Source organism: Chlorocebus sabaeus, chromosome 4, assembly GCF_047675955.1.
Source record: "Chlorocebus sabaeus isolate Y175 chromosome 4, mChlSab1.0.hap1, whole genome shotgun sequence".
NCBI classification, from domain to species: domain Eukaryota; kingdom Metazoa; phylum Chordata; class Mammalia; order Primates; family Cercopithecidae; genus Chlorocebus; species Chlorocebus sabaeus.
In genome coordinates, this window is record NC_132907.1 from 22,518,253 (window position 1) to 22,590,341 (window position 72,089).

Genomic DNA, 72,089 nt, shown 5'->3' on the forward strand with positions numbered 1-72,089 from the left:
GTTCTTATGAAAAGGGGAAATTTGAGGACAAACCCACACACAGGGAGAACACCATGTGGAAGACAAAGGCAGAGGTTGGGGAGATGCTTCTATGTGGTAAGTAAAGTCAAAGATTGCACACATCTTTGAACATCAAACATGACAGTTTGGCATTTGAGAAAACAGCAAAAGCAGGAAGGTCACTATCACCTTCCCTTAGCCCTTTTCTCCAGAAGTAGGTCATAAAATCTAGAAAGAATTTTCTGAACTTTCCCTGCAGCAGATCATAAGACCTTTATGTGAGAGGTGCCCTCCCTATAGCTGGAGGAAAGAAACATCCTTATCTCTGAGGACAGGGACACAGAAGAATCTGAACAAACAGGACTTGCTAAATTTCTCCCCCCTCCCCCCCACCAACTCCGTTTATTACCATTAGGTAATAATGGTACCTAATGGTACCTTTGTCCAATCATACTTCTCTACAATTATCCACTTCTTCACCAAGCTTAGGATAACATTACAGACGTTTCCCTCTTTTTTTGGGTCTTCATCTCCAAAGGTTATGCTGTGTAAAACTTACATTAAATAAATCTGCCATGCTTTTCTCCTGTTAATCTGTCTTTTTTTATAGGGGCCACAGTCATGAACCCAACAGGGGAAGAAAAGATATTTCTTGTCCCCTGAAGATTTTTAGCCTCCAGGACGGTGAGATAGATAATAAACTCCTGTTTTTTACCCACCCTGTCAATGATACTTCATTACAGCAGTCCTACCAAACTGATACTATACTAGTTAAATAACTTGGAATTCTCAAGTTGGCTTTCTCTTCCTCTTTATGGTTTTCCTCTCCCCTTCCCCTTGCCTTCCACTCTACTATGTTGGATTAGGTCATGCTCTGGAGCCAGATTGGTCAACTCAGAGCTCTGCCATTTACTAGTTGTGTGTCCATAAGCAATTTGTGCCTTTGTTTCTCCATCTATAAAATGGGAATAATAAGAGTAACACCCACTTCTTAGAATAAAGGAAATAATTGATGTAAGGCGCCTAAAATAGTGCCTGCCTTGCATGGCAGAAATTCCCCATCACTGTGCACAATCCAAGTATGTAAATGTCAAGGGTACTGAGTGGCTACTCTGAACAAACCCAGTGGTGTCAGTATTGAAGGAATAGATTCCAGATTAATAGAAGACATTGTTTCTGTTGAGCTGTTTCACTCCTGGGATTTATGATGTAATTGGAGACTTGAGACACTTAGAGGAAACAGTTCATAATGCAAGGCATGACGTGATTACAGGATCGCAGGATCAGCATGCTGGCTCTGGCAAGCGTTTCTGACCCGGACAGCACCTGAGAACCATTGAGGGTGCTTTGAAAATAGACCACTGCCTGGGCCTTTTCCCTAGACCAGTTAAACAGAATTTCTGAATCTTGAATTAATTGGTGAACCCCCCTGTGCCTCTATTTCCTCATCTGCAAAATTAGGGCAATACTTTACCTCAAATCTATCGCTGTGAAAATAAAGAGTGAATGCATGTAAATGCTTGTAATAGTGCCTGCCACATAATAAACACTCAATAAATGTGAGCGCTCATTGGTGAATAAATATTCAAACATGAATACCCAGTAGACGCTGCTGAAGCTTTTCAGAATGTTGATGGCTATTCACTTGGAAAACTCTCAGAACGACTTTCTCTGCTGTCCTTGTCGTGTGAAGGCTGTGGCAGTTTTAGAGTGCTTGAAACTAGCGCTCCTTGTTGGGCAGCATAGGAGGACAAGGTCCTTCAGTTGTTTACTTAAGTTGGTGCACACAATTTAGAGACATTTTAAAGGAATATTGCAGTCAACAGCTCCACAAATAATGCTGCAGAAACACAAAGAAGAGCTGGTTGGGCCAGTGGAGGAAAGGCAAATGGGTTCTCTGATAGATTCAGGAGGAAAAGTGATCCCAGAGCTTGAAGGTTTAGGATATTAAAGACAATGGGTTTTTGCTAAGCGCTAGGCCTTATACACGGATGATTTTATGTAATTCTTACACCAAATGGATGGTTGCTATTATCCATTCCCACATTACAGATGAGGGATGAAGGCCCAGAGGGGTTAAGTAACTTGCCTGAAGGTGGTAGAGAAATGATTTAAATCCAGGCTGTCTCCAGATCCGCTCTCTTAATCACAGCATCACAGCCTCTGGACCCACGTGGAAGACCCTGTGGCTGAATCAACGGGTGGGTCACCTCAGATTCATCCCTCATCCTTTCCTCTTTAACTATTTTTCTTCTGTTTTGATCACCTCCTCTTGAAAGGGACGGATTCCCATCCTAGGGATGCAGGCATGGCTGAAAGAGATACGATACCTGACACTGGACAGATGGTATGAACGGTGGTTTATTTATACATATGTTCACTCAAAGCCCCAGGAGGAGGACACCTCATGCCGTGCAAGGCCACATGGCTGCTGCGCTTGGAAACGGAGGGAACAAGCAGAGGCAGGCAAGCTTTGCAGTATCAGGAGAGTGGTGTGCCCTCCGGTTTGTGAGGGAGAATGTGGTTACCTTGTTTGAATAATTCCTTGGTCTGGCAGGGAACTGAAGCCCACTACTCAGGGGTAAGCAGGAACTGTACCTGGCTGCTGTTTTTTTTTTTTTTTTTTTTTTGAGATGGAGTTGCTCTCGTCGCCCAGGCTGGAGTGCAATGGCACGATATGGGCTCACTGCAACCTCTGCCTCCTGGATTCAAGCGATTCTCCTTGCCTCAGCCTCCCAAGTAGCTGGGATTACAGGTGCCTGCCAACACGCCTGACTAATTTTTGTATTTTTAGTAGAGATGGGGTTTCACCATGTTGGCCAGGCTGGTCTCAAACTCCTGACCTTGTGATCTGCCTGCCTTGGTCTCCCAAAGTGCTGGGATTACAGGTGTGAGCCATCACACCTGGTCTCTTTTTCTTTTCTTTTTTTTTTTAAGAGATGATGTCACCCAGGCTGGAGTGCAGTGGTATAATCATAGCTCACAGCTCACTGCAGCCTCAAACTCCTGGGCTCAAGCGATCCTACTGTCTCAGCCTCCTGAGTAGCTGGGACTACAGGTACAAGCCACCATGCCCAGCCCTGTCTGATCTCTGATAAAGAGTGTTGTATGGCTAGAAAACCTTACCCTTGGGAGCAGAGTGAGGAGGGGAACTCGCATCTAGGTCATTTGGGACCCTGCCATACTTTGCCAGATGTCAAGGCAGCACGTAATATTGGGTGTTGACTTTAGGTCTTACATCATACCTTCTTCTTTTGTCTTCATCCTTTCCCCCACTTCCTGTGCTTTCCTTCTCTCTCCTCTCACTCTTAGGCAATGGGTTTAAGGTCAACAACACAGGCCTGGGCTCAGATTCTTGCCCTATCACTGACCAGATATGCACTTATAGGTGAGGTTCTCAAGATCTCTTGGCTTCTGCCTTCTTATTCCTAGAAATCAGAAAATATAAGTCGCTTTAAAATGCATCTGTTTTGAGATCTAAATGAAAGCCTGAAAAGCACTTTTATCACAGTGAAAAGTGCTCAATAAATATCAGCCATGCTCATTTATGGCCTAACTCTGGTAGTGACATCTGGGGCCAAAGGGTAGCTCTTGATAGCTGGGTCTGAAAGCCCATTTCAGGATGAGGCAGTGTCAGCTCTGTTAAGGTGACAGGATTGGGCCTGAGCTCTTAGAAACTTGGCCTCAATAAGACTCTAGCTGAGGTATCTTTTCTTTCTCAAGAATCTCAAGGGCTTAGGCCAGCACAGCCTGTCCACTCATGCTTACAAAAAAAAAAAAAAAAAGACCCAAAACCAAACAGAAAAATGCAGCAACAATAGCTGTTTGGACCCACATGTCACTCTCTTATCTCTCACTGTTGGCCTGTGCCAGTACAATCAATTGTTCCACTGTCCCATTTGGTAACTTGGAAACTGTTTGTGCTGAGGATCTATGATATGCACTTTGGCTGGAACTCATGTCCTTTTGGAGGTGAGGAGGGAGAAGAGGAAAGCAAGATGACCTGGTTGGGGACAGGCAATTCTCTAAATGCTGCCATAAAGGGATTGAGTTCTTGAAAGCAGGTAACTAGAAAGAGAATATTGTTCTACTTCCTTCTTTTTTCTTTATTCTCTGGGTTCACATTTCTAAGATCTTTAATTTTCAAAACTTAAACAAGAAAGTGTATTAATCTTAAATGTCTCCCATTAATCATCAAGTCCAGCCCAGTGACGAGAGATAGATGACTCACTTCCACAGTTGATTTCTTGGTAATGGTGGGTCAAGGTTTGCCCCTCCATTTCCCCTCCTGTCTCGCTAATGGAGAAAGCTTCCCCTTAGGAAGTACCTGTCTTGGAGCAATTTGTCAAGGGAAAATTGCAGGTGGGAATAGCCACTGACATGAAAATATTTCTCTTAGGGAAACAAGGTGAGTAGCATAGCATGGTGATTATAAGCATAGGCCCTACCTTTGAGAGTTGTTGTAGGATTAAATTACAGAATTAAATAAAGCACATAATTCAGTGTGTGACATAGTAAGTAGGTCTGCGATAAATAGTGAATACTTACTACACCCCTTTACATGCCAGACACTGTACTGAGGACTTTTGCCATCATTTGAGCCGCATCATATTTTATTGACTGAGCTATTATTTCCCTCTGGCTTACAGATGCAGAAACCAAGATGCTACATGACTTGCTCAAGATCACAGAGCTAGTCAGAGACAGAACCAGAATTTGTACCCATGTAATCAGACTCTGAATTGCATGTTCCAATCACTACACATGCTGCTGTCTTGGTGAACAATGACTCTTACTATGAAACAGGAGGCAAAATGAGCCTGCTGCCATGAGGACAGAGCCCAGTATGTTGTCCTGTATGTTGTAGAGTGATGTATCCTCTTCTACCCCAATGACCACTGGGGTCCCTGTAGGCAAATTAGGGGTGATTAGCCATGAGGAATAAATCCAGCTACTCTACTGCTTTTGCTGACTGATACTCAAGTTCTTTTCTAGAAACTTGAAATTCCACAATATCAGTAGGGAGGAATGAGAGGTTACTTTTAGTTCCCCAGGCAGCATGCCAAAGGTTAAGACGCTCTTTAAACAATTTTAAAGAGTTACCCTTTCTGACCCTGACAAATCTCATCCCATAAATGTCAGATAAGTTGCTCTGCCACACAGCAGGTGGTCTGTCCCCAACTCCCTGTTAGTGCTGGGCCCTGGCAAAGTCAGGAGGTTGTACTGTGGGTTCTACGGAGGGGCCTGTCCAGATGTGGATGCCCTGGGTCTTGGGAGAGGGCTTCCAGAATGTGGGACAGGAGGCAGTGCTGAAGGACAGCTTCAAATTCTGGGAATACTTGCAACAGTGAAAAGGCAAGTCTATTTTCATGTAGTTGAAGACAGTCCTACCCTCTAAGACCATCTGCAGATGTGAGTCTGGCAGTTTCTATGAAATGTCTTTGTCCCCAACTGGCAGAATCTAGAAAAACCCCGTGGGGTTGGAATGACCCAATTTGTTGACTCCGAAGCCAGGCTTTGGTTATCATGCAGGCAATTCTGTCTTCATGCAGTTGCATGCGGGTGAGGCTGGAGCAGACAGCATGTTCCAGAACACCTGAATGATGTCAGGACGCTTTTCATTGCTCATCTATCACATAACAGCTCAGATTTGCAATGTGCTACCCGCATTCTCCCTTGAGCACAGACAATGTATTCTTTCAACATTGTGCGGTTCCATGGGAAGGGCTCTGCTGAAAGTGAAGTGGTGGGGTCCAGAGCTGCCCCTCTGGGAAGGAGGGGTGTGGGGGCAGGTGGGGACCAGATGCCTGGCCACAGCCAAGCTGGGGATGAGCACATGGAACAGCCACTTCTGGTTACACTTACTCATTTCTCTGTGCTGAAAGGTGTCATATAAATGCTAAGTAGAACAGAGAGATGGGGCCTATTTGCATTTTGTCTAATGTGAGCAGATGCAGATAGAAAAGAGGCTTAGCTACGGCCATTCACCTGCCCGCTAGGCCTTCCGTCCAGTTCATTTCAATGCCTCCCACGTCAGTTCCACTCCAGCGCTGCAGCAGACATGGCAAGGGGTGCAAAAGGGGCACGTGCCCTCTGTCCTCAGTGGGTTCGCAAAACTTGTGAAAGAGACAGGTTTAACCACAGGAACCATCTGAGGACCATACAACCCAGCATATGGCTCCATGGTAAGTCATGGGGAACAGATGTAATGCTGGAGGAGGTCATGGAAGAGAGGACCATGCGTGGATGGACAGGAAGACTTCTTAGGGGAAACAGACTGGACTTGTCCTGTGAAGCTGGCCAGCAGGTAGGGGGGCAAAGATGGTGAGCATCGAGGGTCTACGCCCTGTTCCAGACCCTCACATCTGCTATTCTGCTGACATACTCCCCTCCTCTCTTTCAATGGTTGGGACACCCTCATCAATTAGGACTTGGCTTAAAAGACTTCCCTGAGGCCTTCCTCAACTGTTCTAAGTAGGAGCGCTCTGTACTGCATTATTCACTATCACAGTATTCTACTTTTTCCTCCCTCTGCTTAATACAATGCGTAATTAGATATTTGCTTGTTTCAGTCTTCCCCATTGCATTTCAGCCACCACCCAGCTGTATGTCTGCTTCATTCACTATTGTATTCATAGACATGCACAGTGCCTGGAGCCTAAGAGGTGCTCAGTAAATACTTGTTGAATGAATGAGTGACCTTTGAGGAAAGCCTCATTTAGCAAATGTATTTGTTGGCCAGTTGAATCCAAGCTCTTGTTTTATATTCCAGAAAGAAAACCTGCAGATTCCATTGATCTGGCATGGAGCTGGATGTTTTTCAGGAAGAAGAGTTTTCATTAAAACACAACCACCACAAAGCAAGAAAAAAGAGCAATTGATGTAAGCATGCCAGTCAGGTCCGCATGTCAAGAAACAGAATAAAAAGAAATAAAAATTGATAAACAATTGTAAATTATACCAAGGCCCTGCAGAAATATGACTTGTTATTATGCATAATACAATACATGGCATTTTAGTCTTGGAACCTGTCCAGTGTGGTTTATTATTGGAAGAATTGGGTGAATCTTGTTAAAAAACAGCTTCACCTAAAATTTGATCCCTAGATATGAACCCAGGGGACAATGTTAGGGGGAGTTTCCAAATATGGTTTTAAGTAAGGAGTTGTGGAGTTCTCATTTCATCCTCTTCAAAATTTCTTGTTTTGAATGGATGAGTAGATGGCATTGTTCTCCTTTTTAAAAACAATTTTTTTGCTTGGTGAAGACCAGAAGAATCATGCCAGCTCTAATGCAGGAGAGAAATATATTTTTAAAAATAAATATCCTTGGCTATACAGTTTATTGCCTTTCTATTCAAATTTAGTCTGAGCAATATATAATTTTAATTATAGAAATTAGAAGCTAAATATCAGAAATACCCTTACATTTCTTGAGTTAACAAAAATTATCATCCTTTACTTGTGTAAAATTTCATTTGGAAAAAGACAGAACAGAGAGTAAAGAGATGGAGTAAAAAGATGTGCATTTGTAATGCTGGCTCTGTGCAATCAGTATCTTGATAACTATATTTTATACAAACTCTCCAGCAAAACCAGAGAGTTGAGATGTTTTAGGAATTACTCCTCCCCACTCCTCCACCCTCACATTCCACCACTGGGAGTCAAATTGTCTGTGGAAAAATACATCCGAATATTGAAAATGGCCTTCTGATTGAACTGTGGCATATTCTTGAAGCTGCCATGCAGGAGTCTCATTTAGCAAATGCAAGAGTTTAAAAACTCCACAGATAAGTACTTTATGATTTACAGAAGAGGAAAAATAACGCTGGTGGTTTGAGCTGAAAAACACTTTGTCAGGACTGCCTATGATCTTCTTAATACTGACAAAGAATAATGACTCATATTTCTAACCATTATGGTTGGGTTGAGGTAAGGGTCAAAAGCTGGGCTGTATGAGATACTGGTTCCTAGCCGGTCCCCATCCTCCTCATCCCCACTGTTCTCTGGGCTGAGTCTATACTCAGGCAGAGGAGAGGTAACTGCTATAGTCAAACTCAGGATTGCTGTGAGGGATCTCTTTCTTCTTTTCTTTCCCTTCCCTTCCCTCCCCTCTCCTTCCCTCCCCTCCCCTCCCCTCCCCTCCCCTCCCCTTCTCTTACTTTCCTTTCCTTTCCTTCTTTCCTTCTTTCTTTCTTTCTTCTTTTTCTTTCTATTTATTTATTTTTTTTGAGATAAGGCCTCACTCTTTCACTCAGGCTGGAGTGCAGTGGTGTGATCATGGCTCACTGCAGCATTGACCTCCTGAGCTTCAGTGGTCCTCCCATTTCAGCCCCCCTAGTAGCTAGGACTACAGGTCCACATCACCACAACCAGCTAATTTTTTCTCTGTGTACTTTTTGTAGAGACAGGGTTTCTCCATGTTGCCCAGGCTGGTCTGGAACTCCTGGGCTCAAGTGATCCACCTGCTTTGATCTCCCAAAGTGCTGGGATTATAGGTGTGAGCCACCATGCCAGGCCAGGATCTATTTCTTTTGTACCCTGGTTTATTTCAGGGTGTTGTACGCAGGACACTGATCAACCCTCACATTCTCTGCCTGCAGTGTATATAACTGTGCTGAAGGGGCCTTTTCCAAGAGCCAGACTCTAAACTCTAAATCTATTTCTTTTGTACCCTGGTTTATTTCTGGGTGTTGTATGCAGGACACTGATCAACCCTCACATTCTCTGCCTACAGTGTATATAACTGTGCTCAAAGGGGCTTTTCCCAGAGCCAGACTCTAAACCTTGGATATATACAGATGGCCAAATGCTGTAAAGTACTATAGAGTACAGATCATTATATAGTATGAATATGATCATTTCCAAAAAGGAATGTGATTTTAAAACTTGCTTTATTGCCTAAGCTCTGGAATTGATTATTTTTCAATCTTTTTTGGATACCTGTTATCTTGGTCAATTTAAATTAATAAGAATGATGGTTATGAATAATGTGCTGTCATTAACATTTACTTGGATGTCAGAGAATGGATGTTGGCAGTGGGGATATTTGTGTGGATGCAGAGCCTGGAACTCATTCCTTCTTACTCACTACCTTTAGAACTTATTCTTCCTTCTACTGCAGAGGATTGCACTCTAAAAGGGTAGATCTCTCAGTCTGGCAAGTGGAATCTCCGATGTGGAAATCAAAGAGACCGTATGCCTTCTAGCTTACCTTCCTGAAGAACTGTCACACACTTAACAAATTTTTAGGCTTGTGTGCAGCATCAGGACAACAGGAATTATACGAGTAGATGGAAGGCATTAGGCTCTAGCATGCATTATTTTTAAGCCAGAGAATTAAACTGAAAGAAAACCGAGAAGAGAAAAACAAATTGATGAAATAGCATAGAAGATTGAGAAACAGATCAGTACACATATGTTACTTGGACATGTATGTTAAAAGTGGTATAAAAATCAGTGGGGAAAAGATAACTTACTAAATTAATGGCGTTGGAACAATTTCCAGGGAGAAAAAAAAATGACTGGATTCCTTTCTCATACCACACACAGAAATAAACATAAGAAACAAAGTTATAAAAGAATGGGAAGAAAATACTGGATTTCTTCACTACTTCTAGAGTGAGAAAACTCTTTAAAATACCAATAAGTATATCCTATAAAGAAAACTATGTATCCATTTGAGTATATAAAGTGTAAAATTAAAACAGGAAGGATGAGGCAGGGAGAGAATTTATACCAGGTATTATAGGCAAAGGATTAATGTCCAAACTATATGAAGGAGGAGGGTGGGAGGAGGGTGAGGACAGGTAAACTACTTACTGGGTACTACGACGATTACCTGGGTGACAAAATTATCTGTATACCAAACCCCTGCGATACACAATGTACCCATGTAAGAAATCTGCAGATATACCCCCTGAACCTAAAAGTTGGGAAGAAAATAAAAGAAAATATAAACATTCAAAAAAAGAGAGATAATACATTAAAAAGAAGCCACTTTAAAAATAAGCAAAGAGCAGGGAAAGACAATTCAAACAGGAATAAATCCAAATGGCAAATAAACACACTAAAAAAACTTTCTATCGTATTGGTAATCAGCAAAATGCAAATAAAGACAAGGAGATACCCTTTTATAGCCAACAAACTGGTGAAATCAAAATGGTTAATGACATAAACTATTGGTGAGAAATGGGAGTTTACATTAGCTTATTAGTATGGTTCATGAATGTAGTCAACTGTCAAGAGCAATCAGCAGTTTTTGGTAAAATCTTTCATAGGTATAATGTATGACTCAGCATTTCTACCCCTACATCTCCTTGTTTGTAGAGGTGAAGAATTGGAAACCACCCAAGTGTCTAGTCAGTACAGAATAGGAGTGGTTTTCAAGACATTTAGCAATAAAATAGGCAGAGGCACCAACCAATCACAGCATATGCTGTTCATAGAGTGGGGCAAGGTCCTGTCACATGAGGGCAGAGTGTTTGGGGCAATGTTTTAATAACAGGAATGGCTGTACTGGTGAGGATGCCTGAATTTTCCTGGGTTATTTAGAGTGGAAGTCAAGGGAAGGGATTCTGGATTCAGATCTTCTGGGGTTGAATTCTAGCTCTGTGGCTTAAGAACTGTAAAACCTTGGGCTGATTCCTATTCCTCTCTTGCTTTACTTTCTGTCTTATATACAACAGGGATTATAACAACGTCTTCCTCATGGACTTGTTATGATGATTGAGATAATACACAAAAAGCTTTTAGAATACTTCCTGGCACATCATAAGCTCTCAATATATGTAGTAGGAAAATAGAAATGGATAAGTAAAATGTACTGTATATTAATGGATAGAATATCCCACAGCAATTAGAATGAATGAACTGTATGCATTAACCTGGATAAAGTTCAAAAACAATGTTGATTGAAAAAGAAAGGCTTTAAAAAGATCAATTTATATTATTTATGAATGCATATGAGAAATTAAAAGAGAAACATGGACCAGGGAGATACCCATCAAATTCATGATATTGATTATTTCTTGAGAGGAAGAGGAATGTGATTGGTGAGGAATACAAAATGGATTTCAATCTTCTCAGTAATTTTTTTAATCTAAAAATAAAAAGTTCCAAAGCAAAATGACAAAAACATCAGCATTTGTTGAGTAATGGTTTGACATTTATAATATTCTCTGAACTTTTCTGTATCGTTCATCTCTAAGAAAGAAAGAAAGAAGGAAGGAAGGAAAGAAAGGGAAAGAAAAGGAAAGAAAAAGAGGAAGGAAGGAAGGAAGGAAGGAAAAAGAAAGGGAGAAAGAAAGGAAGGAAGATGTTGGGCTAGATACCAGGAGATCTGAGTTCTAGTACCAGTTTTGCCTTTAATTAGCCATGTGACTTTGAGCTAACCACTTAAATCTTTCTAGATTTCAACTTCCTCTACTGGAAAATCAAGTTAAGAATAATATTTACCTTAAGGGAGTGTTTTTGAGAATTCAATGAGATTTGGGGCATAGTTCTGTAAATGCTAAAGCTCTACTCAAAGTTAGTTAAAATCAGATTGGGTTGGTGGATTAATAATTCCCGAGACTTCTGTAGCTCTGATGGCCTGTGGCTAGTGGAGGTATTTTGAGGAAGAAGCAGGGCTATGTATATAAAGTTCTTAGCTCAGGGACTGGCACCTCGCTTGGAGCAGAGACTGCTGGATGCCTACTCAATATTGATTCTCTCCTTCCTCACTCACAGGTTCTGATTTTATTCTGGTTGATGATGGGCCTAGAAACAGAGACATATTTCCTAGCCTCCTGTAGGTAGGAGTTGTTTGTTGGGTTTCCAGAAATCTTCAAGAATCCTGCCTCAACTGGGAGAGCTACGTGTTTTGCCTTTCCCTTTTTCCTGGTTCTCTCTTAAAAAGCAGAAATGGTGGCTGGCATTCCAACAGCTGTCTTGGACCATGAGGTGACCTTTGAGGATGAAAGCCATATGCTAAGTATGATGGCAAAGAAAGATAAAAAATCACCTAGTCTTCAGTAACTGTGGAACTTCCATTACAGCCTGGGGCTGCCCACCTCAAGACCTCTTTTATGTGGGGAAAAATAAATTTGTATATCATTAAGTCACTTATGTGGGCTACTGTTATATGCAGAGGAACCTAATCCTAACTGATACATTTTTGTTATTCTGAAGATGCTTATTCTCTTCTTATGTGTTTTGACTAGGTAAATAGGTAAAAAATGAAAATAATAGTAAGGACACCTGTTGCTCTGCCAGCTATGCAAGGAAAGAAAGCCCTCAATTGCTCTCTCCCTTCCTCACTGACCTGTTTTGTTGCTATGAAGATTGTCAAGGACATGCCTCCAGAGGAGACAAACTCAAGGAAGGCTCTGCTGTGTAGCAGTCCCATGGCCCCGGGCTGTTCTTAGCTCTCATTATGCCACTCACATTGGTGAGTGGGGAGGAGCCCTTCCCCCAGTAGTCTGAGATGGCGAGCATTAAACTTGTTGCCCCTGGTCATATTCAAAGGCAAGATCACAAAAGAACACAAAATAGCTCTGCCTAAAAGTGGAGAGGAGAAGAAAGAACATGATTCATGTTTGTCAAATCTTGCATTTATTATGTAGTCCAAAGCTTTCTGTGGTCTGATACTGCAAATTGCAATTTGTACTCTGTAGGAAAAATATTATACCAGTCATAAATAAGTACTAATCAATACTAACCAGTAAGCAAGACCTCATTCAAACTTTGACCATGTGGAGAGCTGGAGGATCATTTTTTAATGTAGCAGAGAAAAGAGAGAGAGACACAAGATGTTCCCCATAAGCTTTAGTAGTAAAGAGGACATAAAAGGAATCCATCAGCCCCTTGGAGCCATGTGTGATAAGCAAGGTCCCAAATGAGAAATTCTCTGAAACTTAATGTGATAGTTCCAACAATTTCACTCGAGATACAGATGTTAAGGAAGTGGGTTAAAAGGGAAATAAAAAAGAAGGAAAAAGAGACACAAAAATTCAGAGAAAGCAAAAGAGGGGAACATAAAGAAATGAAAGAAACAAGCAAAGAAAAATAAAGAAAGGAAAGGGGAATGGACAAGGGAAAGAAAGAAAAAGAAAAAAGAAAGGGAAAGAAAAATGAAAGAAAGAATGAACAAAGAAAGAAAAGAGAAAGGAAGGAAAGAAGGAAGAAAGAAAAGGAAGGAAGGAAGGAAGAAAGAGAACAAGCTTAGAAACCCTTCAATGAAGCTTTTTCTACCTCCTGAGTCAAATAAAAGCTCTTTCTTGGCAGTGGGTTTGTGTGCGAGGTGTGATTACTTGAATTCAGGAAAGAGCCCTAGAGAAGTGTGCTGCTTCTACCGAGAGCGGTAGTACCCTTAGCACGTCTTCCTACATTTATACGCAGCCAGGGAACTCCAGGCCATTTTCCATGGTGCTCACCTTCATGGGGTAACTCAAACCTCAGTCCTGAGCAGCCTCATCTGGGTTTTAATTCCGATACTACCATTTATGAGCAGCGGGCCATTGGGGAGGTCGCTTAACTTCTTGCAGTCTGCTTTTCCTTGTTTCCAAATCCTGGGATTATCACCCCTCCCTTGAAGAATTGTTGGGGAGAATGGAAGGGCCATTGTGCATGAAAATTATTGGCAGAGGGCTTGACCCAGAGGAGCACTTCCATAAATGAGACACCTGCCTCGTGCGTTTCTTCCCCCTCACTCTGGTCAGATGTTATCGGAGGTGCCCTGGGCTGCATTGGTGGGATTCTCCCTGGCTCTGGGGTCATGGGTGAGAATAACAGGCAGAAGAGTGCCAAGGGCAGGGCATGGCATGGGGAGCTCCACCCAGTGCCAGCAATAGGGGTGCAGATCTATAAAGAATTGCAAAACAATGACAAATCAACTAAAATGAGATCTGTTTTTTGGTTTTTGGTTTTTGTTTGCCTGAGACACTGTCTCACTCCCTTCGCCCAGGCTGGAGTGCAGTGGCGCAATCTCAGATCGCTGTAGGCTTCACCTCCCAGGCTCAAGTGATCCTCCCACCTAAGCCTCCTGAGTAGCTGGGACTACAGGTATGCACTACCATGCACAATATATTTTTGTATTTTCTGTAGAGATGTGGGCTCACTATGTTGCTCAGGCTGGTTTTGAACTCCTGGGCTCAAGCAATTCACCCACCTCAGCCTCCCAATGTGTTAGGATACAGGCTTGAGCCACCACGCCTGGCCTCTTGAAACACTGCGTACAGCCCCTGAGATCTGTTTTTTACTAGCACCATGTACCCCCACTTCTAAATAATGTCATAATCAAAACTCTTCCCTGACAAAATTTTTAATGATCTAAATGTTAAATGATAGCTGTGGTTACTGTTGAGTTTTAGTACTCTATAGGCTTCAAATCAGCACATTGTAATTCTTTACCTTTTTTTTTTTTTTTTTGGAGTGCAGTGGCGCAATCTCGGCTCACTGCAACCTCCACTTCCCAGGTTTAAGTGATTCTCCTGCCTCAGCCTCCCAAGTAGCTGAGATTACAGGCACACGCCACCATGCCTGGCTATTTCTGTACTTTTAGTGGAGATGGGGTTTCATCGTGTTGGTCAGGATGGTCTTAATCTCCTGACCTCGTGATCCGCCTGCCTTGGTCTCCCAAAGTGCTGGGATTACAGGCGTGAACCACCGCACCCGGCCAAATTATTTACCTTTTAATAAATATGTCTTATATGGCAGTTAATCCAGAAACTTCCTGGTTATGTGAAAATAAGCGCTTATTTGAAGAGTCAGTTCATAATGGCTTGGAATTCTTTGAGCTCGCGTTGCCTGCCATTTGTTTCTTCCATGCTTATTGTGCTGAATATTCCTATAATAGATTTGAAAAAAAAAAAAAAATGATTGCAAAAGACAAACAGAAGTTGAATTACCTCATTTCTGACACTGAAACATTTTGAGTGTTTATTTGTGTTTAAAATTTGAAACAGTGAAACACTGAAAATTGGTACAGTATGAAATTTTTGTTAAGTGCAAATTTTAGTTCATACATAAAATATTTTACTGAATGTAAATCATAGCTTTAAAATGGAAATGCACTCTTATTTTAAAATTATAATTATTCCTTTTAAAACTAAATAATAAATCCAGTAAATAAAATATTACCACAATTGCATGATTTCACAGCTGCCTGACTTGTATTTTTTGTAGACATTTTGGTTTTATTAAAATTTACTTAGAAGTCACCGGACAATTCTTTATATAAAATAATATATTGTAAAGAAAGGATCAAAGCTCATGCTGTAAGGTGGATATAAAACCCTTGATTAAATAGTTGTGCCTTTCCCTTTTATGTATGTATAATAAATTTTCCCTCCCTCCCTTCCTTTCTTCCTTTCTTTCTTGCAAGGCTGGCTATATGTACGAAAATATAATAAAGAAAAATTTTCACTGCCTTTCCTGGCCACATTATTTTTAAAATTTCCAATTATTGATAGAAATAACTTTGTTGAATAGAGAAGGAGGTATTAAGGATGATCTGCTGTGGGTGTGAAATGTGGGAGATAGGCCACTGACAATAGGTTTCCCTGTCCTGAGCACAGAACACCCAAAAAGGCACGTAGGTGCCAAAGCACGGGGCCTCCCAGTTGTTTAAAGAAAATACTTTTTCTCGGCTAAGGGCATTGATTTTCCACAGTCCTGTGAGCTCCAACCTTAAGGAAAATAGCAGCAGCAGTAGTCAAAACAAATAGCTTCTCCAGGCATCAGGCAGCTATTTCCATCCTTTCCTTTCCCAAATGGCCCAGACTTAGACTTCCTTCAGTCTGCTTCAGACGATCCAATAGTTGCACCTTAAAGTCAGCCCACTCTGCAAACTGTGGAGGAAGGAGCAGCCACGTTGTAATCTTTTCTCCGTAAAGTTCATTGATTTCTTCCTGTTGCAGTGCTTTTTTCCTAATGACCTTTTGAGACTGAATTAAACTTTAATTCTAGCTGAAGAGGAAGCGCCGGGAGGGTTGGACAGCACTGCTGCACCATCAGTGCGACCACTGGGGAGTTAATTATGCTCTAACTCTTTTGTGGCTTGGAGCTCATTACTTCCCCTTCCCCTTAGCCCCCCTTCCCTTTAGAGCTGTTTAGTTATTTCCAGCTGAAGTTGCTCATCGCCTGGAAGAGTCTCCTAGGACTCAACTGCTTACCAAACAATAACTGGAGCTCTTTCTGTCCTGCTATAAATGCTCTACTTCACTGGAGATGTTTCTTTTCATGATAAAAGCTTGGCTTTGTATACAGTCAGGGCAGTGCCCTCCGTCTTGCTGGACTGGGCCAGGCCAGGTCAGTAGTAAAATGCATGATGCAGTGTCATGGGCAGACAGCAGCTAATCTATTTCCCCAGCATGTCATTAACACAGGTGAACACAATCCACATCAAACATGGTTTCTTTTTTAAAGGCCCTATTTATAGCCCATTAGTAGTTAGGGCGAGTGAGAACAAGGTTTTTGGTGGTAAGAATGCAATCCATCACAGTAATTAAATGGGTTTAAGTATGGTACTAACCTGGAGAGTGCAAAGAGTTCTAACTTGACATATTTACCCCCCAGAATGAACAAAGGCAAGGAAAGTTCCTGTCCACTGTCAGAACACGAACCTCTGTCTTTCCGTGTGTTTCTGCTTTTAGGAACTCTCTCCATCTCTGTTTTCCTTCATGTTCTATCTCTCTTTAAATCTGTTTCCCTGTATATCCCTGTTTTTCTTTGTTTTCCTAGCAGATTTAAAAACAAAACAAAACAAAAAAAAACATTTCTTCACTTTAACGCTACAATATCTAATAGCATAAGTAAATCTTCCAGAAATTAAACCAAAAACCAAAACAGAACAGAAAAACCTTTACCATACTGCCCCTACTTTCAGCATTTTACCCTCTAGGCATCTTGCCAACTCCAGTCAGAGTAATGCACTTGGCTATGCAATTAGATTTTTCATCAAGATTTCAGAGTGGTCCTGGTACTGCCTCACATCTCCCTTGCTACCTGCTTTGGTTCAAGGGCAAAAATTCAAGCCACTCGGCTGATTAGATACTCCCCTTAGCCTCCATCCCTGCTGAGAATGTGAGCTTTCCCATAAAATGCTGATCTTTGGTGCTTACAAAATAAGCAGCCAAAAGCAAATCTCAAGCTCTGAGCATGTAATTTTTACCTGTACACTGAAGCGTATCATGGACCCTAGAGCCAAGGTGCTGAGGCGCCAGGGATATCAGACTAATTTCACACGACCTCCAGAAGCAGCTGCCTGCGGAGGGCCCCGGTCGCTGTTTCATACACAGAGCAGCAGCGCACACTGGTTTAGGATGGGAAATGAAGAAGTGGCACCATATCTAGTTCCAGCCACAGGGGCCACCAAAGCAGGCAGGATGTAATTATCCTTGATGTGTCTCTTTGCCTCCCAACTTCAAGAAGTTTGTAATTCCTCCTTACATAAAAAATATAAAAAATTATATGTGGTCATAATGCCAGCCATTGCTGGCTTCCAGAAACAGCTTTCAAATTTGCCTCTCTGGAAAAGGTGACCCAGGAGGGAGAATGCAAACACTAGCAACCATGTTTCTGAGGGCCTGGCTCCAGGCAGACAAGACAATGTGAGAATTTAGGGTCATCAAAAAAAAAAAAACACCAGGTCAATCTATTTTTCATAAACATATATTTTATGCTACAGTAGTCATGGTATACCAGAAGAAGATTATATATTTTTTTACCCTTCTACTATAGCAGCAGGCTTTACGTTGATAAAGGGAAGTTATGTACCTAATAAATCACATTTAGTGACTATAAACTATATTTTTTTCTTTTACCCCTTTAAAAATCATTAACCATAGCATACATACAGAAAAGTCCAGTATAACAAATAATGAACACCATTATTTCAAAGGATGCAACATCATCAGTACCCAGGAACCCTCATCTTACTTTCCCCCAACAACCCCTCATCTCCCATGGGAAAGCACTCTATTCTGACTTTTAAGGTGATCACAACTTTGTTTACATTTTGACCACCTCTATATCTCTAAGCATTATAGTTTAGTGTTGCCTGCTTTGGAACTTTAGATAAGGAAAATCATATACAAGATATTATTTTGTATCTTTGCCTCTTTCACTCTATATTGTTTATGAGCTTCATTAATGTTAAGTGCATCTCTAGTTGATTTGTTTTTATTGCCATTTAGCATCCCAGGGTATGAATATGCTACAGTTTACCCACCCCCACTGGGTATTTATTTACCCAACTAGTATTAACATTTGGGTATGTTCCCTGGTGCCTGAATTTATCTAGGGTTTTTATGTAGGAATAGAATTGCTGGATCATAGAGATGTATGTCTTCAACTTGACTAGTGTTCTGTGTGTGTCTGTTTGGCATCCACTCATCACAGGGCCAAGTATATTAACTGTTTTTTTCTTATTTTCTGTGTTCTTGATTCTGTGGCACTTGGAGGCATTGCAGATCCAGGCAGATGCTGCCCCTCCCAGGGTTAGCCAATTCCTAGAGATTGCAAAGTGCTTGGCAGAAAGCATAATTTTCATATACAAGCCAAAGCAATCCAGGATCTATAGTCCCAACCGCCCTCCTTATCTAACTCTCACACACCAAGCCAACACTTCTTCTGCCCTAAGTTATCCCAGGGCCAACGTCCAGGCAACTTAAGACCACCCCTGTAACCCAAGGGCTGATAGAGGCTATTCAAACTAGCTCATCCTAAACTGTTTACTCCACCCCGCCTTCCCTTTTCAAGGAAACCCTGATAAAGGCTGTGCCCCCAGCTTTCCCCTACCTCCTGTCTTCTGCCTCCTGACCGTACCCATGCTTCCCATGTGGCCCTGCGTGGTGAGTGTGCCCCCTTCTCTTGGGAAATGAAGTAATAAATTCTACAGTGGCATTAGCTTCTCTGTGTTGTCACTCAGTCATACCTCTATAAATTAAGCCCTGGGTATAATTTCAGAACAACTAGAAAATGTCAAACTGCTTTTCAAAATGCTGGTGTCACTTTATACTCCCACCAGCAGTGTATCAGCACCTTTCCAGAGATTCTCCTTGAATGAACAGGATATTTGATTGTTGTAATATCATAAAATCAGAAGTTGAGTACATCTGGGTGAGCTTCCTGTTTCAGAGATCTGTGCTGAATGCATAGTGAGGTCATTGCTGCAAAGCCATGGTCTTAGCCTCAGTCCTGGCGGTGGGGCAGTCAGGAGGGCACCTGACGGCATGCTCATTGGGTCTTTAAGGAGAAACCTTAAGATTCACAGTGAGTGGTGAATGTTGATTCTTTTGCATTCTGATGTAATGCTTTATTTTTAAAGCACTGAGCTATTTTCTGAATCCGCATATGCTTTAGTTGTCTGCTCAATATCTAGTTCTCCTGTCTTTCTTACCAAGAGAACTCTGATTTGGTTTGGGAGACAATGTGCCCAGCCCTAGTGATGGATCACGCCTGGCCCAAGTCAGTCGAATCATTTCCTTTCAGCTTACCAGCCTCCCTCACCTTTGGGGGTGAGACTATCCCCTGATCATGTGACTTGGTTTTGGCTGATGAGATATGAGCAGAAGCCTGGGGAGGAGGCAGATGTAGCTGGAACCCCCTTATCATTTCTTCCTGTTCTGACTGTTGGAGTTACCTCCAGAGCTTTGGGAAACATCTTGAGGTGATAATTGAATAGAATTTTCGAGTCCTGATAATGGCAAACCACTGAATCAATATCAGCAGCCACTTTGGTCCAGACTTCTTATGTGAGAAAATAAACCCTTGCTTGTTTAAACTGGTTGTTCAGGTTTTTTTGTTGTGCAGCTACATGCACTCTTAACTAATACACTGAAGGAAGCCTAAGTGTCTTCGTGCAGAAATTTGTAATTTAAAGGGGAGTGGGAAATGTTGCGTCTGAATGATGCAAACATGAACACATGGAGGATTGCCTTTGCCTTTTATTACGTACCCACTTCTTTTATTTTTCACATATTAATCTATGTATTTTTCTATCACACATCTGAGCATTTACTATGTGCTAGGCATTGACTTTGGTGCTGGGGATAAATAAGACAGTGTTGTTGTCCTCAAGGGCCTTGTACTTTATTAGGCAGACAGATACAGAAGTAGTAATATGAATACTAATAATGTCAGTGTGATAAGTGAATGACAGAGGAATGTCCAAAGTACATGGTCAGCACAGAAGAGGAGTGCATCACTTAGCCCAGAGTTGGCAGGGGTTGGGGAAGGGTGGCAGATAACCCAGGGAGGAAGTGAGTTATGGATAGTTGCTATTGTTTAATCTTGAAGTCTTGAAATGTCAAAGAGGATTTAAAAGTCACCTAGAAGGGAAAGGACATTCCAGGCAGAAGGAACAGGGTATGTAAGGGCGCAGAGGTTTGGATCCATGTGATATGTTGGGGAACCACTGTCCAGTATTATTGGAGTGTGGCCCTTGAATCAGTGTAAATGTAGTTCCCAATATGAATGGGGCCGTAAGTGTCGAGTGCACATTTGTGATATAAGGTGACACATTTGAGTTGTCACCTTTACAGCAGGGGCCATGGAGTTCATTTGTCGTGGGACCAGGTCATGGGGTCCATTAGTCATGGGACCAAGATCAATCCTTGGCAGTCTTGTTTGCTAGGGATCATCTAATATTTAAATGGCAAGTAAGTTTTGTCTTGTAGTCAGATCTGTTTGGTAAGTAAGCACCCAGAATTCTATATTTTAAAGAATCAGAAGCTATATATCTATTATCAGCAAGAAAGCCTTGATTGATAGTGTGGAGCCCATGGCCATGAATTTGCCACCCTTTTTCTAAATGCCTTGCTCTGCAGTAGTTCAGACCCTGTGGAGGAGCCCTCCAGAATCCAGCTCATGCTGTTTGCATATTGCTTGCTTTATTATGTGTGCAATGCTGCTCTAATCACCAGAGTTACCATTATAAACTGCATCAGCCATCTGCGTGCCTGGGAAGAACAGACACTAGGGTGAACACAATTTAAACTCTCTTGGCTTTCAAATGACAGGAAGATGAGGTACTGAATGTCAAGGTCTTATTTAAGGAATGATAAAACAACCCGCTTCATGTGCTATCATTAGAGCAACCACATTTGTTATAGATAAAAATGAAGAACAATTTATATTTTGAGTCTTTCTCTTTCTCTCTCAAGCTAAAATGATCTCAACATTCCGTCCTACAAGCTGTAATGGTACAATGTGTATTATACAGCAGGCTGGTTTGATTCGCAACGCTGAAAGAATCAGTTTCCTGGTGCTGAAAAATAAAAGCCCTCTGTATTCAAGCGAAGCCCAGCCTCAGGTAGCTGGGTTCTGGAACACATCTATATTAAATCAAGGGACTGGAGAGAAACAGTTCTAGGTGCTAAATTAACATGATCAATTTATTTTTAGTGCACCTATGGAAGACAAAGGTGATTTTCTTGTTAAATGGCTACTCCCAGATCACGTGGGCAGACCCCAGTCACATCAATGTGCACGCTAAACCTAAAAGACCCTTGACCTAATGAAGACAAGAAAAGAGACACCCTCCAATGCCACAGGAACACAGGTAAGAGCAGCTCCTGGGTGTCTGTGGCAGAGAGAAAAACTATAGAGCATTTTAGCACTGAAGTGACAGCCAGAAGAAATCATTCTTTGTTGTGTGGACTTGCATGGGTTCGTTGTCATCCCTGAACCCAGTTTCCTCATCTGTAAAATGAGAAAAATACTCCACACCTTCATTAAATGGATCTGGTCAAATGAGATTCTGTGTGTGAAATGGTTATTAAATTATATAACACCATGTAAATATCAGGTAGCATAATTACTATTGTTACCTCATAAGGCTATTACAAGATTCAGAAGAGATAATGTAGGTGAAATCACTTGGAAAAGTACTATGGAAAAATCTGGAAAAGTACCAATGTAAAATGTTAGTTGAAGTAATAGTATCAGTACTTTTAGTTATGAGAGGCTAGAGACAGTATGAGAAATACATGACAGAGTACAAAGGCATTATGGAAATAAAAGGTTTAGAGCATTTGAAAAACAGGCAAGTGGTCATTTCAATAAAAACAGAAGACAAACCCTGGAATTTCCCAGAACAGAAGCATCCATGTTAGTGGAGTTGTGAACAGGTTAAGGAGTCATTATTCAGACAGTAAGTCCATACGGCATTTTATACTTAATAGGCCTTTTCGATGATCAGAACGAGAGACTGACTCAGGTTACAGTGAAGAAATCGAGATTCATTGGTGGATACATGTAGGCAGAAATCTGTACCAGACCTCATGGTGGAATTGTAAGCCAAGACTTATGGAGAATGGTATGTCCATCAGGAACTAGGAGGTTATACAGGATCAGAAGCAACTCTGGAGGCTGGCTTGTCTTGTGGTCCTACAGCAGCAGGAGTTTTCTAATTTTCTACTATTTATGCCACTGCACAACGAGTATCTCATTGCTCTTCTGCATGTCACTCAGTTTTAGCTGTCTAGGACTGCAGGCTTTCCCCTCGCTTTTGCCTTCCCAGGCTTCCTCTTGCCTGTGGCTTTTGCTGCTCTAGGCTTCTGCTGAAGGCCTCTGGGCTTCTGTTTCCTTCCTACTTTTCAATTCATGAATATCTGTATGATTCTCATTTAGACTCTTCTAGAGAGGGACTCTGAGTGCTTCCATTGATCCCCATTGTCTGTGTTGGGCTCGGCTTTTGTGTCAGGCCGACTCAGAGAGGAGCTGCTCTGAGGTCAGACTTCCACACCTAGATTGTGATGGTTAATACTGAGTGTCAACTTAATTGGACTGAAGGATACAAAGTATTGATCCTGGGTGTGTCTGTGGGAGTGTTGCCAAAGGAGATTAACATTGGAGTCAGTGGGCTGGGAAAGGCAGACTCATCCTTAATCTGGTATCTAATTGGCTGCCAGCACGGCTAGAATACAAGCAGGCAGGAAAATATGAAAAGAGAGACTGGCCTAGCCTCCCAGCCTACATCTTTCTCCCATGCTGGATGCTTTCTGCCCTCAAACATCATACTCCGGGTTCTTCAGTTTTGGAACTCAGACTGGCTCTCCTTGCTTCTCAGCCTGCAGATGGCCTGTTGTGGGACCTTGTGATCATGTGGGTTAATACTTAATAAGCTTTTATATATATATATATATATATATATATATATATATATATATTCCATTAATTCTGTCCTTCTAGAGAACCCTGACTAATACAGGGTTCAGACCAATCATCTGTGAATGAGGAAGGAGAGTCACCTGATCTGAACCTAGCAAGAACCCCTTCCCTTGGGTCTATTGGCGGGCAGGCACTCCACAGTTTTCCTGTTCAGTACACGTGTGAGGATGCTTGGAGTTCTGTGACACTCAGTTTACTTTCCACTATGAGGTCAGTAGGAGCAGTGGCTTGCAAAAGGCACTTTCTGTAAAAACATAACACATTAAACAAATACCCTAAGTAAGATCATGATGATAATGATGGCAAACAAGATGAAGAAGGAGGAGGAGAGGGAGAAGAAAAAGAAGAAAAATGTAGGGATTTTGAAATATCTTCCTTTTAAGACACTATGAAAGAAAATACACACTGCAGAGCAGGTGTGTCCAATATTTTGACTTCCCTGGGCCACACTGGAAGAAGAATTGTCTTGGGCCACACATAAAATACACTAACACTAACGATAGTTGATGAGCTAAAAAAAAAAAAAAAAAATCTCATAATGTTTTAAGGAAGTTTATGGGCCAAATTTAAAGCTGTCCTGGGCTGCATGTGGCCCGCAGGCCACGGGTTGGACAAGCTTGGTGTAAAGTGTCAGGAATATTATGCTTGGCTGAAGTCGAACTTTGTTTTGGATTCTGATTATTTTATCTAAAGTAGCTTTGAAGTGGCTTCCTCGACATAATTAAGAATCTCAGAATTTTGGAACAGAAAGAAACCTCAAAGAAATCTATTCTTTGGTTAGCCCATTTTGCATGGTGTAATCCCTACATCTTAGAGAAGCAGAAATGAGGCTCTCTGAGGCTGAGTGGCCGGGCAAGCTTAGGAGACCTCTGTTCTGTGATTTCAGAACACAGCGGTGATTTCAGAGATTCTCTGCCACAGAACTGCTAACGCTGGTTGGCTGGTTTCCACTTGGGCGCTTGTGTAGATGGAAACCTTATTGGCTTAAATAGTTACCTCTTTCTTGGGGGCAGCTGGCCTGGAATTCCTGCCAATCTTTCCCTTATAAAACAGAAATCTGTTTTCTCTATAAAGGCGTGGTGTATTTTCTAAGCTTTATTTTAGACCCTGGGTGTTCCCAAGCCATCTTTCACTGTCACATTCTCACCTCCAATTTATTCAACCTCAGAGCTGTTACCAAATAGCTAGAACCAGAAGCCACACTAGTTTCCAGGTGTTTGTAAAGGATCTGGCCACTAACAACACAAAACAAAAATAATATCGCAATGTCACTGCCATTGTAATCAATCTCCCAACTTTATCACACAACAATGGCTATCCTGGGTGAAGCTTTTTATAAGTTTTGTGTTCTGCCAACAAACAACCAAAAAATAAAATTAGCACTGGATTTAAAAAAATCATATGTTACAGTGGTAGCTGAGGTGTTCTTGTGGTTCTAAAACGATAAATAAAATAACCAAAATATGTATAAGATATCTGCCATGTTTTAACTGTGTGGCTCTGGGCAAGTTACTCAGTCTCCACCCTTTACAATTCCTATTTGAACACTAGGGTATTTGTGTTCTTAGCACTGTTGTTGGCTTACAGGAAATGCTTAACAAACTACCTATTAATATTGAATATCTTTTTATTTAGTCATCATAAGAACTGTATAAAGAATGAAGCTCAGAAAAAAATCAAGTAATTTGCTCAAGTTCTAAAAAGCAGTAAGTGGTAGAGTTAGCAGAATTGGAACCAGTTTTCTGAATTCAATCTGGTGGTCTTTTTGCTTCACCAGAGCTAACCACAACTGCCATGTTTCAGGGCTAGGCAATGGGAAGCCCAGTGTGTATCCTGGACTGACTCTCAGCTCCCAGAATTTAGAAACCCCAGTACAACCCCTGTCTCAGTGCCTCTCTCCTTGGAGGCATCTTGTGGGCCACGCCAGCACCCACTGTCCCTCTGCTCTGACAGGTGGCAGGATCCTGGGATCTGGAGGTGTTGAAGGAGAGCTGTAATTTTCTTCCTCCCCTGCCCATGGTTTGGACTGTTTGACACTCCCTGAGGGGCCTCAAGAACTTCTTGCCATAAACTCTAGGCTCCTTATCTTGGTAAATCAACATAATGCTCACCGAGTGGGCTTTCCTCAAGTTAGGGTGGCTGATGTGTATGGAATTACTCAGTAAGATTTATTGAGAGCCTCACAGAAAACTTGGCAGGTTTTATTTCTTAAGTGATGACAAAGGTGGCCCTTGCCAGTGAAAGGCCACACTGTTGGCCACCCCTTCTGAAATAGTCTTGTTGACTAAAGTTCTGTGCAGTATTTTATTGGCATCTTTAAATAGACGAATTGGCGGCTCCCCGTTTTCTTTTTTATTGACAGAGGTGGTGGTGAGGCTTGCTCTCAGATGCTGTCAGGGAGCATCATCTGACTGCCTTTGGTACCCTGGGGGAGACAAACAAAAACTTGAGTGAAAGGAAAATGAGTACTCACCTGAAACCAAGAAGAGTCTTTGGAAAAGGATTTTTGTGTAGGTCTTCTGAAAAGTGTTTACTCTTAGCGGTTATGCATAACTATAGTCTTAAGAAGAGAGTGAGGTGGGGGTGCAAGTAAGGGTGGGAGTGGGGTAGGGGTAAACGAGTGGGTGGAGATGTGTCTGTGTGCCCAAAAAACTGCCCCAAAGCAAACATGGTCACATGCACACATCTAAACAAAGGTCTCTTAAGACTTTCGCCTCCAGCATACTCTGCAGTCACTGCATTTGTTGACTTGCTTGTCTTACCCAGCAAAAGATGTAGACGATTTCCACTGTCTCTCCACAGACCCTCACTAAATGACCAGATGGGAAAAGTCGATTGCCTGACCAAGTTGCCAGTCAGCCCACGAGCAGTCCAGACATTGCAGAATTTATAGCAAAGGAATTTTTATGATTTCTCCCTGCCCAACCCCCACGAAGAAGCAAAGGCCCTACTCTTGACCTCGGCATCCCCTTGTTGCTTTCTTCTCGTCCATGACACCTAGGCTTGATATTTTTTACCTTGGGTATTCTTGTGAATATATGCTGAATTTTCATTTATACTGAATACAATTCAGAAGACAGAGGCTTTCCAAGTTTCAGATCTCCTGAGAAAGGTATGAGTGTGTGAGTATGTTAAAGAAAAGCTCTCAGCTTGTCTCATGGTTTAAAGTCCTCCTGAGATATCTGAGCGCAATCTAAGGAATAAAGTAGATTGGTTCCTCCCTGTCTGATGAATTTTATCAAAATGTGATAAAATGTGGTGAAGAAAAATGGTGGGCCAACTTTGTCATAGTTCTACTAAGGGACACTGTACAGGTAAACCAGGCCATAACTCATTTGTCCTGTGACAGTTTTTATTATTCTGTTTTTATGCAGTTTTGAAGAGTGAGGGGAATTGCCCTAGACAACAGATGTGAGAGACTTTTTTCTTTCTTTCTGTCCTGTGGACAGGCCTCAGGCTCCAGCCCAGTGACTCATTGTTGTAGTATTATATACCTCAAGATGAAGTGTGTGCGGTGGAAAGTGTGGGCAGGATTTATCAGTACGACTTCTTCCTTTGAAGTATCAGGGCAGGCTACTTTGCTGATGGTTTCTGGAACCTGGCCAAGCCCCAATATGCTGTGAAAATAGCCGTCTTAGGTTTTCTTGGCACATGAGCACATTTGCACTTGATTCTCAGACCTCCATTGCTTTCTGATGTTTTTGAGGCCAGTGTTCTTGGGATTTAGGGCCCAGGGCCAGATTGTAACCCTGCCTGTTTGTACTCCTTCAAATGCCCCATCCCAGCATGGTTTTGATGGCTCCAGATACAGACTGTAACACCAACTTGAGTTCCAAAGTGCAGGCTGGCTTTAGGTTGCTTTTAAGCATTCATGCATAAATTTCTCTATAGCCCACATTTCCTGCTGCCCTGCCCCCACTAACAAAATGCTGACTCTCAAGGCATTTTACCGTGACAATGCTTTCTACAGCAGTGCATCTTTGCATCTTCAGCTTGAAACCAAGGCAATGTGTATGCGGAGAAAAACATAGGAATGCCATGATAACTCTATCAGTAAATTGAAAAAATAGGGCTGGGCATGATGGTTTACACCTATAATCCCAGCACTTCGGAGGCCAAGACCAGTGGATTACTTGAGGCCAGGAGTTTGAGACCAGCCTGGCCAACATGGTGAAACCCTGTCTCTACTAAAAATACAAAAATTAGCTGAGTGTGGTGGCACGCGCCTGTAATCGCAGCTACTCGGGAGGCTGAGGCAGGAGAATCGCTTGAACCTGGGAGGCGAAGATTGCAGTGAGCCAAGATCATGCCACTGCACTCCAGCCTGCGTGATAGAGTGAGACTCTATCTCAAAATAAATAAAAAAGAAGAAGAGAAAAATAAAATTGTTCCTTTTCTAGTTAAAAAAAAAAAAAAATCTATCATCTGTTTGCCTGTACCTTCCTCCTCCCACCTTTATTCATTGTCATACTGTTATTAATTTTGGGAACAAAGGACATAAGAGCCTAATTATGTTAGACTGCCAGACACCCTTCCAGAGGTGAATGTTTCAGCCACATTTCTCATCACCCAGCTGTGTGTAATAAATAGCTTCCCCGTAAATGCATATTTCCCAATAGATGCCCCATTTCAGGTTTCCCTCTAGCCTGGGAACCAGACTCTGTCGTTCCTGATTAAAATATTGCCAGCCTGTGTTGGGGAACCCATAACTAACCTTGCTGATCATCTTTTGCACTTTCTCCTTTTGAGTAGGCAGACCCTTTAATACGGCAACTTGATGTGACTGGGCTTAAATCTGGGGAAAGGCTTAGAAAGCTGGCAGATCCGTGTCAATGGCCTCCTAGTTGAAAAGAAAATTGATACGTTTGCAGCTTGGGTCCTGTTATGGGTTGAATTTTTTCCCCCCAACCCTCCCAAATTATGTGGTGAAGTCCTAACCCCCAGTACCTCAGCATGCCCTTGTTTGGAGATAAGGTATTATAGAGGCAATCAAGTTAAAATGAGGTCATTAGGGTGACCCTAATCCAATATGACTGACGTCCTTACAAAAAGGGGAAATTTGGGCTGGGCACAGTGACTCATGCCTGTAATCCCAGCACTTTGGGAGGCCGAGACGGGCGGATCACGAGGTCAGGAGATCGAGACCATCCTGGCCAACACGGTGAAAACCCATCTCTACTAAAAAATACAAAACACCAGCCGGGCGAGGTGGCGGCGCCTGTAGTCCCAGCTACTCGGGAGGCTGAGACAGGAGAATGGCGGGAACCCGGGAGGCGGAGCTTGCAGTGAGCTGAGATCCGGCCACTGCACTCCAGCCTGGGCGGCAGAGCAAGACTCCGTCTCAAAAAAAAAAAAAAAAAAAAAAAATACAAAAATCAGCTGGGTGTGGCGGTGCGTGCCTGTAGTCCCAGCTACTTGGGAGGATGAGGCAGGAGAACAGCTTGAACCTGAAAGGTGGAGGTTGCAGTGAGCCGAGATTGCACCACTGCACTCCAGCCTGGGTGACAGAGCAAGACTCTGTCTCAAAAATAAAATAAAATAAAATAAAATAAAATAAAAAAATAAAGGTCGGTGGAGGGGAAATTTGGAGACAGATCTATATACATTGAGACTGCCATATGAACATAAAGACAGTTCTCTATCAGCCAAGGGGAGAGGCCTGGAGCAAGTCCTTCCTTCACAGCCTTCAGAAGGAACCAATGCTGTGGACACTTTGATCTTGGATTTCCAGCCTGCAGAACTGTAAGCCAATAACTCTGTGCTGTTTAGGCCACCTCATCAGTGAGTGGCACTTTGTTGTGGCAGCTCCAGCACACATATATGTCTCTTTGGCAGCAGGCTCTGAGGCAGAGATGTGTATGTACGGCTTATTAGGGAGTGCTCTTGGGATAAACTCCCATAGAAGAGAAGGGAAGTGGGCAGATTGGGACGAGGGAGAAGTTGAGCTGTGATGTAGTCCCAGCAAAGGTCTCAGCTAACTCCATGGGAAGCTCTGGAGCTGGTATGGCACTTCATTGTTGGAATATGAGCTTGGGCCTTTATAACTCCCTGTTGATCAGTCATTGGGTGGGGGCTGCCTCTGCCTAGTTTTCATAAGCCTAGACAAATCCTGAAGAGGACCTACAGCTGGGGATGGTCTTTTGGGAGCACATTCCAGCTTCTGTGGGATAAATCCTTCAGTCCTCCTGGGGGATCTCACAGCACCACTGTGAATACATGTCCCCAGTATCTGGCTGACTTAAGGGTGGCTTATCACATTTCCTAATTTTCAAAATGGGGTTGAACTTTGTAAGGTGTGGTACTGTTCAGTTGTCTTTCTATCTTACTTTGTAGGTGAAGCAGGCTGTGGCTCCCCTAACACTTTGATCCTGTCCTGGGTGAGAGGTGGGGCATGGGAGGTGTATCAATCATTATCTAGACAGAAAAACAGAAACTATTCTGGATGTTTCAAACAGAAGGAATTAATGGAGAAAGAAGGTTACAAAGGTGTTAGATGGACTGGGGAAGCACACAGAGAGGGAAATGCGCCCCAGAGATCAGGAAGCTGGGTTTTTTCAACCTGGGTTGAAACCTGCAAGCCCATACTGTCTGCTGAGTTTCTAAAGATGCTACTGCTGCTACCATTGCTACAGTGGAATCTATGCTGTTCCCTCTGACCAGGAACCCCGGATACCACATTTTGATGCTGGTGAAACCAGGACTGACACCGCTAAAGCTCAGTGTCACCCATGGAGCTGCCAGAGCCCATAGTTGCTGATCTCAGTACTATTGTTATTGGTGGCTCTACCAGTAGCAGACAAAAAAGCCTTCTTCCTCCTATCTTTTAGCCTTCCTCTAGCAAGTGGACTGCAGTACAGAGGAAGGAATGGAAAAATGGCATGGATCTGGGATCAGCAGACAATAGTCCACTCTCTTCCAGACTAGCTCTTTGCCCTGTCTCTTCTCAGTGTGCTGTCCTGAGAGGGAGGTCACATAGCAATGGCCAGGAAGCCCCTCCCCAAGACTGAGGAGAAACCAGGTCTACTAGCTCTCATCCAATATTCTCTGAAACCACATCATGGCATAGCTAAAGCCTCACCTCCCTTTTCCTTTCCTTCTGGTTTCCGAGAGGAATACTGGGTCACCACTAAAATGTGGACCTCAAAAGGGCCAGTGAGATCAACTACACTACCCAGCCACTTCAGTCAATACCTGTCAAACTGATGTTTCAACTGAATTTCTGGTTAGTTGATTGAATTGGTCAAATAAATGTTCTTTGGACACATTTATTTCTCTGGGACATGGATAAAATAGTAACATCTACTTATCATGAATACAACTTCTTATATTTATTATCTATTGACTTTTTACAAATAAAATTCTTGTATTTATTATCTATTAACTTTTCAAGGTGATACATTTTTTCTCCATTCTTCCAGCAACCAGGGACATATCATAAATCATCCTTCTTTCATCCATTTGTTCTTTCAGAAAATATTTACCAGAGTCCAACTATGAACAAGGGTTTGTATTTTGTAGTGGAAGGAATACAAAGAAGTTAAAGAAATAACTCTACCAAGGAGTTGATAGCTACTAAGAAGGAGTACACTTTTACAAGTAAAGTAACTGACCTGAAGAAAGAGAACAAGGAAGTCCTAGAATCAGCCATGACTTCTGATTGGCAAGCCCAAGCCCTCCCAATAAACAACCCCCTACTTGATGAATACCGAGGTGACACACTCAGTTACATCAGCTCTAAGATTCAAGTCAATGTCTCTTATTATTTTGAATGGCATCTGATTATAGATTAATATGTGTTTGGTCTAAGGTTACCTTGAAGTGTCTTCATTTGTCCTCATGGAAGTGACTGAGCAGGCTTGTTTTTTTTTTCCATGTTGCTTAGCTTTGTAGATACAAATTAAGCAATATATTGTATTCCTTCTGTCTAACCATGTGGTTGGTATAATTTTTCCACAGACAGCTGAATTCAACAGCCTGTGCGTAGTGATTCAACATGAGTAAGGACAAAATGGTAGGCGGTAAAGGTTGTCAGAAGGACACCTGGGCCTTCACTAGATGCTGCCTCTAAAGCCAGACCATCAGATATGGCAAACCTCAGGGTGCTGCCAAATCTTACAGACCAAATTCTTTCACCTGGGAATTTTACCCATCCATCAGACCTAATATTTCTCCTAAATTAGGAGACATGATGAGAATTTTATCAAATCAATTCTGCAGTTAGTAATTTGACTACCATCTAGCATATTATTCTAGCAATCTATCCATTTCTTCCAATCATGGACTATTTCAGGATATTTCCCCAATCATACTCGGATCTCAGATGATAGGCTGAACTCACTCTCCCTCTTTTGAGTGGTCACCGTGCTCAACAGAGGCACTGATGTTACCATGGTTTCCTTAGTGACACAGATACTACAAAGGGGAGAGTGTGGTTGAGGAGGCAAAGCCAGAAAGGGAAAAGGGGCCTTGATATTCCTATGTGCAGGGTGCTAGCCAGACTTCACTGCCTCACACTGGGGACAATTGTCCAGCTCATGAAACATTGCTATCAGGGATAAAAGCCTTGTTTGGCTCACTTAAGATTTATGAAGTATGTTCTGTGCATCAGGCATTTTATCATTTTAATTTCCAGAAAAGACAGCTAATTTTTCCTGTGCATCTGGGATGTTTCTCCAAGATAGCAGGGACGAGAAGGCAGTTTTGTGGTGCCACAGTTGTATATGGGCTTAATTTGAAATGATTAGTTTCATTAGCCTTGATATTCTAATTATATCTCTACATTTCACCATCTTGCATAGAGAATATGCAAAACAAAGGGCTACTGAGCCAGGGTTGGAAGGAGCCCTGATTTTGATTGTTTCTCATTTTCATTTTTGTTTTTGATAGAAATCAGTCCCTAGTGTTCAGTAAGACCTCCAAGCCATTGGAACCATTTAGCAGAGCCCTGCCAGGGTGTGGGCTTACCTGGACAGGTTCCTGACTAGTCATCCACTGCTGTCAGGACTGACGGATGATGCTTGTCAAGGTTCTTCTTATGCTGCTAGAGAACCTGCCACCTATTTCTCAGAGATTCTTTCCTGGGTAGAGGCACCTAAGTGTTGCCCCGAGTTCCATGGAGGGTGATAGCCACCAGATTTGACTTCAATAATATTCTTCATCTCAGAAGCCAGGGTAACTGCGCAACTATGTAACATTTTGTGTTTGTAAGGTGGTGGGATTTTATAGAATAATGAGTCTTCACAGAGCCCTGGGTTGCTAGGGAACCTCGATTTAGTTCCACTTTGGAATGAGGAAAATATGAAAAGAAAAAGAGAAGTAAATTTCTTAGAATTTCCCCACTCATGATTCAATGCTGATACAGAATTCCAGAATGATTGAGTATCCTAAGCCCGTGTCAGTCAACTCTCAAAGTTGAAAGGAGAAACCTGGTGAAACGATAGGGCAGTAAAAGAGAACTGAGGTAGCTGTTTGAAAGGGGCCATGTCTCCTTGAAGACACGTGTCTTTCTAGGAGGATCAATATACAGCATTGTTTCTCCATGGCTGTCATATACTGCTCTGAGACCTTAGTGTACTATTTCTAGATCAACAATTTATGGTATTTATTGAGCACCTGCAATGTGTCCAGTTTTGTGCTTGGTGATGTGAAGGCAAGAGATGTAGAGGATCTGGTTTCTAATCTTCAAAAAAGTCTACACTGTGGTTGAAGTGATAAGGTTTATTCAAATAAATTAATTTAGAAACTATATCAGATAGACATTATATAGAAGCTTATGCTACCTGTTTGCAGGTCAGAGGTTCCTTTCTTGCCATTGGAAAAGACAAAGGAGAGAGAACACCAAGTGTCAGAGTCCCTGGGAAAAGCTTCCCGGAGGAAGAAAAGCTTAAATTGTGGAAAAGAAAAAGAAAGTCTGATAGGTCTCTGACATTTGTGAGCTTCTGATTACACCAATATCGTGATAATTTCTTCCACAAAACAGTCAAACACAAAGAGAGTTTTTGCCTCTGAAATGACAAGCAGAGAACCCCAAGGCAATGTTGAGATGCAGAGGATGGCAGGTTCCCTCCTAGCTGTGTGACTCATGCCTCCACTCCAGGGTGCAGGGCTTAGGTTCATGACAGATAAGGACAGGCTATAGGCCCTACAGGTGGCTTTCAAATACATGAAATCAGGGATCTACTGTATTTCAAGATGGCGAGATTTAGCATGAGGCACAGAGGTGAGACTGATGAAGAATCTGTTCCAGTTAGGATGAAAGTCTATGGAAGAAAGCAACAGAAAACAGGGTCTGCTCATAAAGGGTATTGAGGTTAGACCCCAAATTCCCCATTAAAGAGGAATTTGTCCTCATGGAATATCTTATTGGACAAGCTAAAGACATGGGATAAGGACTCTTTTAGAAACACTTGAATGGGAGTGGCATAGGAAAGAATTGGAGGGGAAGGGAAAACTAGAATCAAGGAGATGATTTAGAATGTAGATTGTATGAGAGGATGGAGATTGCATTGGCAGAAAAGAAAGGGCAAGTCAGCAAGATTCTGCAAATAATGGGCTTTGGTGATAAATTTACATAGACTATGAGGAAGGAGGTGAAGAAAAAGGAGGGTAAGAAAAGATGGTCTTAGCAATACTCTGCAACTTCCCAATACTCCATTGTCTAAAGTAGTTTCTCCACCATGCATGTGTGCTGGGTGATGCTTCCCAGGCAAAACACTCCATGGGCCCATGGTTGTAGTTCTCTTTTTTGAAAAATTACAAACATCTAAAATTGTGGTAAAATGGACATAGCATTAAGTTGATCATATTAGCCATTTTTGAGTTATACAGTGCAGTAGTGTCAAATACATTCATATTGTTGTGTAGCCAGTTTCCAGAACTGTTTTCATCTTGCAAAACAGAAACTCTGTATCCATTAAACAACAACTTCACATTATCAACCACCCCTCTGCGTTCTGTCTGTAACTCTCATACAGTATTTTTCCTTTTATGACTGGCTTATCTTACTTAACATCACGTCCTCAAGGTTCATCCATATTGTTGTGTGTGTCAGAATTTCCTCCTTTTTTAAGGCTGAATAATATTCTGTTGTACATATGTACCACATTTTGTTTATTCATTCATCCATTGGCGGACATTTGGGTTACTTCCACCATTCTGCTACGGGGAATAATACTGCTAGAAATGTGGGTGTTCAAATATTTCTTCAAGACCTTGCTTTCAATTCTTTTGGGTACATACCCAGAAATGGAATTGCTACATCATATGGTGATTCTATTTTCAATTTTTTGAGGAGCCACCATATTGCTTTTCAGAGTGGCTGTAGCATTTTACATTCCCACCAGCAGTGCACAGGCATTTCTAATTTCTCCATATTCTCACTTTATTTTCTGTTTTGTTGTTTTTTGTATTTTTTGCTTGTTATTGTAATCATCCTGATGGTTGTGAGGTGGCCCATGGTTGTATTTTGAGGGTATATCATTCCACTCACTGGCTGTAATTCTGTCTCTTTTTCTGTCATTTAAGAAAACACACTGGAATACATGAGTTTATGAATGACTTTGAAATGGTGAGAATATTGAGTTAGCTGTAGTTTGTCTTTTGTAATGGAACTCATTCTGACGACTTGGTATTCTATGATGAGTAACGACTTATTTGTGATACTCCCTATGACTTATTGAGACTCATCAGTGAGTCCTGATGTCACAGTTGAGAACCACTCCTCACTGAATTGAGTTTACAACACAAAATATTTCTTCATAAACACCCAGTGAAAACAGCATGTTCCCCCCAGAATCAGTGCTACCAAGAGGAAGGGAAAAAGCAAAACTAAAAAGGAAAGCCAGTCATGTAACAAGATTTTATTTCCTCCCAAGTGGGTTTATCAGAGACACTCATCAGAAACAATGCCTCTCTCCATGTACAGAAACTCTGAAATCCAAGGTTTGAAACCCGAGGCTGAAGTATACCTATCACTCCTCTCTTAGATAGGTGGTTAGTGATTCCCACCTGTCCGACTTGGTCACATGGCAGCATCTAGAAAGGCAAAGCTATAACAATGAACAAGAGTGTTTTCTTTTTTTTTTTTTTTCCTGAGGTTTCATTTACACCAACAGGCTTGGTTCAGTATAAGGAAAAAAAATTTTTTCCAGCAAGGAACTTACATCTGTAGAACTGCTGTAGACACGTAATAAGCAATCTAAGTACACAGTAGCTTCTAAGGCCCCTCAAAGATGATGAAAAGCTGAGGATGCCAAATGCTATACCCCTAGACTGCTGTGGAATAGAAAAAAGATAGGTCTTTGGCCAGAGATTCTTGTGGTAACTTTCTCCCAGCAATTTCTCCTCAAGGCCAGGGGGAAGAAGAAAAGATACATAGAGGGTGCGATGTCAGAAAGCCCAAGAAGAATACCCCAGTGTATTTTGTGTCTGGATGATTCCTGATGTTGTTCTACTTGAGTGCTTTATCCTTAGTCAACAACTCTTTAAGTTGTTACAATAGAGTGGGGTTTTTTTTTCGTCTCCAGCTCCAGTTTGAGGGTTTTGTTTTACTAAGAGACCAGGGTCTCGCTATGTTGCCCAGGCTTGAGTGCAGTGGTTATTCACAGACACAATGCTGTTACTGATCAGCACAGAAGTTTTGACCTACTCCATTTTCGACCTGGATCATTTCAGCCATCTTTAGGCAATCTGGTGGTCCCTTGCTCCCAGGAGGTCACCATACTGATGCCAAACTGAGTGTGGACAGTCGATCCACATAGTGCACTACAGCCCAGAACTCCAGGGCTCAAGCGATCCTCCTGCCTCAGCCTCCTGAGTAGCTGGGATTACAGGCACATGCTGTCACATCTGGCTCCAGTTTAAGTCTTTATTTATTTATTTATTAATTTTTTTTTTTTTTTTGAGACGGAGTGTTGCTCTGTCGCCCAGGCTGGAGTGCAGTGGCCGGATCTCAGCTCACTGCAAGCTCCGCCTCCCGGGTTTTCGCCATTCTCCTGCCTCAGCCTCCCGAGTAGCTGGGACTACAGGCGCCCGCCACCTCGCCCGGCTATTTTTTTTGTATTTTTTAGTAGAGACGGGGTTTCACTGTGTTAGCCAGGATGGTCTCGATCTCCTGACCTCGTGATCCGCCCGTCTCGGCCTCCCAAAGTGCTGGGATTACAGGCTTGAGCCACCGCGCCCGGCCCAGTTTAAGTCTTTAAAGAAGACTGAAGGACACTTAGAAACTCAAGGCTGAGGCTTTTTAAGCAGCAGTGGGGCTATGAGACAATGATACCCTTAGGAGACCTTTCCTCTACCTACTCAATTCTCAGAACCAACTGAAGAACAAAGGAAAGTCAGAGGTTCTAAGCCAGGGATTTCTCTGAGACTCCTGCTCATTCTCCTGTGTGGTGGAGCATCGTTAATTATCCAGCCCTCCCACATTTACAGGTTGCTTTTCTAAAGCCTGCTTGAAATTTGTCTGCACCCATTTCTTTCTTTTTTTAAACTTGTAACTTTGCTTTTGGGAAACGATTACTGAGAGTAACTATGAACGCACGCTACTGGGTAGTGGTAAAGAGGGCTGGGCTCGGGGTCAGACCACCTGTGTTCAAATCCTCAGTGCCCCACTTACTAGCTGTGTGACCTTGGGCAAGCTGTTTGCCCTCTCTGGGGCCAGGTTTCACAACTATAGTCGGGGAGAGTCATATTGCCTTCTCAGAGAGTTGCTGTGAGCATTAAGGGGATTAAAACATGGGATGCACGGAGAAGAGTGTCTACATATAGTATGCACCATATAAATATTAGTCATCATCGCCATCCTGGGCTCCGAGCTCCAGTTCCTCTGCCCAGCTCCCAGAGGAGAACATTCAAAACCCAGTTGTTTATTCTGTACTCAAATCGCACTTTCAGTCTCTTCAGATTCTGTTGTGGGCAAAGTCTGAAGGTGTTTTTGTTCCAAAATCACTCAAAATATTGCCTCTCTGACTATGAAGTGACCTTGCTTTCCCCTGCCCTTGAGTTAGCTCCCTTTTTCCTTTTTTCTCTGTTCCTTTTTCTGTTGCCTCTCTTTCCTTTTTTTGGATTTTTTTCCTCATACCAGAAGATATTGCAACCTTCCCTACCCTTGGTCCCCAGTATTCTGGAGGGAACAGAGGTTCCACTCCCATGCAGATTCTTTCCTCCTTTACTTGAAAACCGTAGACATTGTTTTTCCCTTAATTCTTGTTAGATTCAGTGTTTTACTCTGTTTTGATTTTTTATTTCCAGGTCTGGCTTGCTGCTTGCAACTAGAACACCTTACGCACATATACATATATCTATTTTATCCTTGTATAGACGTGAGAGCCAAGATGAGTGCATCCAGGAATCTTTCAGGATCTCCAGAGAATATTCCTAGAGCAGGTTTTGAAAGCAGAAAGGAGAGGATATGGTGGGTGGGATACTGGTGAGGCTGGAGGGGAAGACAGGCTTGGAGGCCATGGCAAATGGAAGGGTACAAGACAAGGGCCAACATGTGGCCTCAGCTGAGAGCCCAAGGCAGCCATGATGGCCCAAGGAGGTCTGGTGAGGGAAGGAGACTGGTGGCTCTTTCTGAGAGAGCTTTAGGGAGCAGCACTACCTGTGACATGATCTCATAGAACTTCTAGCACCTTCCTTACCCCTCCCTGTTCTGCCTCCTCGCTTTCTGTTACTCACCCCAGAGTTATTTAGGCTCTGAATTCCCTTCCAGCACCTCTCTCACTGCCCACAGCCTGGTGCCATGGCAACTGTCCTCACAGATATGCACAGATGGCCAGATAAGGCCTGGTGGCAACAGACCGAAGCGTGTGTAACAGGACCTCACCATGGCAGCCACTCTACTACACTTTGGGGCCTGTTCCCTATGAAGACTCCAATAGGGGGGACAACTAGCCTGTCAAGCTAAGGGCAGCTGAGACATGGTGCCTGAGAACCCCACGGGGAGGCTCACCTCCTCACCTCACTGCTGAGGAGGGAACGAGAGACTGGGAAGGTTCTCTGGGGAATTCCAGGCTGGGTCAGTGCAGAAACATTCCCATGAGTTAGCTTCCTGGTTGCAGACCAGCAGCCCTGCCTGGGAAATGAGCCATTCAGTAGTCCTGTGATAAGTGCTCCTTGCTGTGAAATGGTGCTTATACTGCCCGTGTAACTGGGAGACAATGCACAGATATTTGCATAGTCTTCTTTAAAATAGAGCAGGCTGGGGTTTGTTCTTATTATCAATTTACAATAAATTTAGCTCTGCCATTCAGTTGACCAGATGGCTTCTTTTCATCCATTTCCTCTCTCTCCTACTCTTTGCTCAGATTTTTAAGAACTGAGGACATTAGATTCCATATTTCTACCCTCAAAATGTAAGGCAGCACTTGAAATACTAGATTCATAGGATGCATTCTTAAAGCTTCAGCTCTAAGTACATAAGTAATATAAAAGATTATTTTTATATTGAAATATGTGGACTTACGGGCAAAAATGAAAGATTATCACAAGTTTTAAGCATGAAACTTTGAAGAAGCCATTCACTTGTTGAAGGCCTTTAGACTCACCCTCCAAGTGATGTATTGGCTCCCTCTGCCCTCAAGAGATTCTGGTGGAAAAGTTTGAGAACTGCACTATGACTTGGTGACCCTTGGTGACCTTTGACTATCTCTGTACCAGTTCTTGGAAGAACAGTGATTTCTTGTGGACCACACGGATAGCAGAATTGGGAGACATGGATTTGGGAAAAGGCTGAGCAGATTCTAACCTGATAAAATTTCAGATACATAGTTATGTAATCATAATTGTTCCCACTATGGTGGGCCATACTGATTAGCTGCAATAAGAGAAATATAGGTGGCCAGAGGTGGTGATGAGATCAGCTTGTCTTCACATTGAGGACTAATCTTGTTTGATATGGTTCTTTTCATATTCTAATTCTCTGCATTAACCAGACCATATATGTCCATAAATAATCAAAAAAAAGTATTAATTTATGGTTGTATTCTCCCTGAATTTAACTATCCCATACCTAGAACTTTCTAACATATGGTAAAATTGTTTACTTTGATCATTATCTCTTTCCCAAGAGGCCAAGTAGGAAAGTCAGCACTGGGCTGACCGGAGAGCTGGTAACACTGGATGGTTCACGTACCATTTGCATGTTTCTTATTTTGGTAGGCTCTAGGTACTTCTTTTGTCCACCTTACTAGCCATGGGTTATGTACTGAGGTTGAGTTGTAGGTTTTCACATGCAGAGGAAGAAATAAATGCTCCTGCTGTTCTTGAGCTCCCAGTGACTGGGAAGAATGGCAGGCACCTTATTAAGAAGCTGGGCAAATGCTGACACATTCACATTTTGTGTAGGTAGGAATATTGCAGACATGTTTGTGTGGCTACAGTTCACAGACCCAGTGGCAGCTTCTTCCTGGTTCTGATGGTTGGGCAAAGCTACAGTCCTGGGGAGGGGCCTCTGAGATAGTCAATAGATGTATATTTAGCTTCCAATTTTAAAATCATTACTATTTCTTTTAGCTAGGACAAGAAGCTTAACATCTTGACATATCAGTTTGCATAATGGAGAGATATGATATCCATCTCAAGAGACAATTGTTGAGATAATGCATGTGCATGAACTAAGCACAGGGTTTGGTATGAAGTAGGTGCTCAATAAATGATACATGAACCAGAAGTTCTAAAACCTCCAAGGTATGTAACGTCAAGGTAATAATAATATTCCCTCACTCCCTAAGCAAATATCAAAAGACCCCAAAACTAAAAATTCCAGCTAAGCAGAAGGCTGACCGCCAGCATATTCTGGAGACAGGAGAGAGCATCCTCTGTGTAGATACCATGTCACTAGTCATCCCTGTGTGCTAAGCTAGTGAAACACAAGGATGAGTTATTAGCATAATCTCATTTTGAAACTTCTGCTCACAGAGAATAGCACCATCTTCAAGATGGTAAATAAGCTCAAAGGGATTAAATTTACTGAATAAAATGTGGATAATACTGCTTTATCTTTCAGAGAAGACACGTTGCTGCCTTTATAACCTCAGTAACGAGGCTATTACCATCTGAGAGTGACTGTCTCCTGAGTTCTGATTGAGTTCTGAGGGAGCAGTAGGCCACAGAGCTGTGATTCATCTGCAGAAATCATGCCCTCCATTTAAAAAAGTCATCTCAGGCGACTCCCTCGGTTGTGCATTGCTGTCTCAGGCGGAAGGAAAAGGCAGAGAGGAAGGGGACTGAGGGGAGGGTAATGGGATGCTGGGCTCACTGCTGTATTTTGTAAAACCATTATTCTTCTTCATTGCTATGAGAGTGTCCTCATTTCCACACAATATTTTATACTCAATTCCTGAATGTATCATCAGAGACTAATGTGTTTTGTGTGTATACTGAATAACCTGGGATATGTTTTATGTTGTTATTTATTTAGATCATATTTTTTCAGACAGCAGTAATATATTAATTGCTCATTTGGAGAATAGAATGGCTATCCTGGAACCATCTTTCTTTGCTTGATTTAGTTCATCTGTTCTTATTGAAAATGCCATTGGCAATGGGGATCACGAGCCAAGGATCCTACTGTGATGTATTTGTGTATGTTAGATATTGAGTTATTTATTCATCTTCAAGTTTCTAACTCTGTTGATAACATAGGTGTCAAGAAAAAAATGTCAAACTCTGTAAAATATTTGAAGAGATTTATTCTGAGCCAAATGTAAGTGACCAATGGCCCGCGTAACACAGCCCCAGGAGATCCTGAGAACATGTGCCCAAAGGTAGTTGGGCTGCAGCTTGGTTTTACACATTTTAGGGAGATATAAGACATCAAATGAATACATGTAAGATGTACATTGGTTTGGTCTGGAAAGGTGGGAGAACTGGAAGTGGAGGGTGGGGGATTGGGAGGTGGGGTTGGGGGGTATTTCCAAGTCATAGATGGATTCAAAGATTTTTTTTTTTTGTGAGAAGGAGTCTTGCTCTGTCACCCAGGCTGGAGTGCAGTGGCACAATCTCAGCTCACTGCAACATCCACCTCCCGGGTTCAGGTAATTCTCCTGTTCCAGCCTCCTGGGTAACTGGGACTACAGGTGCACTCCACCATACCTGGCTAATTTTTTTGTATTTTTAATAGAGATGGGGTTTCATAGTGTTGCCCAGGCTCACCTTGAACTCCTGAGCTCAGGCAACCTGCCTGCCTTGGCTTCCCAAAGTGCTAGGATTACAGGTGTGAGCCACCACACCTGGCTGGATTCAAAGATTTTTTGATTGGCAATTGGTTGAAAGAGTTATTATCTAAGGACCTGGAATGTCTGGGTTATAGAAAGAATGTCTCGGTTATAAAGGGGTCATGAAGACCAAGGTTTTATCATGCAGAGGAAGCCTCTAGCAGCAGGCTTCAGAGAGAATAGATGGTAAATGTTTCTTATCAGGCTTAAAAGTCTGTTCTATCAATCTTAAGGTCTCCGTGTTGATGTTAAAAGCTGGTCAGCTGTGCTTGAATTCCAACAAGAAGGAGGGTATAATGAGGCATGTCCTGCTCCCCCTTCCCATCATGGCCTGAGCTAGTTTTTTAGGTTAATTTTGGAATGCCCCTGGCTGATAAGATGGGTCCATTTAGATGGTTGAGGAACTTAGAATTTTAGTTTTGGTTTACATTCACAGGATTGAGAAATGATTATCAGGAGCCCAGAATCTGTGAGCTCCTCTGATGTAGAGAGGCACTGTGGCCATGTAAAACATCACGATGAGGACCCATGTCCCCAAGTCCTGATTGATTCGGATGGCATTTGTTTTTTTTAGTCCTTACTTGGTTTCACTGCCTAGTAATGTAAGATTTCATAGGTTTGATAAATTCCTATCAGGCGGCCATTGTTTGCATGAGCCAAATAACTGGGTCAGAGATCTGTTGTGGGTTTTGAGCTCTCCCTGGAGGCTTAATGGGCCTGACTGTGAGGACAGGACATTCTTCCACATCCCTTGGCCACAGTCCCCTCACCGTCTTCCTGGCCAACTTCTGCATGAGCTGTTGGAAGGATTGAACTGACAGACATCAGAGGTTTGCACAGAGGCCAACGAGCCTTATTTCCAACAGTGCTTTGGTAATAGGCTTCTGCTCTTTTGTTTCTTGCTTAGTTGCTAAAGTTTTGGGTACAGTTCTTGAAGGATTCATAGGTGCCTGAAAAGCCAATACATTCATCCACATTGCCCTGTCCTTAGTGGTTATGTTTTTCCTCTTTATCAGCAGGAGTTAGAAAAAAAGCAGATTTTCCCTCTGAGATTCTCTCAGTATTGTTCTGGGTTCTATTAAAATGCTGGGTTAGTTTTCAGAGAGATTGCTTCATCCTTTGAGCAATTAGTACCTTTTAAAAATTCTGACATCTTTCAGACCCTGTCCTGCAGACCCCACTGCAGTGCTTTTGTCAGAACAGTTTTAGCAGTCCGACATGTTTTGCCAGCTGCTCCAGCCAGCGGTACAGAGAAAACACTTAAGCATATGGTTCAGATGCCTGCATTTTTATCTGGGTAAAATCTGTGTGAAAAGGCCTCAGAATTTAAAAAGCCAATCAGTGTATATGATGTCAGAATGCTCACTGTTTGTCTCATGGGGACATTTTCTTAGCATCCTGGTGTGATCATCTAGGTGTGTCTATTGTTCTAAAGGCACAGCTGTGTGGATTTGATTTGCCTACAAAAAAAAAAAAAAAAAAAAAAAAAAAGCCATATCCTCCAATTTCGGGGAACAATCTATGACTTCCCTCCTTGTTCTCACCTTGGAATTTCTATGAAGCCCCCAGACTTTAAACTCTTTTGGCAGCAAAGTAGAAAGCATTTTTCCTTCAGCCTTAAAGGCTGACTTTTGATACCTTTGAACTTATCCTGAAGAACAAGGACCATTCAGAATTGATCTCGTCACTCGGACTTTTAAGCATGTTCATAGCTCAGAGCTAAAGGGGAAAAAAAAAGGGAGAGGGAAGAAAGGAAATCTTTGCTGATCTTTCCTTTGTAGATACTTGTGTGACCCTTTCCTGCAGGCTTTTGTGGGGGCGTTGCAGCAAAAGATAGTTTTGCCTCAGAGAACAATTCTTTTGAGACACAACAGATGTATTTTCCTGGAGCTGAAATGAGTATTTCAGCAATGACATTTAAGGCACCCTCTGAGTCTGATCTGGGGAAGCGGGAGGCTACTATTTGTAGTTGGAAAAAATATCAACCTAAGATGAAGAGAATCATTATGGCCAAGACTCTACTGTTTCCTGAAGTTACTCAAGGTTAATAATGTCAAAAATACTCACTAAGCAGTGGGCATATTCCTCTAGGTAATGTTCTGACATGATCCAGTATTCAAGTCATGCAACAAAGCTACCAAAATTGAGAGGACAGACACATTTGTGATGAACTTTCATCCTGAGAACTACCTTCTTGAATGAGTAGGCTATCACTTCTCCTCATTACCTCTTTGTCCTCTATGGAAAGGATCAAGGTGTCTGAGACTGGAGTGCCTGTTCTGTGCCTAGATGGGAAACCTAGGCTGGTTTAATTTGCCTACAGAAAAAGCCTGTGGCTAGAAACCAACTTTTTCCACAGCTGCCTGGTCCAGCTCCACCTCTTCTTGGGAAGGCATATCTCTCCTTGATTTGGAGATTTCCTGCAACACGCTATCCTGACAGGTGACTCAGCTGCCAAACTTCCCGTCCTGGCCCAGTTGCACTGCTGTTGAAGCACTTGTAAAGTATATAACCTAGTCTCAATTATTGGTACTCATAGAAGAGAGCAATGATATAAAACAAAAAACAGACTCAGCTAGCAGTCACTTCCCAGAACATGTGCTTTTGAATTGCTATGTTTTCTACTGCTGGGGTATGAGCTTTCCTAACATCAGCATAAATACCACCCACACAGCCGTTTCTCATGTTTTTTATTAGATATTGTCTTTGCAGTTGATAGGAGTCAAAGAAGGTCCTTATAAAGCTTTGTCTCAGGGAGTCTGTGTCAATAATAAGTGACAGAAAACTCAAAAAGGCTTAAGCAGAAAAGGGAATTTATTAACGAAAGGTATGTAGGGCTTCAGGAATGATAGATTTGGGGGCTTAGGTTAATCACAACTATTGTTATCATATTTTGACTTAATTTTTTTTTTTTTTTTGTAAGCTTAAAATTCTCCACTCCATGTGACAGCAAAATAGTTCTAAGTTTCAAATCCAGCAAGCAAGAAGAGTGATTGTTTCCCTCACAAACACCTCTGAAGAAAACTCTAAGGTATCTCATTGTGCCTGTAGGGTTAAATGTCCTTTCTAAGCCAGTTATTGAAAAATGTAATAATCATGTTGGGTGGTCTGAATCACATGTCACAATGAGCTTGTGTTATGGTCATCTCCCTGGGACCACATAGAGTGAAAAGAGGAGATGAATGGATTTCTAAATGAAGATGGGGACTGTTTCCATAAGAAGTGGAAGTAGAAACTGGGTGTGACTAAGAGTACACACGTTCACTATAGGCACAGATATAGCTAAGCAACCATACTTTCTCTAATGGTGCCAACTTCATGGCAGGCTGTATCTGTCATGACTTAGTACAAGGGGAAGAGAGGAAGATGTGTAGAGATGAATAAAACAGAATCTTTGCCTTTGGGAATGTTGGGGCCCAGAAAATGATGTCCCAAAGGCTGATGCTGTGATGTGCTGAGGAGCATAGGTGTCTGAAAAGCCAATACTTTGCAAAAAAGCTAGAAGCTGCCTCTACCTTTGTCTTGTCTTTTAAGCACAAGGAGGGACTCTTCCTAGAATTTCTTTGTGTGACCAAAAAAGCTTCTTTCCAAAAGAAATGCAATTATCTTAAATGCTTTCCTTAGGGACATCATCAAATAACCAGGAAAGATTAATCACCTGAGAAGAGAAGAGAAGAGACTGGGGATCTTCACCCTGCCAAGACAGTCTTTTCATCTATTCTTAGAGCAACTCCAAGAGATTACTTGTGGGACTCAATTTGCATAACAAGATGACCTTTGTTCCTGTGCAGTTCCACCCCTCACCTTCCCATAATGTCTGCCTCCCACCTCCCAGGTCCATTATTTTTCCCTAATGACTTACTGCTCCTTAAAAGAAATGTCTACACTTCCCATCTCCTTCCTTCCCTATGGAAAAGGGTATATCACTTCTATCATTCTCTGGTGATCCCCCATGCTATGCACATTACAATAAAATTTTGCATGCCTTTTCTCCTATTAATCTTCTTTTTGTCAGCTGAGTTTTCAGTGAAACTTCAGAGGGCAAAGGGGTAGTTTTACTTTGGTCCCTGCAAGAAACTCCACATTGTAAGTTTTGCTTTGGCTGGAGATTGCAAATTCATGGTTCAAGTGCCAACACATCTTGTCTTGTGCTCATAGCAGACTCACAAACAGGCCCTTCCTGATGAATCTGGATATAGCTTTAGAATTCTTTGCATCACTGCAATCCAGGCAGCTGGTGCAAATCAACGGAGATTGGCACATAAGGTATTTATTTTTCAGCCTGTGTTAGATTAATATTAGTAGGTTGGACCAAGTGAACATTTATTTTCAGTGTTTTTGGGTAAAGTAGGTTGGGTGTGAGCTGGAGGAAGAAGACAACTGGTTGGCAACAGACCACAGATCACTAGTCATCAGGAAAAGCCTGGATCTGTATGAGGATAATTGCTAGTTGTCTGTATTTCACAATTTGCAGATATCTAGCTTCTTACAAATAGCTCAATGAACATATCACATTCATTTCTTTTCAAAACACTTGAATATTTAAAATAATACTAGATGAAAATAACAGTGAGTAATCAAGCCCACATTTTTAAAAACAATTTTATTGAGTAAGATCTGTGTAGGGTAGGGGGAAGAAAATTCTTAGTTCACATTACTACAGCATAACTAATCTAGTTGTCTACTCTCTATGTTTAGAAATCACATTCAGTTGGTTTAATGGTAGAGTTAAAGGCCAAATCTGCCATATAGTAAGTAGTACATGAAGCCAGGAGGAAGGATCCAGGACAAACCATGACAGAATACCACACATTTTGGAGATGCATGCTTTCTCAAAGCTCTGAGAATCATAATGAAGACATATTGACTGAAAGAATATGCAGTGATGACTCTGAATAGGTCCTAACTATTGGAGGTAAGCATTTCTAAAATTATTTGGACAAAAAGTTAATACATGGTACAAGTTACTCTTAAAAGCTTTGTGAGATACAAAGAGGATAGGCTTGCCCCTTTTAAAAGAAGAGGTAAACAATCAAGTTGGAGATACAAGATTTACAAATATGAAAACAAATAACAATAAAGTACTTAATAGTAGCAAGCAATCGTGGAAAAGATGTCAGTAGGCAGTAAGTAGTTAATTACCAAATGTATTATCTGAATAATAATTGTGGAAAATTTTTTGAAAGGAGTGATTAGTTCAACTTAGGGAATGAGGAACATCATTACTAAAGAAGTGAGATCTGACCTTGGTCCCATTTGGGAGTTAGGATTAGGTTAGGAAGGCAGTTTTGGTGGGGAAAGTAGTCTAAGAAAAAGAAAGATGAATGGAAGGATCAAAGTATATTTGGAAGAGAATGAGTAAATAAGTTCATCTGGAGTTGTTATTTTATGTAGACAAGTTGAGGGAAGGGGAGGTAGTAAAAGTATATTGAGGCCCATTGTGGAGGCTCTTGAACTCTGAGCTGAAGGTTTTAGATACAATCCAGTAAGCAATGAGGAGTCCTGGAAGGCTTCTGAGTAGCAGAGTGGCATGGTCTGACAGTGTTTTGGGGAGGGGTAGTTTGACATAGATGTGAGGTATAGAATGGAGGTAACTGATGTTGAAATTGAGGAAACCATTAAGGGGCCTTTACAGCAATCCTAGGAAAGGTAAAAGAGTCTGATTTAGCTTGGTGTCAATAGGAATACACCAAGCACTGTGAAATAAGAATCAACAAGACTTGGTCACACTCTCAGTCTATTTTGTGTTGCTATAGAGAAATACCTGAGGCTGGGTAATTTATAAAGGGAAAGAGTTTATTTAGCTCACTGTTTTGCAGGCTATACAAGAAGCATGACACCAAACTCTGGTTGTCTTCTGGTGAAGTTCTCACAAGTTTCCACTCATGGCAAAAGGCGAAGGGGAGCCAGCTCCTGTAAAGATCACATGGCAAGAGGAAGTGAGAGGGAGAGAGAAGGTGCCAGTTCCTTTTTAACAACCAACTCTTGTGGAAACTAATAGAGTGAAAACTCACTCAGAACCGCCAACCCCAGGGAAGGCATTAATCTATTCATGAGGGATCCACCCCTATGACCCAAACCCCTCTCATTAGGCCTCACCTCCTAACACTGCTACACTGGGAATGAAATTTAATCATGAGGGTTGGTGGGGACAAACGAACCACATCCGAACTCTAGTGGTCACTACTTAGATAATTTCCATAGAGGAAAGGGAAGACATAAAGTTGAGATTTCAGTCCTAAAAGATTGGAATAATGGAGGAATCTGTAGAGAAACACAGTTTTGAGCTCACATGAGAAACTTAGACCTAGATGTTGAGGTTTTGGTGAAGGTTCAATGATCAAGTAAAATGTTCATTGCTTTGTTGTTTTGATTGTCAGTGAGGTTTTGGGTGGAGTTTCAGGAGTCATCTGCATGGAGGAGATGTTGGAAGTAAGAGGAGAGGGTATATCCTAGGAAAGCCAGAGCCAAAGATTGAACTAAAGAATTTCTCATTTTTAAAAGGTAGGTAAAGAAGGAGCTAATGAAGAAAAAGAAACAAGCTGTCAAGAGGTGGGAAGAGAACCAGGACAACACAGCATCATGTCAGAAAATAAAAGAGTATAATTTCAAGAAGGAAGAGTGGCCAATAGCCCATTGGCTGCAGAAGAATCAAAGAGCAGGAGAAACAGGAAAAGGCCTTTAACTTTGTGATTAGGATGTCAAAGATGACCTTCCAGGCATTACAACATATCAGCTGAAAGAAAGTGAATGTGATCTAGAGAGAGAATTCTACAACATGACCCAATTAGCTTAATGGCTCAAATCACTAAAATCATACAGATTCTTGGTAAATCTTAAGCTGATAAATGTTACTACTATCAGAGATCATGGAAGGGAATGCTAATACCTCAGGAAAATAACAGATTAAGCATCCATGTAATTTATACCATATGCATAGTCTTTGTTTCAATGATGTTGGTAATATTAATGCAACATTGCTAAAAGTAAACACCCTCTATAATCTAGTGCTGTATTTAGCACTTTAACACATTTAGTTCATGGCACAATTCTGTGTTTTGGAGTTGAGGAAACTGAGTTTTGGAAAGTTAAATATTGCTTCTGAGATTATATAGCCAGTAAACAACGGAGTTAGTATTCAAACCAAGGTCAACCTGACTCCAAATCCCACGTATTGTCTACTACACCAGGTGGAATAGCTTTACAAAATGAGCACTTGACAGGAGAAAAATCCCTCACCTCTAGGACTTCTTGTTTAATGCCAAACCCTGTTGATAATGAGAAGGACTCCTCCTCAATGAAAAGACAGTTTCTTTTATAACCTGAACATTTGTCTTCATTTGTGAATTTGATCGTATTAGATTTAATCACCCATACTGGCCATCTGGCACTCACCTTAAATGTCTTGTCGTCTTGTTAAAACTTCTAGAATCATGGAAAATTTCAAAACTATGTAAGTTAGAAAGAAGAGTATTATAAATCCCCATGTACCTATGCTCCAGCTTCAATACTGATTGATCAATATCTGATGAATCTTGTTTCATTTGCCAGACCACTTCCATCCCCTTCACCACTTACATTCTTGGAAGTGGGGAGGGTGCTGGTTGACTTTTCCTGTGTCTCACTGAGTGTCAACCTGTTTCTTTCCAGCACAAAGCATCTTGTCTGATATAAATTTGTGAGGAGTTTGGTGAATCTGAGATTTGAGGAAGAAAAAAATATTTTTTCTCTTTGGAAACAATTTTTAGGTGTTAGAAGAAAAACCTTAGACAAATTCGATTTGACAGAGTTTAATTGAACAAAGAACGATCTGTGAATCGTGCAGCCCCCAAACCAGAACAGGTTCAGAGAGACTCCAGCACTGCCACATGGTCTAAGAAAATTTATGGACAGAAAAAGAAAAGTGACAGACAGAAAATGGAAACAAGGTACAGAAACAGTTGGATTGGTTATAGCCGGGTGTTTGTCTTGTTTGAATGTGTTTTGAACACTTGGCCACACGTGATTGGCTGAAACTCAATGATTTGTACGAAAGTCATTTATAGCCTGTTTATACATCCAGTTAGGTTTCAGTTCACTATCTGGAAATCTTTAGGCCAAACTTAAAATATGTAAGGGGGCAGCTTTAGGCTAAACTTAATTTAACATAGGGTACTTGTTTATAACTACTACAAAATAAATTCGTAAATATACCCTATTCCTAGACTTTCTCTAACTAAAACTCAGGAGATCCTGAGCTTAAGAAGACTTGTGCATGTGGTATGAGTTGCTCCTTGGGAATCCCTCTGCTGAGGGCAGACAACCATCTAGTCTTTTCTGTTAGGCCAGGCAGGCATCTGTGATAGGTATGTTAGTGCTGACAGTCACTAAAATCAGAAATGAAGTGTGGAAAATGAGCAGGAACCAACAGTCTGGTCTCTGTGGGAGGTCGGAGTCAGAGTGAATTGACCTCTGCTCTGCCTCCTTTCCTCTTTCTCCACTGGAGGTGTCCAAAGCCTTAAAGAGAGATCTGCTCACAGGGGGTCACCAAAAGGAACCCATGACAGTGGCCATTGCTGAGGTCTTTAGCAGAGCCATAGATACCTGGGTCTGCATCACAGGTAAGTTTTAACTTATGCTTCTTGCAAAGTTTTGTGCTCCAGATTTAAAGAGGGTGAAGTTCTTAATTGGTCATCTTCTTCTGCAATGTTTCTTCTTTTACTTTTCATGGAGGCGTAATATACATACAGACAAGTGTATATATCCTAGGTATACAGCTCCATGAAGTTTCAAACTGAACATACCTGTGTGTGTAACTAGCACCCAGGTTAGGAGACAGAATATTAGTGCACCTAGGTGTGCAACTGTGCTTCGGTCCAGTTGGGACCCCTCCCAGCAGTAACTACTCTGCTGATTTCCTTACAGCATGGATTACTAACAATGCTTCCTACAATAAAATAAAGTTGGAGATAGTTCTTAGAGAAATCCTCTCCTTTTAGGTCCTTCTCCTCCTTGTTATATTTTTAATATCTTTTAAAAAATAAGCCAACAATCCCAGTGGTATGAGAAGTACCTAGGTAAGAGGCAACAGCCATCTGTCAAGAGCAGTACCACCATTTCTTCCTGAGTCCACTGTTGGTTTTGACCTTAGCCATTGCCTTTCTATCTTGACTAGCTCCATGAAAACTCCTTGGAATTGACTGTCTTAACTAAAAGCTAAGGACTTGTTGCCAATACATTGCAACACTCCCGTAGCACATGTTGCAATTATTGAATCCTCTATGAACACCCATAAATAATGCAAGAGGGGGCAACTTGGTGGGTTGGGCTGCTATGTGATGACCACTCCCGGAAGAAAGCTGTGCTTGCAAACATCCTTGAGTCCTCCATCGGTAAGATACATAGCCAGCTTCTGTGAGGCTCGGGTTTCTACTCACAAAGACACACAGGCAGGGCAGAAACTTGGGTCTTTTAACCATCTAACTCTCCTCAGTCTGGTTCCAAAGGAAAAGTCAGGAAGGAGAAGAGGTGAAGAGCAAGGGCTTTGGAGTCAGAGAGTTGCTGGCTTCAGCCATGCCTTTACCATGGGTCCCTTGAAATTTTTTTTTACTCTGGGTTTCTGTGCCTGCAAATTTAGGATAATAGTATCATGAAACTCATATGTGACAATGCATATGAAATGCTGGGCAAATTATGTGCTACATGGTAAATGCTCAATAAACGTGAGATCTTACAATTTTTAAAGAGTTGTTTTCCCAGAAAAAGAACAAAGCCATTTTAGATTGACAGAAAGACACAAAACTTGACTAATTTTTAAATACTTAAATCAATGAATCAGGACTTAATTAGAAAATTTTGATCCATTCAAACCTCTTGGTTTTGTCTATAGGACCAAAATGGCATCTTCTGGTCTTGGCACCTCAGAGACACTGCTCCCCGCACAGAGTGGCAGGACAAGAGGACTTCATCCTGCCATGGGTCCAGATTTTGTGGGAGAGAGACCCTCTAGGACAAAATAAAGTTTTGACAGAAGTTATGAGGAAGAAAATAATCATCTTAAAGCTTATAATGAGATAAGGGAAAACTGGAATACTTTTCCTGTTAGTCTATTTTAGATGAAAATAAAGTGCTTTCTAACATCCCTTAACAACAGAATAGTGGAAACTGAAGTACTTTTGGCCACAAAAGAACCACTATGGTTCTCTAATGATTTCTGTGGCTATCATGTTGCTCCCTTCACCCTACCTCAACACTGTTGCCTCCCCTCAGCTGTGGGCCTCGTGTGTCTGCTCCAACTCTCCAATCTGCTGCTTTCAACAAACTTAGTTCATGCTCTGTTCCCCTTGCACTCTGTATTTCTCTCTGAATCGTTTTCTAGGATTAGATCCTTTTGTCCAACATTTACTACTTGTGCAAAATTGGGGAGGATTCCTGAACTCATTACATTTCAGTTTTCTCCACAGTCAAGCAGGGCTATCAACAGTACTTCATTCACATGGCTATTGTGAAGAATAAATAAGATAATGTATGTAAATGGCTCAATACAGAGCCTAATACTTAGTAAGCACTCAAGAAATAATTGCTGCTGCAATTGTTATCAATCACCATCATCACCACCATCCTCACCATCATCATCAAATTCTGAGGCATGAAAGTCTTATTGACAATCTCCCTCATGTCTCCATGGTGTAGTTTTACCTCCTGACTTGCTTTGAATGTGAAATTTTGGATTTACATCTTTAGGTCATACAGTTGTCCCATTTACTTCCAGCTGCCTTGGAAATCTGCCCATCCACTTCATTGTTCTTATGTTCATTTTGCATCTGAACACCTGGATGAAAAATGAAAAACTCAATCAAATGTTCAGCTATTCACTCCATGTTTTACCAAACATTTAAGTTGTTCTAAATATTTGGAGCATTGACAAATTTTTAGTCTGCTTTTAGATATTTGGCAGATTAAGAATCAAAGACAAAACTTTATCCTGGGCAAGGCTGGGAAGAAACAAATCTCTTTCCTGTGATCAATTTGAAACAGCCTGTTGATGTGGACAACATTTTTGTTTGATGGATCAGAACAATTTTAAAAAATTGTTTTTACCAAAAAAATGGGGGTCTCCTTGCAAGATGATGGATGGGATGAAGTTTAGGACTGGGGTAAGGCTATCTCTTGCAAACATTATGGTTTATAATTCCATGATTTATTTAAATTGAAGTATAATTTACATTCAATGCAATTCACCAGTTTTAAGTATACAATTTGATGAGTTTTGAAACATATATACTATCACCACATCAAACTATAGACTATTTCCATCACTCTAGGAAAGTCCCTCATCCCTTTACAGCCAGTTCTCATCCCTTTCAAGCACTGATCTGCTTTCTCTCACTATAATTCTGCCTTTCGTAGAACTTCATATAAATGAAATCATAGGATACATGTTCTTACATCTGGCTTTTTTCACTGAGCATAATTCTTTTGAGACTCTGCATGTCGTTGCATGTATCAGTAGTTCATTCCTTTTTATTATTGAGTAGTAGTTCATCATATTACAATTTGTTTATCTATTCACCAGTTGATGGATATTTGGCTATTATGAATAATGCTGCTATGAACATTCAAGTACAAGTTGTTGCACAGACGTAAATTTTCGTTTCACTTGGATAAATACCTAGGAATGGGAATGCTAAGTTGTAAGTATATGTTTGACTTTCGACAGAACTGTCAAACTGTTTGCCAAAGTGACTGAACATTTCACATGCCCACCAGAAAAGTGTGGGAGTTCCCACACCCCAGTTTCAGCGACACTTTGTATGGTAATTGATATGGTTTGGCTCTGTGTCCCCACTCAAATCTCATCTCAAATTGTAATCCCCACATGTTGAGAGAGGGACCCGGTAGGAGTGATTGGATCATGGGGGGCCGTTTCCCCCATGCTGTTCTTGTGTTAGTGAGAGATGATTTAAAAGTGGTAAAGTCCCCTGTACCCGCTCCCTCTCCTGCCACCATGTAAGATGTACCTTGCTTCTCCTTCACTTTCTACTGTGACTGTAAGCTTCCTGAGGCCTCCCCTGCCACGTAGAACTGTGAGTCAATTAAACCTCTTTCCTTTATAAACTACCCAGTCTCAGGTAGTATCTTTATAGCAGTGTGAGAATGGACTAATACAGTAATCTTTCTTCTTTTAGCTATCCTAGTGGATTTGTAGTGGTATTTCAGTATGATTTCACTTCTCATTTCCCTAATGACTATGATGCTGAGCATCTTTTCATGGGCTTATAAGTCATTTACACGTCTTTGGTGACCTTTTACCAAAGGTCTCCACATCTTTGGAGACCTTCTCTTCAAATTATTTGCCCATTTCTTTTTAATAGATTATCTTATTCTTATTGTGTTATAAAAATTCTTTACATATTCTTGCTCTCCTTTATTGAACTTATCTTCTGTTAGTGTTTTTCCCAGTCTGTGGTTTGCCTTTTATTTTTTTAGTGGTGTCTTTTGAAGGGGAGACATTTTTAATTTTGATAAAATTCAATTTATCAATTTTTAAAATGGTTTGCATGTTTTGCATCCTACCAAAGAAATCTGCTTATTCCAAAGTCATAAAGATTTTGTCATGTTGTCTTGTAGAATTTTATAGTATTCTAGAATTTAGATCTAGAACTTATTTTGAGATAATTATTTTATAGCGTAAAGTGAAGATTGAGGTTCATTTATTTGTACATAGACATCCATTTTCTCCCCAGCACTATTTGCTGAAGACTATCCTTGAATTACTTTGACATACTTAGTAACTTTTAAAGAATTGAAAGTTGTCTTTTTTTTATTTTTTCAGTTATGCCAAAATGTTTCCTTCAAAAAGATGTATCAAATTATTGAGTACCATTTTTTAAAATTAAAGTTATTAAGAAGGTACTCAAAGGTCAGTATGCAAGGATGCTTATTATAACATTGTTTGTAATGATAAAAGCTGGAAACAGTTGTAGGGGATGAAAGATTTCTTTTCCTCACTTATCACTAGGTTCAAGGCTGAGGTAGTATAATATAGATTAACAAGAGAAAACCATACAATTTTATTTAATTTGTTTTATACAATACAGGAGACTTCAGACAAAGAAACCTGTATATTTTTATGGTAAGTTTGATGAAGGAGTCGATTGTTGTGGAGAAATGTGATTGGACAAAGGAGTTATGATCTAATGGTAATAAACTGGGGGGAACGTAGAAAGGCCTGTTTGTTTAGATTCTCCCTTGTGTTTCTGTGTCTTCAGAAATGAGGATGTTCCTTTTCTGTGGGTATAGAGTGGGCACCTTTCACATGAGCTGGTTATGACCTACTTCAGGAGAAGGTCGGAAAAGTTTTTCTAGGTTTTATGGCCTACTCTAGTGCAGATGGGCAGGAGAAAGACAGAGAGACCCTCCTTTCTCTGCAGTTTTCTCAAATGCCAAGGTGTCATATCTTGAGGTAGTGTGTCCTGAATCCCATCACAATCTAAATATATACCACCAGGAGGCAAGTTGAATAAATCATGGCATATTCGTATAGTGTAATATGCAGCCAATAAGAATCTTGATGTTAATCTACCTATGTGACCAGGAAAAGATATTCACAACATGCTTTAGGGGAACATGCAGAGATCACAAATAGGAAATCTGGTATTTCATTTTTGTAAGTATAAAAACAATAAAAATTATAATTGCTTATGTGTGTATAGAAACAGATGTAGAAAAACATACGGTGCTTATCTTTGGATGTTAAGATTCCAGACAATCTATTATTTTATATTTCTTTTTCAAAGAGTGTAAACTACCTTTAAAATTAGAGAAAACATTTCTCTTTTTTCCTTCTTGTTTTTTTGTTTGGAGACAGTGTCTTACTCTATTGTCCAGGCTGGAGTACAGTGCTGCAAACATGGCTCAGGCTTAAGGGATCCTGTCTCAGGATCCTGTCTCAGCCTCCTGTGTATCTGGGATCATAGATCCCATGCAATCAACATGCTCAGCTAATTTTTAAAGTTTTTAGAGATGCATCTCACTTTGTTGACCAGGCTGGTCTCGAACTCCTGGCTTCAAGCAATCCTCCTGCCTTGGCCTCCCAAAGTGCTGGCATTAGAGGCATAAGCCACTGCTCCTGGCCCGAAAACTTTTGTTTTTACAAAAAAATTATATACTCTTGGCAGCAGGGTTTAAAGGATTCCCAGAGATGTGACTTAACAAATCAATATGCAACATTTTCACCTTAAATGCTTTCAGGTGGTATGAACTCTCTGGCAAGTCAGTTAGCTGAAATCTGGTTTGCTTAAGCTAGAGAGACCCACAAAAGGCTTACGGTCTCAAAGACTCTGAAGAGGAGAATGAGGCATTTAAAGCTTCGTTTCCATTAAAATGCAAATTAAAATTAAGGTTAGCCATATGGTGATGTTCTAATTTTCCCCCAATACTCCTTCTAACTCAAATAAGAGACAATTTCTATTTCTAAATTCTTTAATGATGTAATTCCTTACAATTAAAAGTATATGTAATATACTCTATTTTTCTATCAACAGCACACAGAAGTGCATCTGATCACTTGTAGGGCCATATGGTATGATGAGAAACTAATCTACTTTAAAAAGTTTTATTTTCCCAGAATATGTTCTCCCGTTAGTTATATGTGTACCATCATTCAGCTTTTTAGACGGTGGCTCTCAGAACTTTGACAAAGCCTTAAATAAGTCTAAAGAACTCAGAACACCTGGAAGATAAGGAATATTAGAAGATTAAGTATGTACCACCAACTAAAGCCAGAACAGGGCCAGACTGAAAGCCTCCGTGAGGATAAAGTATTGGCAACACTGTGTCTGACTCCCAGAAGCCCTTAGAGAATGAATTGGAGAAGAACATGGCTGCTCATTTAAGAACCACAGTCATGTTTATATTAATACTTCCATGATCAAAGAAAACAATGTTTTAACTTCAGGGGTTCTTGCATCGTTTATGATATGAAAATAATTAGAATCCGTAGCATTACCTTATTCATCACATAACCTTTTTATTACTCTTTTTAATGTGAGAAAATTGAAGCTTCGGTAGAAAGTGTCAGAGTCTCGATTCGATCCCAGGTCTTCTGATCAAAGTCCTGTGTACACTCTTCCCCCACCTGCTTCCACACCCCTTCTAGTCTCAGCCCCAGGAGCTCGAGCTCCTCATCTCCCACTTGAGCCTTTCTCCAAGAAACCAGTGGAGGAGCCTCAGAAGCCTCTCAGGGAATAGAGGAGAAATGAAGTGAACCAAACAGCATGTGAATAAAACACTTTACTCCATAGCATCAGACCCTCTGCTGGTTGGCCCATTGTTTTTTGTAAACTATGTAGAAAAAACCATAGAACTAAGGAGTATGAATCTGGCCACTGTGTAACCACAGGCACATCAGAAAAAGCTTGTGGGACTAAGCAATTAACTAATTCCATGAGTATCTACTGCATCCTACCATGTATCCATCACATGGCAAAATATAGCACATTCTCATTCATACTTACACTGAAATTTAGTGGTGGTGGGCAGCAGGGGACTATGTAATTGGCACAAATACCTAATATTTAATGGCTGGAAACTTTCAGATGTAGATAAGAAAGCTAAGCATTGTTACTTATAAAATATATGCAAAATAAGTAATATAGTTTTGTGGTGTATTATAATTTTCAAATCAGATATTCATTCACCTGGTTGGATTCAAACAATAATGAGGGTGACAGAAACAGGTGTTATACCATTTTGCAGACAGGAAAACTGAGGCTCAGAGGGCAGAGACTGTGTCTGACTAATGAGTATGTGAGCTTACACATTCTGAGTCTCAGGTATTCCTGCAGTTTATTTTGAGGCTTTGTTTGGACAAGCTCATTTTTTTTTTTTTTTTTTTTTTTTTTTTTTTTTAAGAGAGACGGGACTATACCTCTGTTTGCCAAAATAGATGAGCAAATTAGGAACTAGCTTGGCAGAATCTCCCTTTCTTAGAATGGATGTAGCAAGTTATAACACATGAGGGCCATGGCAAAGCAGCCACCTCATAATTACCCCTGATCAGCCCTATTGTGATTGCCTCTGACAGTCAGTCACTGGCACAGAACATAGGGATGCATTCATTCTCAATTTAGAAACCATATAAAATGACCCACAGTTGTGTCTAATCTGATTCTTAAAAATGTATGTTCTGTTGATCAGTAGAAAGAGAACCCAGATGCATCAGCGCCCTTTGAGAATACCTTTGGGAAAGTACCAGAGTGCCATAATGCTTTGAGCCTGAGCAGCGGCTGCCAGCAGCGAGCAGTCAGAACAGCTTCCACAGTGCACACCATTGACCTGGCTCCATGCCACTTGTGTTCTATAGTGGATGTTTGATCATCATGGGAAGGGGAGGAAAGGGGAGGAAGCAGGGCTTGGGGGATCATTTGGGAAGCTAGAAAGGTCAGATATGATGGCATCTGGTGGAAAATGCTTCTTACAGATTGAACAGTTTGGGGTGGGTATGAGGATAGCTCTCAAAGGGTCATTAATAAAGATGAAAATTGTTCCTGGAGAATTGTTAAGGTCCAGTTATGATGGCTGAGTATTAGTGACATCACAACTGGATCCTCTGCCTCTCACCATTTTCTTTTTGAAACTCTTTGGTTATTTGCCTCATCTTTAGTGCTTAAATTCTAGAAAATACTATAGATTAGTGATTCGCTTTGGTTATCTGAGCAAACAACCTAACTTACTAGAGGGAAATCAGACATAGCAGCTCTTTTTTGAGATGGCTTATTTAGGGTGTCAAGGCTGTTTGTCATCACGACCTTGCAATCAGCACTGTTCATTTGCCCATTCCATCAAGACTGTGGAAGAGACATGTGCCAGGGACTATGCTGGGCATCATGAGGGATAAAGGGTGAATGAGAGTTAGCCTGAGTGGGTTTACAGTTGAGAAGGAGAAGTGAGAGGATACACACGTGTCACAGGCTGTCCTTATGAACTATCATGGGGGCTGAGACCAGTGCAAAGATCCCTTCCTCTAGGAAATAAGGGAAGACAGCCTTGGTGGAATGGAAACAAGGAATGGTGAGGTATTGTAGTTCAGGGAGTGGTTAAAAAGGTAGAGTCCTTTTTCAGGAATTGTACGTTTTCCTGTTTGGTTAGAATAAAGGTCTGAGGAAGGATATAGCAAGGCCCAAGGCTGATGGGTAAGCTAGAGCCAAACTGTGGACGGTTTCAGTGTCAGGCTGAGGAACTACTAGGCTATGGGAGTAATGAAGGATTTTTTTGTTGACAGCAGATGCAAACAGGCCTGTGCTTTAGAATGATTAATGTAACTGGTATCCTGGAAGGATTGAAATGGAGAAATGTTATGGTGAGAGAGATAAATTGAGTGGGAGAGCTATTGCAATAGACCAGATGAAAGATCATGCAGGCCAGAGTTAAGAAAGGTGGTGCATAGACTGTGAGCTATTCGGAAATTAAAACTATGAAGTCTTGGAGATTGATTAGATGTGGGTCATTAGGGAGAAGAAAGAGATACAGGTAAGTTCAAAGAGGGTGGGTCTACAGTAGGAGGAGGAGCCTGTTTTAAGGACGATGTAGCAATTTCAGCCTAAGCCATATATTCATTTGCTAGGGATGCCATAACAAAATACCACAGACTGGGTGGCTTAAGCAACAGAAATTAATTTTCTCACTTTCGGGAGCTGAGAAGTCCAAGATCAAGATACTGAGTAAGTTTGGTGTCTCCTGAGGCCTCTCTCCTTGGCTTATGGATGGCCGCCTTCTTGCTGTGTCCTCCCATGGTCTCTGTTCTGTGTGCACATGTCCTTAGTGTCTCTCTGCGTGTCTAGTTTTCCTCTTCTTAAAAGAACACCAGTCCGATTGAATCAGGACCTACCATAATGCCCTCACTTAACTACATAAAGGCCCTATCTTCAAATGTGGCTGCATTCTGAGGTGAGACTTCAACAGATGAATTTTGTGGGGACATAATTCAGTCTCTAACAGGACATGCAGAGTTTGAGGTACTGGTGGACATTCCAGAGAACCTGCCTAGTAGATGGGTGGTTTGAAGCACACACTCGAGCTCAGGGGACATGAGAGGGTTGGGGATGGAGAGGTGAATGTCATAAACTGTGCATGAACTGAGGTCGGGGGAGATGAGAAGAGATCACTCTGGGGGTCATGGTGATGAAGATAATAATAAAATAGTAATAGCTGCTGTGCATCAAGTTTTCTGTATAGTAGCACTGGGCTAAGCCCTGTGCATGCTTGGAATGACAGAGCAGTGAAAGAACAATTATTATTACTGCTATTTTGATCATTTACCTTGATTTTATAGAAGAGAAAGCTGAAGCTTGGAGAGACAAAGTGATTTTCTAAGGCCTAATAGTTTTTAAGCAGCAGAACCAGAATGTGAAGTTCAAGTAAGTCTGACTTCAAAGATCCATGACCAAGCACAGGGCCACACTGCCTCCAAGGAAAGCAAGTAGAAGAGAAAGAGAAGAAAGTCAGAGGCAGCAACAGTATTTCATAGGGGAAGCAAAGGAGGAAGAATAGGGAAGAGGAACAGAGAGAGGATAGTCAGAAAAGAGAAACATCAGAAAGAAAGGATGGGCCAGGAGCCAGAGGTGGTTTTGGGACACAGCCAACAAGGCCAAATATGGCACAAGATGAGTAGGAAAGATTTACCAGTGGGCTGGGTGGCAGGGAGGCCGCTGGTAACCTTCGTGAGAGCTGGATTTCTGGAACATTGGAGGTAGATGACAGATGGCCATGTGTTGAGGAGAGATTGGGAAGTGAGAAGAGGAGGTGCCAGGCTTCGTCATCACGGGAAGAAGGCGAGAAAGCTATGGTGGGAGGGGAACAGAGTCAAGGGGAATTTATTTTTAAAACGGGACAGAAAGATTTTAGAAGATGGGTGGGTCGAAGGGGTGGGGGAGGATGTAACTTCTGAAGATAGCAGAGAGGAAATGATTTAATGAGTAAGACCTTGGCAGAGGTGGGTGGCAGGTGAGCCTTCAGGTTGAAACTAACTTTAAAAAGAAGCAGGGACCCTTTCTCTGAGACTAGAGGGGATTAATGAAAGATGGGTGGTGAGATGAATGAGCTAGGAGGTTGACTGGGTTGGAACAAGAGACAAATGGAATGATACTAAATAGAATAGATGTGTCTGAAGAAAGGTAGCAGCAAGAATGACGAGTTCCTGAACCACAAGTCACATTAAGCCAGATATGGTTCTGTTTTCTCAATCTAAGGCTTGAGCTGGTCTTAAAACTCAGCTGGGCCTGAGAGTGGACCCAAATAGCTTCAGTTGGCAGGATTATTGGGCTGCCCAGGACCAATAAATATTAGAATGTACACTTCAAGAAACATTCTCAATCCCGTTGATATTTATGGAATGACCTCTACGTTTAAAGCATTATAAATTCTTGGGAAACCGATTTTCCCAACTTGCCTTCATGTGTAAATTTAATCCCACCCTTAGCCTGTGGCATAAACTGGTGCAAATATAGAAACGTGGATTAGAAATGGTTACATGCTGGTCCCTGGCCTTCTCAAAATTGTGTTTATAGTTGTTTATACTTTGTTAGAATTGGCTTTGGTAATAAGCACATCATATAACAAAGGGACTCAGCCTCTAGCGATCTGGCTTGGCAACACTGAGAGCCAATTAATTAGAAGGTAATTTAATAACACTGCTTTTAAATCATCCACGTGATATAACAGGATTCCGGACTTTTTGAAGCAATAGGCATTGTCTAGCGAAAATGCAGGTATGTGTGTATTTAACAGTGTGGGTGTGAGAAGGGCATGGGTATTGAAGTGTTCTCCCAGTGGTTGGAGCACTGCTGTGTGTTTGTGAACTGAGAATGGCTGATTTCTTCCCAGGGAGTCTTGTTGGTGTGAGAACCACTTGGCTTACGTGTCCGGATCTCATATGAAGTGGATGTTGAGGTGGCAGGAAACAAAGGAAGAAGGTTTGTATGAATGTTGCAAAGCCATGTGTCCCACATCAAATCTAAAAGGCACTAGGAACAAAGGCTGCCATCATCTGCCCCAGGAGCTAGCAATAGCTCACTGGTATTTGCCTCCTTGGAGGCATCTGAGAGTTGGCTTCTTAAATATTTAGAGGCAAATACTTGGAACTTGGAAAGTATTTCTGGGTCTTGTGTTCCAGCCTGCACCATGGTTTATACAGGAGGGTCTTTGCAGCCAAAATCTGAGCTTGCAGAGGCAGTGTCAAAACATACTTTCACATCTTCAGACTCCGTACACCTTTGGCATCTTAAAGTAGGCATTTGTTTTAAAATGGTAAATGATATATCATGAACTTCAACAAAATTCATCATGTATCTAATAAAAATTTGGCATAGTTCCTCTGGGAAGCCCAGTAGGGAATGCAGGTGTCTGGGGACACATACTCCACAATAAGATCCTCTAAGTCTGTAAGCTCCATTTTTTTTTTTTTTTTTTTTTTTTTTTAAGGAAAGAAAATAGAAACATTGAGCTAGAGGTATCGTTAGAGGCCATTTAGTGTACCCTAGTGAAAAGTAAGAAGAAACACTTTGCACATTACAAGTGCCCCTCACTCCAGACTAGCCCAGGACCTGGATGGAGGAGGAGCTCTGTCAGTGTTTTCTGAATGATGTATCAGAAATGTAGACTGATGAATGCTACTAATATTGGATGAAAATATCTCCAAGTTTCCTATCAATTAAAGCAAAAAAAAAAAAAAAAAAAGCTATATTCACGAGTTCTTGTTTTTAAAAAGCATGCTGTTTCACAGAGAGAAACGTTCTGAGGGCTGAGAGCAATTTATTGCATAGGTTATTCCATGATGGGCATGGCAACAACTCGCTATAAATATGGCTGTTTCTCACAGTGGCTCTTAATAAAAACACTCAACATGATCTGAAGTCACAATGATGTGAAGGGATTCTAAAGAGAATTTACTAGTACAGTTTGGCTGTGTAGGTCTTTGGTGGTTTGATTTGAAGGATTAACTGGCTGACTGCTGGCATTTCTTCCTGAGTACCTAGCCTGGATGCCAGGGAGCACCCAAAGCTACATGATCAACATAGGGTACAATCAAGGATGCACATCTCACTCAAATATAAGAGTGGAAGGAGGAGAAAAGGTTGAGCATTTTAACTGGCATTTTAGAATTCTACATGTTAAAATAAACAGGGACAGATTTTGATGTATGGTATATAACAAAAAAATCACAAGGATATATATACACACACATAAATATATATATATATTTATTATTATTATTATTATTATTTTGAGATGGAGTCTCCCTCTGTCACCCAGACTGAAGTGCAGTGGCACGATCTCGGCTCACTGCAACCTTCGCCTCCTAGGTTCAGGCAATCCTCCTGCCTCAGACTCCTGGATAGCTGGGACTACCGGTGCATGCTGCCACACTCAGCTAATTTTTGTATTTTTAGTAGAGCTGGGGTTTTGCCATGTTGGCCATGTTGGTCTGGAACTCCTGACCTCAGGTGATCTGCCTGCCTTGGCCTCCCAAAGTGTTGGGATTACAGGCATAAGCCACCGCGCCCAGCCAAGAATATTTTTATGATGAAATCTCTTTGAAAAAATTTCTTCTTCATCATGTCACTTCAGGCTATACCTATAGATGTTGTGATAAATATATTCTCTGCTGACCCTTGGAACGATTTGATGGAAAACTCTGAAAACCCTCTTAAATATATTCTTTTATGTGAGCTTTTAATAGGAGTTATGTGGCTGACAATTCAAAATTGGGGTCCCCAATCAGAACTTGAAGAGCAGACTTTGTAGATTAAGAAAGGAACCCCAGACCTTTGTCCTAAGCAGGCAGGCAGAAAAAAATGAGATTTTATTGTTAAATGAACACATCCCCCATCATTACTTCTGAGCAAAAACGCTTTATTCCCGCCAACACACAAATGCTAGCATACCTAGTTGTGCCTGGATGGAGAAATAGGTGAGCTGTGAGTGATAGATGCTATTCTAGCTTAAAAATCTATGTGATTTAGTGAAGGGTTTTGCATTTGCCTGCAATAGTCTTTGCTGTCATTTTAACCTTTACACTAAAAATGGGTCTTTACATCGAATTGCTTTGAGTTATTGCCAGGGTTAAAGAGCTGCACTACAGTTTCAAGCATGGTAGAGGCTTCTGTTTAAAATAGGGAACAAGTTTCGTTCCGATCCAGGGACACAAAGGCAGTGGAATTTGCTGCTTTTTATTACTGTAGCAGCTCCTTTGTAAAACTTCCCTTCCCTTCTACAGTGGTTTCCTGTCACATACTTGGAATAACACCCACAGTCCTGCCCATAGTCCACAAGGACCTATGGGATATGTGCCCTTAGTCCCTCACTCACTGTCTGGCTTGCTTCTCTCTAGCCACGGTGGCTAATGGCTCCTCATGTCCACCTCTGGCTCAATGCTCCACCTGGTGCCTCTCCCCCAGACACCAACAACCTTGATCCCTCACCCTCAAGTACCTGCTCAGTTTTAACCTTCCCTCTGCAGCCTTTCCTGATGCATCATCCCTGTCCCCTTAGCCAGCCTGTTTTTTCCTTCAGAGCACTTATCACTACCTTTACATATTTCTGTGATGATTTGGTTTACTGTCTATCTTTTCCTAGCAGAATATAAACTCCACAAGGGCGGAGAATTTGTCTGTTTTGTTCACTGCTATATTCCATTATCTAGAACAAGACCTTGCCCAGAGTATAGGCTCCACAATTATTTTGGAAAGAATAAGTTAATACTTAATATTCTGTTCATCTTAGAAGATCAATGGCCAGAAAGAGGCCACTGTATGAAGATTGGTGGCCTGTGGCCAGTGTCACATGACTAGAAACAGCATTCGTGTGGTGAGAAGAGGCAGGGGAATCATGAGTTGGAACATTTTTAAATCTCCTCTTATGGGAGAAAATTCTGGAGAATCAGGATCTTTAAGGAGGATGCTAGAAATAGAATATGGTAGAGCCAATTAGTACCTTAGGAGATGGTTCTGAGATTTTGCATCACCAGGAATCTCTTTTTAAAATCTCTCCCATATATTTTGTCAGATCTTTCTATTAAAACCGTAAACTTTTTCAGTAGTTCATTGATCATTTTCACTTTGGTTAGGTAAAGTCATATGCAGCTGCCAATTGGAATGCCAGATTGAAGTAAAATAATCAGAATATCATGAGACTATGAGATAATTTCTTCCAAAAGCAAAGGCAGAGCTGGTGCAGCTTCAGTTCCAATAATTAGGTGCTCCCCACTGGACTCTCCCAGGTTTTGAAAACAGCTCAACGGAAATGCTGTGACTTACCCAAGATCACATAGCAATTTATTGGCAACATTAGGCCAGAATCCTGGTCCCGTGACTCCCATGTTAGTGCTCTGGTATATTAAAGTATAATTTCCCATGGAGCCTACTCACATGGTAGCTCTGCTTGAGTTATGTACTTAGAGGCCAAGGCAACAATAGCTATTGTGTTTATTAAAGATACACTATATCTGTGCCAGATGATTTTCCTAAATTTGATCCAATTCTCAGAATAACCTTTATAATAGGTATCACTGCCCTCATTTTACTACAGAGGAGTCACAGAGGCCAAGTGAGTTGTTCAAGGGCTCACAGCTAGAAAGTGGCAGAGTCAGAACCTGAACCTGGGTTTTTCTGCTTTGAAGTCGGTATGTTCTTCCTTACACCTTGCTGTCAATATACCCAGAGCCAGGTTCCTGTCCATGACTCATCTGTTAAGAGAGTGTGCCATGGAACTATGATAATTTTCAATTATTTGGACAATGGAACCCTTCTCCCAAGTTGGTAGATTCCCCAGAACACTGACTCTGTAATTCACTGCTTTCTGCACCACTGGGAGAACAGAAAACAGTTCGGAGGAAAAATGTTGAGGAAGGTGGGTGGAGGAGCCTTCAAAGAAGGATGATCTCTCAAACTCAAGTTATTTCTATCATTACCCAAATCCTCACAATATTCCACAGCTTTTCTATCTCCTTCTATAGTTCATCCTCATCCTGTATACACACAGTGTATTATTTGTGTCACCATGACCTGGGAATCTTTCTATCTGGGAATCACATTTCCTGGCTATTTTTAAAGATTACAGAATTGTCTCTTTCCTATGAGCTGCCTCTGTGAGCATTGGCAGATGGGAGGTATCTTGAGCCGTGGTCACAAATGTTTAGAAGCTCTAAAGGTCATGTCTATTGCCTAATGAATATTTGGTTTCTGATAATGGACTTGTTACAAACACCTATCATTTGAATACTAATTACAGTAATTTATATTGAATTCTCATTGGCTGCCTTTTGAGATGATGTTACAGAAAGTCCCTGGTGGGTGAAAGACATGGAATCATGTCTGGCATTGAGATGTTAAAAGGAAAACAGTACACTTTGTTCTTTTGGCGAGCTCCCATTTAACTGACAGATCTGTTGAGCTGGAGAAGCTTTGTTTAAGTAAGAAATAAGGAATGATTTAATTCATGTAACAGTCTAAATATGATATTTCCAAGACAGGCTGGGAGATGTCTGACCTCTTTTCTCTAAAGAAGAAAGTGTAGTCTGGTGGGAAAAGCATGAACTTTACAAACAGAGAGACCTGGATTTTTAATACCAGGGTCATTGTTCATTGTTATTTTTGCTGTTGTAAGTTATAACAATAATAATAGTAATATGTCTGTCTTAGCTGATTTTCCTAAATTTGATCTGATTCTCACAATAACCTTTATAATAGGTATCATTACCCTCATTTTACTAAAGAAGAGACACAGAGAGTTTACTTTGCACATAGAGGCAGTATACTAAATGCTTGCCTGAATTATCTTAATTATTACAACAATCCTATGACTTATTATGAAATAGTATTAGTCGTTTCTATTTTACAAGTGAGGGGATTGAGGCTTAGTGTATCAGTCAGAGTACTGGGAGGAAATAATTGAATTCAGATGATTCCAGTAAGGACACTTTAATGAGAGGACTCCTTACAGAGGTGGGGCAGGGATAAGGGAACCAGCAAAGGATGTTGAGGCACCCAGAGACTGCAGCCTTGGCACACTGTTACTACCCGTAGTGCTGGAGGGACAACCAAAGGGAAGATTGAGTGGTGGCATGTTGCAGGGGGTCGGGGGCTGCCTGGTGGGAGCTGATATACAGGGAAGCTGCAACAACCAGAAATGTGTACCAAGTCAGGGAGAAGCATGGAAGAAATGCCTTAATCTTTGTCTCCTCCTCCCTCTGATCTGTCTGTGCTTCTTGTTGACTAAACCCAGTGGGAAGTTAGAGGGCAAGGGAGAGTGATGATGCTTTGCAGATCAATCCCAGGGCATAGGCAGATTAGAGGATCAATGAGTTCAGAGTTTCTTCATCCTGAAGAAACAGGATGGAACCCATTTGGTTTGGATATTGAAACTGATGATGCCACACATATGCCAAGAGGGTGTGAAAGGCTTAACTCACATAATGAGGCTTTCTGGGAAGAGCATGGCAGCTCCTAAGCAGGTTTGATAATAGGTTAAGAGAGCAGAGAAAGGAGATGAATACGGTATTTTTATGGTGATTGAGGGTTACAACAGGGCGAGGGTTCTCATACATGGTTTAAAATTCCAGCCCGTACCAAAGTACCCAGGCTTTCTAATCAGCTTGTCAAGATGGGGGCTGGGGGTGGAAGAAGAGGGAGGAGTGAGTGTTAAAGGCTGTCAGCAGTCAAACATCAAAACTGGTGTTAGATCCATTATAACAAGGTGGCAGATGGAGATTAAGCAACAGAGAGAGATTCGATGGAGATTAAGCAGCAGATTCATTAATTAATGATTAATCATGTAATCATTAAGTCATTAATTAATAGTTAATCACTTGGTTTTCAACCCAAGTCAGTCTTTGGCCAAAACTTGTGCTTTTAACTATCACAGTAACTGACTTTGTGACCTTGAGCAAATTACTTAATCTCTCTGAGCCTTGACTTTCTCATCTATAAAATGGAGATAGTATCTGCATGCCTGACACATAGCTGGTGTTCCATTTATGGCAGTTATGATTGTTACCCTTTTGCTTCTGCTGCAGTTGTTATTGTTCTGGAAAGCCTGGTGTTCCAGTGTCTCTGAGAAAAGTCCGGCACAGATTCGACTCCTATTTCTCTAAGCAGCATATCCTGCAACACCAAGCTATTACCTTTTTCTTAAGACGAGGTTGAGAGACTCATCTTGCCAAGTCAATCAACAGACAAGTTTAACATGTGTCTCCCTGGCAGATGTCAGAAAAGAAGGCTGCACAGCCTTCCGTCATTCAGATGCCACCATGATATAATGGAGTTGCTGAGAAGTGAAAGGGGCCTCTCTTACTTCGTCCTTGGCTATTAGCTCTGGAAGATTGTCTTTCTAAGATGCCAGGATAAGAGGGATGTGAGATAGGCAAATTTGTTTTCCAGTGTTCCTTTAATGTCATGTTGTTCTAGAATCTTCCATTTATTTAACAATACTCCAGTTCATCTACCCCATGGGCTAGGAGGTGCTTTGCACATAGTTATCTCCTTGATCAATCTTTGCTGAGTTAAAGACTGATTTTTTGAACCAATGGCATACCAACTAAACTACTAATGGCTTATGTGTTTTTCTTTTAAAAAAATGCATCTAACAAAATAGATTATAATGAATGTTTCAAATAGAATTTTGCTGGCGGCTACCTTTTCACATGTGGGAACTGAAATCACTTCTGAAAAATCCCAGGTCCCCAGACTTCATGTAAACAATTGATCAATTAGTTGATGACACCAACCCACGGCCTGGGGATAAGTATGTACCAGGCCTGCAAATGCCAGTTCTTCCAGCCAGGGGACTGTGGGTGTTAGTTAAAGATAATCTGTCAAAAAGCTGTAATAGGAACTTTTGGGGGGATTTCAAAAAATCATCACTGAAAAAAAAAAAAGAAAAATCCTGGCATATGTCCTTTAGCCAGCCGTCCTGTTGTGGATAAGAACAGATGCTACCCTGGCTAAGTAAAAAGCACAACATGAGTCTTTTTCTTCCTGCTTTTTAAACCAGAAAACACCATCCATTGCAGGCCAAAACAAGACAGGTGGCACCCATTCGAATTGGAAATGAGGTGCTGAGATAATAGACTGTGGGATCCACCGTGGCCAGCCTCGAGGGAGTGGCTCCCCATCAGAAGGCTCATTGTTTTTCTCTTTTAGTGAGCAGGCTCTATAAAATGTACAGCTCCCAATGCCACTTTGATTCCATAAATTGTATTAATTGTTCTTTTGTGTGCCCTCCTTTGCACAATTTGCTTTTGATGAACCGCGAGTGCTCATTGTGACTATGCAGGGCTGTCTCACATGGAGACCCTGGGCCTCCTGTGAAGCAACATGGGAACAAGTGGTTCTATGTGGGATGATTCTCAAAGCATCTGGAGAGCTCTGGAAGTGCCTGTGTCACCTCCCTGGCACAGCCCCCTGTGTATGGGAATCACTAGGGCCAGGGAGTGTAGAGTTAGAATTTATGGGTGAAGACAGCCATAGAAGCTTCAACCACCACTTGACTGGAAAAGGCAGAATTGTGTGTGTGGGGAGGGGGGGAGGGGCCAGGTGGGCTACGGGCCTCTCTGTGCCCCTCATTATAGGATGACACCCTCAGCTGTCCCTGGCTGCTCTGTTCTCCCAGTCCCTTGCTTCCTACAAAGTAGGGTGGGAAGGTTTGGGGGCTGGGGGACCAGACCTATGTTTCAGATTCTCCCCTTTTCATTACTGTTCCTTATCTTTATATCCCCACACCCCCCAACAACAATAAAACCCATGCTTTCTGGCACTCAGGGCTCAGTGAGGGGTTCCTAAATTGAAGGAAAGCTCTGAGTTAAAGCATTAATGCCTCTCTGTGGATTAATCTGTTTGCCAACCTGGCTAACGGTAACTTTTGTATTTTGACAGCATAGCTATGCTTATAACCAAGGTAGGGTAGGGTGGATTTCAGTCATCATGAAAGAGCTGGTCTGGGAGCTATTTGGGAGCAGAAAGTATCTTTCCATTTTCAAAGCCTCTCAAATTAAGCCACGAAGAGCCTGTATTAGGCTGTGGCCTCATGGGAAAAGAATGGAAAGATGATGGGTATAAAGAGGTCCACTGTTTCCGTATCTTTTGATCCAGGAGTTGCAGCTCTAGGAATGTGTCTTAAAGAAGAAATATTCAGATGCAGACAATGCTTATGCATGAAAATGTTTATTGCAGTCGTATTTTTCCAGCTGGAAGATTAATTATTCTAAGAGATAGTCACATAATCCTTTTGAGTGAGAAAGCTGCCTTGGGTCAGGTGACAACTTCTGGGGTAAAGCTAAGGCTTCATGAATATGCCTGATGAAGCCTGTGAAGATGAGTGTCTGGTGAGGGACAGGAACTGGACAAAGAGATAACAAAAATATTCCATCCATGATGCTTACAGTTGTCTAGGGGTTAGGAAGAGCAGAGAGGGGAGAGGGTGAGGAACAGAGCATTGGGAAGCAGGGTGGCATGGGAGCTATTTAGAAATGTCAGGGTTTGCTGGGTAAGTTGAAGGAGTGTGTGGCCTGCTGACATCGTCTGTATAAGTTTACTTGAATGAGGGAAAGATAGAGGAAAAAGGAGAAAAGCTGGATGGGGAAGACAAAGTGGTACCTACCTGATCCATGGGAAGACCTCATGGGCCTAAGCAGAGAGGTGATTTTCCCAGAAGAACTTTAGGGCTTTGCTACTCAATGTGTGGTGCTGGGACCACCAGCACGAGCATCACCTGGGAGTGAGTAGACCCACCCAAGACTTCATGATTCTGGGTCTGCATTTTAACACGATCCCAGATGACTTGTGTGCACATTGATGTTGGAGGAGTGCTGTTCTGGGAGACCCATGGTATCCGAATACATCTAGGAGAGTGGAAAAGAGCAGGCTCTCCTCACGTCTGCTTAAAGCTTTCCCCAGGGTGGGACACAGAGTATGGAAGAGAACCAGTCAGGACCTTGAGGTCTCAGGGAGGGAGGAGTGGCAGTTAGGACACAATCCTCAGTTAGGACACAATCCTCAAGAGGTTTTTCAGATGGTGGAAACCAGGTGACAGCAGCTAAGAGAGAAAAGTGGGTGAGGATTGAGAACAAGCATGAGCTACTGTGGGAAGTCTCAAAAATATCATTGGGGTTTGAAGAAGGCAGGGATCTTCTGTCACACATGAGCACTCTTTGGGTTGGTGCTGTCAATACCACTTTAGATCCAGAGGCTGGAAAGGCCTTGGGAAGACTTGCTGCTCTGTGTAGTTAGTATAATTTTCTCATAAATAAAGAACATAGGCAGGCAAATACTATATAATCAGTTATATTGGTTTTAAAACATGATTGGGAAAAAAGAATGGAAAGAAATGTATATTTATTTTTGTGTGACTCAGATTTTACCTTCATACATACTTGTACTTTGCATTTTCCAATGAAGATAAGTAAATATAAGTATCAAAAATGCAGCAAAATGTAAATAGTGCCTGCTTCTGAATGGTAATGGTGTGAAATTCTCTCCTTTTCTTCATATTTTTCTGTGCTTTCCAAAGTTTCTCTGTGAACAGGTAATACTTCAGAAGGGAAACAAAAAGAAGTACAGATGTGGAATCAGAAGACCTGTGATAGCTGCCCCAATAGCTAATAGCCTAATCATGTGTGTTCTACAGCCACTGTGACCTCCTTCAGCCTCTCCTTGCTCATGTGTAGACAGACACAGTCACAGACCCTAGCGGCCATAAAGATAGTGTATGGAGAGGACTTCGTGAACTGGTAAGTACTACACAAATGTTAATGCCAAGGCTGGCTTGGTGAGCCCTGAGGTCCATTCCTTGGAGCTCTTCGAACTCCTCCCTTGGTCCACCCTGTGGGAGATCAGTAGAGGGTACCTACCTGAGGCTGGCTTCAGGAAAAGCATCAGAAGGGGTCTTTCTTTTCTACAAATTAGTGGAACGTGTGGGCCCAAAGTTCCACTTCCCCTTTAGCAAATTTGACTGAGATAGAATTCCTGAACTTCTCTTAACAAATGTCACCTGCTGTCTGTCAGGCAGGAGTAGCATTTCTCATTAACATTGTTAGGATCTGGCCATAATGCTTTTCTATGGAGTCCTTACCATCGGATGTGACAGTGGCATTTTTTAGGCCTATTCTCTGGTTTACTTTATGAAGAATTATTATCTAAATCTCAGAGTAACAACAACAATAAAACCAGCAAAGATATATATCTGAAGTCTTGAAAAGGTCTTTGAAATAGTACTAGATGTGACTAACAAGCAAAATTATCTATGAGGCCAATTCCATATATGTGGAAGAATCATCTTCCTATACCCACTGGAATGTTCTGCCTAGGGCTCTTCACCCATAAAGCCACTTTGGTCCTACAAGCCCAATGTATATGTTCTGTAGGGTTGCTGAGTCCAGAAGCATTTTTAACTTGTAGTCTGGGGTGCTGCAATTCAGGGCAACCACAAACTGTTGAGATAACCCACAAGACCTTTGCTTTCTTCAAATACTAGTGCAGACATGATATGGAAACCTGAGGGTGATGGCTCACATGGAGGCTTGGCAATCCAATGCCTGATAATGACGCAAGAAACCTTATGAGACCAAAGTTCCAACTGACTCCACTTTAAAATTTTTCCAGACTAAAAGGAATTAGAGTTCAGATCTTCCGTATGGTTTTAGAAAGATTTCTTACCTTGCAGAGATGCAATCTTAATGTAATACTATAACC

General features: G+C 41.5%; 1 long non-coding RNA gene across 2 annotated transcripts; it reads right to left on the minus strand.

Moving 5' to 3' along the window:
• Nucleotides 1-13,385: 13,385 nt before the first annotated feature.
• Nucleotides 13,386-32,388, minus strand: LOC103223114 (uncharacterized). 2 transcript variants are annotated; one of them, XR_012092841.1, is made up of 5 exons: nucleotides 32,117-32,388; nucleotides 29,479-29,566; nucleotides 27,867-27,992; nucleotides 14,668-14,825; nucleotides 13,386-13,840 (listed from the first exon to the last, which is right to left on the minus strand). It is a non-coding gene; the product is annotated as an uncharacterized lncRNA (long non-coding RNA). The 2 variants fall into 2 exon arrangements; XR_012092840.1 differs by lacking the exon at nucleotides 32,117-32,388 and adding an exon at nucleotides 30,965-31,474.
• Between the last annotated feature and the right edge of the window lie 39,701 nt (nucleotides 32,389-72,089).